This window comes from Gavia stellata, chromosome 10 (genome assembly GCF_030936135.1).
Source record: "Gavia stellata isolate bGavSte3 chromosome 10, bGavSte3.hap2, whole genome shotgun sequence".
In the NCBI taxonomy this organism is placed as follows: Eukaryota; Metazoa; Chordata; class Aves; order Gaviiformes; family Gaviidae; genus Gavia; species Gavia stellata.
The window spans coordinates 31,250,311-31,312,518 of record NC_082603.1 but is presented as its reverse complement, the minus strand read 5'-3'; the positions used below and the strand labels follow the sequence as shown (position 1 = coordinate 31,312,518).

Sequence of the window (62,208 nt, the reverse complement as noted above, 5' to 3'; positions counted from 1 at the left end):
GGCTTCGCTAGGAGCAGAAGGGCTGTAAATGTGGGTGTGTGGCTGGAGAAAGGCGGGCAGCCGAGGACAGCTAAAACAAGAACTCAAAACGCATCACTTTGTGGGGTCTTTGTCTTTCATTTTTGAATCTCGGTATTTCAAAACAATCTTGGGGTTTTGAAACAGAAGGATTTTGATATTTACTGTTTGGCGTTGGCAGGACTGGATGAAGGAGATAAAGGGGCCTGTGACGGTGCACGTGAGCTATTTGTGATCTATTGTGCAACAACTGTCAGTGAACCTGTGTCTTTGTGTATTTGAAGTGTATTTCCTGACATTTACTGGCAATTTTAAAGGGATTTACTCTTTGCTATTTCATAATCCCAGATTTGCAGATTTTGAAGATCAGAAGAGACCATTAATGCCATAGTCTGAGTCTCTGGATAGCTCGAGCCACCTAACTTCATCCTCTCCTGTACTGAGCTGAATACTTGGTGTTCAGCTACAGCATGTCTTCTATAAAGGCATGATACGAAGGTGGAAAGATCAACCACTAACCCAATGGTTTGTTCCAAGATCTGATCATTATCACTATTTAAAATAAAATGGGTAATTTACTTCTCATTTTTCTTTGTCTGCCTTTAGCTAGAAGAAGAATTTATGCCCAAACATTCATATAAAAGCAAATATTTCTTTAGCCCTTTCAAAATAAAGCAAAAGACAGGCTAGATATATATTGCAGTGAATCTGTATACAGAGAAAATAGAATAGCGTCCTTCCAGTGGTTTGATGCTGTGGTCTGCAGGCAGCTTGCATCATTTGTAAAGTCATTTGAGCTGTATTAAGGTCAATATCATAACTTGAACATAATTTTTTTCAGTGCCTTTTCTTATTTATAGACATTTCTTCAGCCTTTTGAAATCCAATGTCCCAAGCAAAATTAAACTGGCACAGAAAAGTGGGAAGGGAGGGTTGTGCACTTAAGGGGGGGGGGAAAAAAAGGCATTTAACTTGAAATTTGTGTGTGACAAATGGGAGTGGGCCTGGCTTGACCCCTTCTGGCTATTAAAAGGCTATATTGCAAGAGAATTTGGGAAAATATTGTAGCTAGACAGAGGGTGTGAACCAAGTGGTTCATACCGAGTGAGTAATTTGAGTGCTGTAGTTTTGTAATGTGCCACTAACCCAAACCGTGGATCCCACCACTCCTGAATTTTTGGGCCTGGCTCTTATCACAGTATCAAACAGCCTATGTGAAGGTATTCAGAAGACAAACGGGGGAGAAAATCCTTTTCAGAGCTGTAAAACCATCTTCTGTTGTAAGGAGCTTGATCATTTTTGGCAAGGCTTTCAAGGAAAACAGTATCAAGATCCTCCCGATGAACAGGAACATTATTATATTAGGTATGTAGTATGTAAATCCATAGTTCAGTGGCATGCTAGATAAGATAAATGGGAGCAAAGAGCAGGCTTTGAAGGCTGTTGGTGAGATTCTGTGTGTGTGCTGTGCCCCTTGAAGGCTGGGTGCAGCACTCGCAGCCCATGGGGACGTTGAGGTCCTGCAGCCCTCTTCTGCTTCTGGGCTGCTCAAGGGGCTACTGCAGCGTAACCATCTAAATTTCGTCAACCTGCAGCACAACCTTGCTCAGGCCACAGTACTGCAGCGTTATCCCTGAAAAACCTCTTTTCTCGCCGTTCTGTTGCAAGGAGTTCCTTCACAGTTTCAGCGCAGGTGGAGGAAAGCTCCTCCATGGCAGAACCGGGCTGTGTAGCCCCTTTATGTCTCCCTGGGCATAGCATGGCACAGAAGGATCAAGGCTGGCCAGGGTTACAGCAAACCTAATTTGTGTGCTGAAGCAAATATTTGGGGAGGGTCTAGCTTGGCCCCTGCAAACACATTTAAATACTTGAGGATAGCTGACAATGAATTATCAAGATAGAGACTTGAGAGCAGATAAGCCCAGGGACTTGTGCATTGTATACAAATACACGTCCTGACCCCCACGTGTCACGTGAAGCAGCAGTGAGAGGGATGTTGGAGCTTTTCCCTGGCGCATCTCCATTTTCATGTCATATAGTTGTGCAAGACAGGATTGATACGGGGACCCCCACACGTGGGACCACGTGCTTCGCTTTTTCTTGCACTGCTTCATCTCTTGACAAGCCCCACCGTTGCTCCATATATATTTTGCTTAAGTTGCCTTTCAAAAGCCTCTCCCTGTTTCCCCACTTACATGCCCAGACCCCACCAGTACCAACCCATCAGAGCAGCGTCTTGGCTCGTGTTCAGAAGATGCAAGCCCACGCACGCCACCTTCACGGCTGCTCCTCGGCTCAGCGTCACCTTTCCTGCTGCCCCACGGTGCCGGTGGCCAGCCACGCATCTGCCCCATCAGCGCCCGCGTTCATCATCAGGGGCTTCACGCTTTGAAGGCGATGCCAAAAGCTATCAGGTGGCTTATAAAATGGTTTGGTCTAGATGTGGAAAAAGATTTTTTTTGTTGTTTTTTTCCTTTCACTTTTCATTTAGATGCTGAGCACTTTCAACCAGGTTATTGAGATAGTTTGTGACCAGAAATCAGTCCAGGCTGAAAAAATGTAGGTGTACCTGTTTACATTATAAACCACAAATGTTTGTATCCTGCAACAACCATCTGGGAAGTGTCCAGACCAGACATTACAAAAGTGTTAACTACCCCGAGTTAACCGGTAATCAATTCAGGGCTAAAAACTCGAGTGTGGACCTTTCCTCCGAGACTGCTGTTTATAACGGGGCTTTCATTTAGATCCTGACCTAGAAGCGTAATTAAACCATGGCACATTCTTGACTTTCAAACAAACTTCTGGGAGCTCGCCAGCACAGAGCACAGACCCAGATTTCACCAGGTTTGAAACGAGCGGCGATGTACCACCTCTTTCATTAACTGTTGTTGACGGTGAAAATGCCTGCCCGGTAGAAATTGTGAATTATACAGCCAGCCTTCTAAGGCTTTGCTAATAAACACATGAAAGGATTTGAGGGAACTATATGAAAATACTGGTCTATTGAAATCCTTTTTAATGCCACCGCTTGGGGAGAAGCTGTATTATTCAGGGCTGGAATTTCTAATAATTAACGTGCGTCTTTTGTAATTAAGACGCCGCTTTTGATTTTTGCAATCCAAGTTTGCTCCAATTTCTCCATCAATACTGGGCTGTATCACCAGGCAGTGGGAAACCATAGCCATGACCTGCTGGAGCTGCTTTGCTGGAGCTGAAGGGTTTGGGTTTTCCAAGCAAGTGCAGAGGAAGAGCAGTAGATGGTGCTGTTATTCTCTTTTTTGAGGACAGGGATGGCAGACTGAAGACAGAGGCCCAACTAGGACTATACACAAGGTGTTACCAGTCCCCAGTGCCCCCAAATCATAAATCGGACTCCTTCGAATCGTGGGATTTGGCCTTCAGAAAATCTTCAGATTAAATCAAAAGGCGTCCTTTTCTACAGCTTGTGGATTTTGATCTTTCAGGTGAGATTTGGAGGTCACATTTTCAAGCTTTTTGTTGTAATCATGTAATTTGAAATTTATCTTTTTTTTTTTTCTTTGCAATAATCACACCAGGAACCAGCAAGATTTAGGGGAACTAAATTAAATTAAGGAGAAACACCAGGATTGTGAAACTTGGCAGTAGTGCAGATGCTGGTTTCAAAACAGACTGGACTTCAAGGTTGTTGGCAAATCGAATGCATCTGACCCCGAGTGATTTGGGATGCCAGGAACGGGTCCATGACCACAGCGCTTCCTACCCTGTGGGTCACTGAGGCACGTGCTTGAGGCATGACCCTCCTGGCCTGCATCAATCTGGAGACCCGATTTCCCGAACAGCAGCAAACGCTGTATCAGGATGACATTTATCAGTTAATTTTTTTAAAGGACCTGAAGATTTATGAGGCTTGATTCTTCCCAGTGGCATTAGAGAGGGCAGAATTGGGCCCTCTTTGGATTTCACTTTTATTTGCCTCTCTCTCAATGACAGGTCTAAGTCCAGCCTTAGCAAATAGTTCTTAACGGGGCAGCAATGATTGCGCAGGTTGGACAACCGGGCGCCGGTGAAGGTGGCCACCGTGTGAAAGCAGGCGGGGGACATGGCAGCTCTCCTGCCCTTAACCTCCTCCTGCCTTGGGGGTGGGCTTGGCAACGTCCCCCGCTCCCTCCCTGCAACTCGCAGCCCCTCTCGGGGTGTTTTCTCCAGCAGCAGCTGAAGGTGCTAAAAATAGTCTTGAACAGGGTAGTGGTGGTTCAGCTTCGGACTTCCCAGAAGTTTACTGGTATTCTGGCCTCGTGACTCCAGTTTAGGCCACCTGATGCACAGCACGTAACTTTGCTCCGATTTCGCCGTTTGGTGGGGAACAATCTCAGATAACGTACGGATAACAATCAGCAAGCAGACTGAACACAGCTCACTTTCTTATTTTAGGATTGCTGTAGACATGGTCATTAATGGCTCTAAGAAATACAATAGGCAGGACCTGGTCCTTCCCTGCTGCATGTCCCTTCTCCAGAAGAGCTGCTGCCAAATCCTCCCCGTGATGGAAAAGCAAAGTTGTTCCTATGCAAAACCCTGCTGTAGGTCTGAGAGGGCAGCGGTGATTTGGTGCTGGGCTGTGCATCAAAATGAGGGTGCAGCCACGCACACTTTAGACATCAAACCGCTCTGCAACGTCGTTCTTGTTTGCAGCACATCAGGAAGAGCAGGAGTGATTCTCTACACTTGCAAGCGGGGCAGCCCGGAGTGCTGGGGCCGCATCCTGCGCGGCCCAGGAGCAGCCCCGGGAGCGCGGGGTCCATGCCGACGAAGGGCAGCGCTGCTGGCCAGGCTGTCGCTGTGCCCCAGCGGTAATGCTGGACTAATGAAACACGTCGTAGGGACTAATTAAAGTTGTGTCGGGCCAAGGGGAGTGGGATGGGGTAAGTGGGGCTGTGAGGGCAGGCTACAGATCAACTCCCCGCTCCAACAAATAGTTATTTTATGTTAAATAACGTGTGGGATAAACTACATCCATGAGCCTCAGAGCAGAAACCGGAGCTGCCCCCCTCTTCTCTCTCCCCAAACCCACCCTGTGTACCAGCTAGAAACACGAGCTCTCGGAAGACTCCTCTTTCCCCAAACCAGACCTTACTGTCCTCCTCGGACACGCTCTTCTATGGACAATAAAGAAAAAGTAAAAACAGGAACTATTATACTTTTCTTTTTTTGTTTTTTGACAGAAGCGATACCCTTTGGCCTGGATCATGATGACTGGTCACACTGAATGAGGAAAAGCTTCTCCCAATTTTAAATTACTGCCATGTAATGAGCAGGTTTCCGTGTAGCCATATCCCTAAATGGATAACTATCAGATGGTGTGTGCAATAATTGTATTTATGAATAAACAATTAATTATTACCAATGAATCTCTTGCATATTATTGACAAAGGCACAGAAGCTGCTTTTTGGCGCTGCTGACTTACCCATTGTCAAGTGTGAACTGAGCAATTGTAGTGGCTGCTCCCTTAAGAAATTGTCCGAGATTCAGACCCATTTGTGTGCTCTGGCTTGCATCAATTAACAGTACAATCTTTTTGTTATGAAAATGCAAACATTAGTAGCCTGAGGGGTCTCGTAAATGCAAATCTAAAACTATAATTTCAATTTCCCTTTAAGTACAAGAAAGGCTCTTTTTTTTTTGTTTGCTGTTACAATGACAAGTCTCTTTTTATTTTCTGGCTTTAAACGCAAAATTGAATTTAACCCAGGGAATTTCAGTGGGGACCATTTTCAATCAGCAGATTTGGGGATGCCGGGAGGCTGAAGCCAGCTGCCGAAAGCCGTGGGCTCCTCTCGCGAGGGCCAGGCTCTGAAGGGTGCGGGGAAGGGTGGATGCTTGGCCCCGCAGCGGAGGTGCTGAGCTGGGCTGGGCAGCGTGCCCGCAGCTGGCGTGGGGCTGGCCCCCTCGGCTGGGGGAGAATTCCCACGTGAGGATTCTTTCCACTCGCTTCAGGCATCCGAGGACCCTAAATTAGGCACCCGCACCTCTGCCACAGTCAGGGGAAAGACAGAGAGACCTTGAGAAGTGTCCTCCAGAGGCAGCTTGGCCCCTGGGTGGGTGACAGTCACCGCGGGGCACCATTTTGGGCCAAACGGATGGTTTTGTGTTCAGTGCCATGAGGTGATAACCAGGCAAAAGAGAGCCGTCTCCTCAAAAGTAAGGTGGGAGGTGGCACCTGAGTGCATGTCACTGAGGCGTAATGAAAGAACTGGAGGAAAGTCCAAGGTCTGTTTTCCACTTTCTTTTTACACCGCACATATACAAGTAAAATATGAAAACAGCCACTTTGCTTTCTTCCTCCCAGGCTGGCCCCGATATGCCCAGGTATGTGTCTAAACAGATTCCTGGAAAACCTGCCCGTGCCGAGGTGCAATCCCTAGTGCTCGGGTTATAGTCCGCAGCTCCGTGAAAAGCAGCAGGGAAGCGTGTCCTTGCTGGAGGGTCCCACCTGGCCTCCCTCCCTGCCTGCCTACCTCTGCAGACAGCGAAACACCAGGGACACGGCAGGATATGTGCCTTGGCACAGGGTTTGGCTCGGCGGTGGTTTGCCAGCACACAGACGGAAGGCTGAGGTCAGATACAAGACCAAAAAAAAAGAAGAAAAGTGGTTAGATGCTGTCCTGAGTGGTTTCCTTTGGTACCACGCGCTCGTTCCCGCCGCCTGCACCCCTGGCCCCCCTGTTCGGAGCAGCTAGCATCGCCGTCCCGCCAGCCTGGGTTCCTGGGAAACCTTTTGTTTAATTCCTTGGTGATTTTTAATTAGACCAAAGGGGCGATTAACCAACGTAATTAGCCCTCACCCAACTCCAAACGCTCTCGTTACACTCATTTTAGGAAGGTGGTGTTGCTGGTACAGGCGGCAAAGCTGCTACGGTTCCGGTGGTGGTACCCGGCGGGTGGGTGGCATGGCCAAACCCACCCTTCAGCCCTGCGCAGGCCGGGCAGGATCTGAGGATCTGGCCCTGCCGGGGTAGCCCCGGTGGGGTCTGCCAGGCCTGGGGTCTGCCAGGCCTGGGGTCTGCCAGGCGTGGGGTCTGCGGGTGCCACACACACCACCTCCCCGCGGAAAGGGTCTGTCTCAGCACGCGGAGCTGAGCTGGAGGGCAGGAAGAAAAACCAGGAGAAAAAATGTTAAAGTTATTTGTTAGTAGTTTTCTCCCCTTCACACCGTTACCACCTTTCGGGAGTGCCCCAGCCTTGGATGGGCTGGCTGTTTTCCTTCCTCCCCTCCCTCTGCCATTGCACTCCTCTCTTCGGTTTGTGAACGCTAGAGGCTCCCTCCTTCTGGTCTGCGAAAAAACTTTAGTTCCTGACTCTTTTTTTTTTTTTTTTTTAACTTCCCTCAGGAAAAAAATGTGGAGTTAATTATCTATGTAAATGTCAGATGGAGGAAAAGGGGCTGTGCTTACTTGGATATCCCATCCGAGGCGAAGTGACTGATTTTTTTTTCCCCCTTCTTTTTTTTTTTTTTCTCTCCTAAGGGGTGGAAAGGACCTCGCGAAATAAAAGTGCAGGAACAAGCCGGTGGCTCCCAGAGCGGCCGGGGCGGGCGCGGCGGGAGCCCCCAACGCAGCGCAGCGCAGCGCAGCGCGGAGCGGAGCGCGGAGTGCCGCCGAGCCCACCTGCCCCCGGCAGTCAGCACCGCCCGGCTCCTCGCTCCGCACCTTTTCCCCCGCGTACTGAGATCCTGATACACACATAGATATTTTTATCCCTCCCCCCGGCTGTTCCTCCAGGACTTTTCCACCGCCTTGGGACACCCGCAAACTTCTCCCTCGCTCCCCCTTCCCTCCCGCCCCTCCTTTGCTGGTGGTTTTGTGCTTGTTTTGGTTTTGTTTTCCTATTTTTTAAAGGTGGTTTTTTTTTTTTTTTGGAAGACCCGCCTGCTTTTCGCCTCCCGTGCTCCACCGGAGAGGCCGGGAGCGGCTCCGGCGGCGCGGGCAGCACCTCCCCGGCGCACCGCGTGCGAGCCCGGCGGCGCGGCTCGGCACGGCCCGGCCCGGCTCGGTGCGGCCCGGCTCGGCTCGGCTCGGCACGGCACGGCTCGGGCGCTCGCCCCCGATAATGCAGAGCTACAAGTACGATAAGGCGATCCCGCCGGAGAGCAAGAATGGGGGCAGCCCGGCGCTGAACAACAACCCGGCCAAGAGCAGCAGCAAGAAAGCCCTGCTCATCTGCCTCGACTTCCTCTGCCTCGTCATGGGTGAGCAGCCGCCGGGGCTCCGCGGGGCTCCGCGCCCCTTCCCTTCCCTCCGCGCCTCTCCCCTCCAAGCCCCCCCAGCCCCCCGGAATCCCACTTTGGGAAAGTTTCGCGGAGGGAGGGCGGGCAGAGTGCGGCCGTGCCCCGGCCGCGCCGCTTCCCAAACAAAAGCGGAGCGGGGCGCGGAGCGGGGCCGCCGGCCGAGGCGAGCCGGGGAGCGGGCAGCGGCGGCGCCGCGGGCCGGGCCGGGCCGGCCAGCGCGGGGCCGGGCGGCGGGGAGCGCGTCCCGGCGGGGTCACAGCGGGGCTGGCGCGGGGGGGGGAAGCGGGGCAGCCGGCTGTGGGCGCGGAGAGGTGGGCACAGCACCCCCCCCCGCCCCGATTTACCGGTTATTATTGTTGTTTTATTTCTTTATCGTTTCCCCCCGCTGCCATGTCCTGACCCGGCGCTGGGGGGGAAGGAGGGCGGGGACGGGGGGAGCAGCCCGGCCGTGCGCAGGGGGCACTGTGGGCTCGGGGATGCGCCCCGGCCCCGCGCCCCCGGAGGTGCCCCCCGGGCCGTGCCCCGCACCCGCCGCCTGCCCGGCCGGCGGCACCTCGGTAGGCGCCGGGGCCAGCTCCAGGTGGAGGTAGTGCTCTACGGCTGCAGCAAACCGCCCAGCTGGGGCTTACTTGTGTTTTTGTTAATAATGGAAAAAAAAAAAGAAACTCTGGCCGCTCTAGTTACTGGTGTTGCCTGGGGGTCGGGTTTACCAGGGGTCTGTCTTTCTTCCCTCTCCCCTTCTTGCACCCAGCGCAGGCATCTCGCTAAACTCATTTCTTCAAAAGGTCGCTTTGAAGTGCGCTCGGGCATCTCGTAGTCACTGGCATAGGTCTCGGTTTGCTCTCCGGCTTGGCTTTTGGAGATGGTATGGCATGGAAGGAAACTGTCAACAGTCTGTCTCAAAAAGGTTTTGCATGCCAAAACATCAACCGTTCAATTGTGGCTGCAATGCTGAATATTTAATTGACAGACACCGGCAGGGGAAATCAGCCGGCTTCCAACAAAGAGATTAATAACACAACAGCACGTGAGTTTAATACTCCAGACACCACAGTCTTTAAAACAATTGTTTCTGCTTAGAGCCCATTTTTTAAAGACTGTCAGTTTGATTTAATTTTTATGTAGTTTATTGATCATCTGGTGTATATTATGAGGCACTAATACATTAAGAAGAGAGGCATGGTTTTCTCTTTATATTCCCACAAGAATAGAGGCCAGCGCAGAAAGCTTCATCTTCTTGTATCTGGAAAAAATAAAAATACTCGATATCCCATATATGAAGCTAATATAAGTAGAAACATAACTAGCTGGAGTTACCTCGCTTATTTAAATGGAAAGTTGGATTCCTGCAGCTCCTAGGAGTCAGAACTTTTAAACTTTTATTTACGCAGATTTTCTTAACTTGAGGCATTCCTGGCACGAGTTAAATGCTGTTTGGATGGGGAAAGGGCTTTGCTTCCCTGTCTCTCTCGACTAAAGGTCCTAACTGCAAAAGCAGTTAGTTGACATGTGTTATTCTACTTGTGATAGTTTGGGTAAACAGAACTTATCAAGCATCACTGGAAGGTATTGCTAGCGGAGAATAATGTGATACAGCAAAAACTCTGATTGTTGCTTTGTTTCACATTACTACAGGTGGAAATCAGAAAGTAAACACCAGAGTTGGTTTGTTGGTTTTGGTTGGTTTTTTTTTTTAGTGAGGAGCATTTAAAAGTAAGAGTGTGAATTCAACAGCTGAAGGAAAGTTCAGCTCTGGCTGATCACCGGCAGGTGAAGAGCACGGGTGGGACCTGGTGAGGCAGGTGATTATATGATGGATAGCCCATAATGTGTGTTTGGGGATGGACTTTCCAAATACACCCAGACCAGTAGTATCGGACCTGCTGGTGGATGACTGGGCATGAGTTGCTGTGAAAGCCATCTGCCCCACTCAGAGCAGGCTGGGCTTGCTCTTCTCTCTGCCCTTTTGCTAGGGAAGACTAAGAGCTTATAGTTTCCAAGCACTTGATTCCCATTTTCTTCCTTCCTGAGCTTGTAAAAAAAAAAAAAAAAAAAAAAAAAAAAACCAACAAAAAAAAACCCCAAAACGCTTTGAAGGTGAAAAAGAAAGGTGCTCTAGCTGAAGCCTGTAAGAGAAGGTTGGACAGGTACAAGTTGATGGGTATTTACACATTCAGTAAAAAAACTGGAGTCCTTTGTAAGATCATCAGAAGCAGAAATGGGTGAAATGCCTTGTTTTAAGGTGGACATACTCAGTAGAGGTCTTCTTCTGGTGCATGTAGGCACACGGCCAGTGGCCTCCAGTGCAGTTAAACTGAGTTACGCCTCTTGAGCGGCTGCCCAAAGACATTCGGAGTAGCAGGGAAACAGAAGGCTTTTTCTCATTTGAGGACCACTTTAGGAAATACTAAAACCAGTCATTTGATTTGCAGAGGTCTGTGACGCTGCATTGGCTTCTGCTGCAGGTACGGCTATAATTCTGACCTGAATCGGTTTTCTGGGGGGGAAAAATGTCTTTCAGAAATGACACACCTCAGCTTTCTGTGAGGTGGTAGATGTGTACAAACTCTTCTTTGTTTACATACAAATTTAAACAAATTACCCAGAAGACAATTATCATAAACATCTAAGAAAGTCAGAATAAGTAAAGCAGAGCTATCAGGAGCTTCCTTCAGCTTTAATTTGGCGCGAGTCGTTAGAAAGATCCACTTTGTCTTTCATCCTTAAGTACAATGGTTATCTTGATAGTAAATGCGTAAGGGAAAGATTTGTATCTTCGTTCCTTGGGGATCCCGGGGAGCAAAGTTGTTGAGCCATTGGCAGAAGTGCATTGCTGGTGGAGCAGGTCGGTTGAAGATCTGCTGAACCAGACCCCCCATTTCTCCTGCATTTCCAATTTGTGTTGGGTTGGCAGGGAGCTGAATATTTTGGAATACCCCACTCCTCTAATGAGTGCACTTGGCACTGACAGATCCCTGGTTTCTTGCATGAACAAGCGGTTTCATCACCAACACTGAACTTCCCAGAAATTTCATGTCATTTTACCGCTTAACTCAGTAAAAGAGGCAGAAAAGAACTGAGCGTGCATTTATTAAAGCAGGTCATCCGAGGGGGGAAAATAACTTTCTCCATCTGCTTCCTCCTCTCGGGAGGGCTCTGTTTAGAGAGTTAGAAGATGCTTCCTGAAATTGTGAGGGCCGCAGGCGAGCTTGGTGGCATGGAAGAGTCCCCGCTGCCCTGTCCCTGTCTCGCTGGTCACCGTGACACTTCTGAAAACGTTTGAGGAGCTCAGCTGGGGGGGGCCTGAAGTTGCCCCCCGCTAAGTCGGTCGGTGTCTTCACGTTGTAGAGCTGTGGGCGGCTCTCTGAGCAGCAAGATGAGAGGTGTGATGGCAGGGCCTCACTCCACCTTCACCTGATCGGCCTCAGCCCCATCCCTTTGCCGGGAGTTTCTTGCACCTCCTGCCCCGGAGCGTAGGGCTGTTACTGGGGGGTATGGCGTGACCTGGGGGGGCTGGTGTGACCCTGGCTGGGGCACGTTCCCCGGTGCCGTGGGGTTTTGCTGCGCAGATGCAGCGCTGTACGGAGCTGCTGCAACCAGCCGCCATCTTCCTGCAGGAGACGTGGGCCAGGTGGGGAAAAGCCTCCTGGCCCGACCCTCGAGGTGGGATGTTTTGGAGCCTGGTCCCACAGATGGAGGTTAAATTTCCTCCTCTCAGACCTGCTGTTTTTCCCTTGGCAGGGATTCCCCGCGTTCAGCAAACCCTGAGCAGCCACCTGCGCTCTGTGACGGGCGCTAAGTCGAGCGTTTAATCTCGGAAGAGGGGAAGGCTGTGTCAGCAAGGCCGGTCGGCCAGACGAGGGTCTTCAGGAGCTTGTATTCGCGCAGGTAGAACGGCTTCCAAAAAGTCCTGCTTGTGCTGTAAACCGGAGGGATTTCATCTGGCGTACCTGCTTCCTAGGCTTGTGGAAATGGGGTTTATGGGAGCATATGTTTCAGGCTGGTGAGATGTAAACTGCACGTAACTTACTGCCCTTCTTATTTTCTGTCTCTAATTTAATTTTCTCTCTTCTGTCAATCCTAGTTAATCTGTACAACACAAGTTTTACTGCCTTTGAGAGGTTTTGAAGCAACAGATGGATAGGCCTCTTACGACCTTAACATCTCTTCAGCTTTCTCACAAATTTGGCGTCTCCTCTTCTGTAGTGAGCCTGATGCTAAAATGAACTTTGAAAGTAAATATTTACGTTAGCAGGACCTTGACATGTTTACGTAAGTGGGGATATAATCTTATAATTTGGGCTAACAGTTTAGATTACTCTTAACTTTCCTCTTCTGTGTAGAAAATTGTGTCATCGTCCAGCTTTCAGAAGCAAAAAGGGGTAGAGCTCCACCTGGGCCCTGTCGCTCCATCACGAAAATCAGCGCAAACAGGCCTGGGATTGTCACTTAAGTGTAAGGAGTGGGAGGAATTAAAGACGAGGAATGAGGTTAGAGTTATTTGGATGCTGTAAAGTTGAATTTGATGAGCTAAGCAACTTTGCTTTGTTTGGGTTGTTTTGGTTTTTATTTTTAAGACTACCCTGCTGTGCAGGGCTCACTTGTCGTGTAGGTAACATCTTTCTATACACTCCTGAAGAAACTGCTGACCCAACCTTTTCTTATTTTCGGCAAGGGACATCGAGATCCAACTGTGCTAAACCAGCTGGGCAGTCCCGAGGCCTTGGCGTTGTCTTCTCTGTGCCGTGTCTCTTCCGTGTTGGGGGAGGACTGAGTCCATACCACACATGAGAAGCTGCGTGGGTGGAGAGTCGTCATCGTGTTTTGAGCATCCCTAGATGGGGTTTGGTCGTTAATGTTTATGTATTGCTTATTTTAATACCTGTAGGATCTCTTGGCGGCAGCGAGCTCCCTGCGAGGCAGCAGGGTCTGTCTCGGGGATGGCTGGTCTGGAAGTGCTCTGGCAAAGGCAGGTTTGCAGAGGTGGCATCTTGGCATGGGGTTGCTTGATTGCATCCCACCATCACCTGGGAGTAAAGGAGCTTTTTTTGAGCCTTGAAAAGCTGCTTATTAAACCAATAGTCACCATCTAAGCATGGTACCCATCCTTAGTTTTGCCCCTCTCTTGAAAGACCAAAGGAGCCAAAGATGACCGGAAGAAAAGATGAAAGAGAAATACTTTGAAGGTGGTTAACATATGCTTTTTTTTTTTGCGTGGGCTTTATAAAACCCAATCAAGAGCAGGTTATTAGTGACAATCATACTTGAGGTGTTAATTGCAGAATAAGGAAATGCTGTACCTATGGCAGACAGAGTCCTCGGGGGTATAAATCTGCTGGCTTTCCTGAGTTGGTGGAATTTGGCCAGCCTGAAGATGTGTCTCCAGGAAAGCAGAATTACGTGCTACTGCTTCATGGCCAGAAGTGCTTTGAATCCTGTGTACCTGCTGCTGAGACAGGCGGGAGATGGGATCGCAATTACAGTAGATGACACTTTTTTTAATCGTCTCTGTTTGTAGTGAGCACAGAAAATAATATAAACATCACTCCCAGATCAAACAGATTATTTTTATACCCTTTAAATCTCAATTTAATATGCATGCCTTTCTTAGGCTGTTTTGGTCTGACTTTGTTTGTCTAGATACAGGCTGACGGTATATCCTACAGATGCATGTGCCTCCATATACCGCCCAAAAACAGTTTGCATACCACAGCTGGGGAACCCACGCTGCACGGGCACAGTCTTGTAAAGCAGGGCTCCACTTCAGTGCTGGCATCTCAGATAGGAAGGGTGTTTGCATGCCTCCATCTCTGTCTGAAATGACTTAAAAGAGGGGAAAAAAAGCCTCAGCTCTGCTCTCTGTAGCTTGCTCTGTCAGAGCAGACTCCATCCTCTCCGTTTCGTTTATACAATGCTCCCGCTTCATCCATGGTAATCCAGAAGGGACCGTTGTGGTCGCCCAGTCTGCCTGCGCCTGGAACAAGGGCATGCCTGTTGAAAGCAGCGTGGGGAAAGGCAGCAGCCTTCAACCCCTCCTATTCCAACGTCAACACAGCCGGCGCTGAGAATGGCGGCTTCCCCCGGCCCTGTGCATCCCGGGGGGCTGGGTCCCGGCGTGGGGGGGGCCGCTGGGAAACCCCCTCCCCGGATGCGGCTTTCCCTTCTGCACAGCAGGATGCCAGCTGGGGTTTCAGTACGAGTGCTGCTGTATTTTTTTTTTTCTTTCATTTTGTTCTGTCTTAGGGCCCTGCTTCTGCAGTTGTGTTGGTGTTTTTGATAGGTCAGGTTTCATATTTAAAAAAAAAGGCTTGAAAATGAGAATCGAGTGAATGATAAAGCCTCAAGAAAAGAGGTAAATGAAAATAATCCAGCATTTATTCTGTAATGATGAAGTCCCAAGCCAGTTTTTTGGAATACACTTAATGATTAGTCTCTTTTTTTCCACTGGCTGGTGTGGCAGAGCCGTGGGACCCCTGGTACAGCAGAGGCAAAAGCAGCCCTCTGTGCTGCCCCTCCCCTTGCTAACGTGGTGCCGCAGGCTGCACCGCTGCGTGTGCGAGGGTCCTGCCTGCGCCCAGCCTTCGGTCTGGCTTTGCAGATAGCTCGGCTGGGGGAGTCTTGCCAAAAGCTGGGAAGAGGCTACCCCTGTCCATCACGACTCCTCGTGGGTCAGTGTGGCCCCTTTCTCAGAAGGGCATTCGTATCCCTTTCAAAGCCACCCCACCTATCCCCGTTTTGCTCTCTCCTGTGACGTCTACCTTGGAGAACCACTACCTGCTCCAGGGTTTTAGCAGGTGGAAAGCTCCTTAGCGCAGATCGGGTGTCTGTGTACGGGCTTGTGTTGGAGCAGCTGTTGGGAAGTTATGCTCGAGAATCCCTTCTTGCCTTTTAGCTGCACGCGATGGCTTAGTTGTAACGGTGGGATCAGGATCAGCAGAAGCTGCTCCTCAAGTTAGACCTGAGGAGGCAGAACGTCACCAAAAAAGAGGGATTTGAAGCGTCTTCATATAACTTTGGATGCAAAGCATTGGAGAACTTGCCTTAAGCGTAAGTTTGTTACCAGGACAATGAGTTTGAAAACTAGGTTTCTCCTGGTGGGGTTCTAAGTATCAGAAATTGCTCTAAACGCCATCCTTTCAAGCTGGTCACGTAAGTGGGCTTCTTTTTCACATGCGTTGGATGTTTTGAAGACAGAGGGTTGAAAACCGACTCTCCATATCAAGTAAATGTTATAAGCAGACCATGTAATTTAATTCCAGAGCTTCTGATGCTCTGAAAATGCCTGTGCTCTTTATGCCGTGTGTTCTTGTTCCAGTGTTGCCTGTAGCTCGCACCCATATATGAGCTTGTCTTATCTGAACATATGGTGCTCTCAGTCAGGAGGTACAGGATGAGATTGGGGCTGCCAGCCAAAGCCCGAATGAAGCTGTGTTTGGTCTGACGATGCTGGTGACACTGAATCAGTGGAGAGTGTTCATAATCCTCTAGTACTTTCCCATAACTTTTCATCCCTTGCCCAAAAAGACATGAAAGCTGTGTTGACCATAGCACAGAGAAGCCTGGGAGATGCCTCCAGCCTGTCTCATAAAACGCACCAGCGGGCTTAGCCTATGGTGCCTGAGAGACACAGCAAACTGAGGCCAGAATGGCATTGCTGGGCTAACCGAGACCTTGCCCTAAACAGCGAAGGTAGCTGTGGCGTGGAGGTGTCCTTCACTGCTTTGGGAGTTTGTAGACAGCAGGCTGTACCTCTTGGAGCTGCTTCAGCTTTGCTGGTTGGAGGAGCTGAGAACAGCATGGTTCTTCCTTCCAAGGGGTTAAATAGAAAAAGTGAAAGTTAACTGGTTAGTGGTTCTGAGCAGCCATCCCTCGTGAAACAAATGATGCTCCCTCTGAGAGCTCGCTTCTCCTAGCAGTGTCAGGGTTGTAGCCTGCTGCTGTGCAAAGGAAGCAACAAGCTGCATGGTGTCCTGTAATTAGCTTTCACCTGGTTTTACTGCAAATTAGTGAGAATGACAGCCATTTTTGAATGCTTTTACAGCAGTGCCCCTGTGTCTGATCATGCACGTACTGGAGACAGGCAGTGCACGCAGACATTAATTGCATTGCTGTTAATTCAGCATGTGCTTATGCAAAGCTGAGACATCATTGCATGCCTCAATCATGCAATCCAGTCACTGAATTGGAGAACCAGTGTGCCAAATGGTGTCTGAGCTTCCTGTCTTCTTGATGCTCTGCAAGTCATTTATGACCTCCGTTTTGGGGTGGGAGCCCCGGTTATCGTCCCCAGCGATGTTGACAGCGAGGTCTTTGCTCTGGTCTTTTTAGCAGCGCAGCAGCCGTGGCAACCAGTCCTGCACCCCAAACATTTTGAGGGTTTCTAAGGCTTTTTTTTTTTTTTTTTTCAAAGCCCACCACTCTTTGAAGGGAACATTTCCAAAGGGAGAGTCAAAAATTGTGTGATAAAACGCTGATGAGCAGGTCTGGTCAGTGAACGCCGGGTGCATTCGTGTTCTGAGTGATGCTCACAGAGTAATTTTGGATGGACGGTGAGCTGATGGCAGGCAGCAAAACTCCTTTGAAGTCGATAGCTGTGAATCAGTTTGGTGTTAGCAGGTTTCTGAAGCTGCTCTTTGATCACCGATCAGATGGCCCTTGCTTTTTGGGGAGCTGCTTCTCCCTTTGATTCCTGGGTTGCAGCCCAGCTGAAGCCCCAGAGGAGTCCTGTGCCAGGATTTCAGCCCTGCTGCCCTCGGTCCTGCCCAGGCACCTCGCAGGGGAGGTTTGTGCCTCTGGGAATTCCTAATCTAAGGAGACAGGGAGAGTGAAGGAGCATCATCTTCATGCGTGGGCAGGGAGCTGGAGCCCGATGAGGGTGAGGGCACACTTTGGAGGCAGTATTTCCAGTGTAGATGCACCCCGCTGCCCAGTGGGGCTTTCAGAGCTACTTGAGGAACCTCTAATTCCTAACAATTTCAGCGAAGCTGCAAACTTCAGTGCTTCTGCCAGTCCTGCTAGGCCATCCCCAGCCTCCCAAGGTATCGTTTGAAATCAGATCCTCAGTGATGTGCAGCCATGGAGGAGAAGCCTGCGGCTCCCAGGGCTCAGGCCGAAGCATATCCCTAGGACATGTGTGCACCTGTACCAGAGCTTCCCACCTTGATTCCTGTGAAAGCTTCCCTGGGTGCCTCTGTTCCCATGCTTCTGTGTTCTGCAGAAAAGGGAAATGACCTTGGATCACCCATTGCAGCAGGAACTGGCTCATCTGTTCCCAAAATAAGAGCTGACGATTTTCTGGTTAGGGATATGGGGGGAACGGTGCACTAAGACACCTGCCAGTTGATAATACGTAACACGAATGGCTAATTCTCAAAGGAAGGGCTTGGAGGGGGCTCTAGCCTATTCATACTTGCCAAGCTAAGAAAAAATTCCCTTTGCTGCCAGACTACAAGAGGCTATGTTTTCAGTAGAGGCCTCGGGTTTTTTTGTCGGTTTCTTTTTTTTCTTATTTATTCTTACTAAAGTTTGCAGCATCAGTGAGTATCTCATCATATAATTCCATACTTTTTCCCATAATCTGGGACAGATATTTTTTCATCTAGCACTCCTCATTTCTTGACCATCCCTGCAGCTTTAGCATGCAGTTGTCATTCTGCTGCAGCTCCCACAAAGCGGCTGAAAACCAAGGTAACAGCAACATTTTGAGTGAAGGGGATGAAATGTGGAATAGGTTCAGCGTATTTCTTTGTCATTGTTGGAGTCCTATTCAGTCTGGAGCTGAATAGGAAGCTGATTAGCATGTGGAAGCATTTCTAAAGCATTGGGCTGTGAGGGTTGGGTGGTTTTGTTTTTTTTTTTCCTTAAAGGAGAAGTTTTGTGGCATTTATTTTTCTGACTGAGCTGGCATGAGTCTTTGTCAAATGCAAAACCCATGGAAAAGTCAAATAGCATTTTAGAGAAAGCCTGTTTTGATAAATGACGGCGTGCATGGGCACAAAGAAGTTTTCCAGCGCCTAAAGCTCTAAGAGCTACTGCAGAGTCTAGGGATGCAGCATGTTTAAAACAGCCAGACAAGTGGGACAGAGTTTGGGATGCATCTGGTATAACAACAGGGACTTTGCTTTTGCTCTCGCTGAAGTTGTCTGCAAAAGTGGGTATTGCTTTACGAGTGCAGGATCGGGTCCGCAGTCTGAAAATCCACCTGCTTAAATGCTCAGCGTTTTGCTTTCACAGAGAAAGATAGAACGCTGAGGTCGATTAAAAAGCTAACTGCAAATGGAAAAACAACTTTTCCCCAATGAAATTGCTTTAAGTCCTGGGCCCGAGGCTGGTTTCGGAGAAGTGGGTTGATTTTTTTTTTTCCCTTTGGCGTCGGGGTAAGGTGTGGGGCTGATGTTCCCGTTATCGTCCCTTGCTGCAAGGTCTGCTGTGTTTTGCTCCGAGTGGTAACTGAAATTATTGTCTTGGTGCTATTTGTGGGTCTCGGGGGGAGGGGGGTGTTCTGTGCTAGAACAGAGGCCCTGCCATGGGAGTACCATATCTCCTGCCCTTTGTGGGATTGTGGGATTTTGGGGTGCTTGCAAACCCCGAGGGCGATAGGGGACCCAGTTGTGTGCCAAGGGCTGTATGGACGTAGCACACTTGTCTTCCCTGAGCTTGCAGACAGAGTGGGCAGTGCAGGAAAATGCATTTAATTTCTGGGTGCAATGAGCGTTGAAGTTGCATAGAAAGCTCATGGCAGCAGTTGGAGTTGAAATCTCTTGGTGGTGCATGGATGGACCAGATCCCGTGCCTGGGTTTCTCTGAGGAGCAGTGATGCTTTGCGTAGTGTTCTTTCAATTATTCCAGTTTAAGAGAGGAAAAAAAGTGCCTCTCCAGCTCATTGGCGTGCCTTAACGTAGGCTATTGAAGGCTGATTAAAGCTATTGTTTAATTAAGGAGAACTCGGCTCCTCTGGTCACAATTCACGATTAAAGGATCGTTTGAAGTAATTCTGCAATATTATTTTTTTTCCCTTCTCTCCTTTAACGTGAAGAAAGTTCCTAGCACAGTACGTGCCCCGGCACCGAGGTTTTGAACGCTATTACAGGACCGCAAACCTGCTGGTGAATCTGGCCGCTGCCAAAGGCATCTGAACATTAAAAAGCCCTACAGAGGGGTGGGAGGGAGTTCAATCTCAGGATACGCTGATTTGGAAAGGGAATCCAAACAAAGAGGCTTTTCAGCAGAGTCTGAGGCTTGGCTTCTCTCAAGGGCAGTTTGGGCTTGGGGAAGCATCCGGGAGGCGGCGAGCGGAGCAGGAGTACATGAGCTGGATGCAGCGCGGTGTAAGGTTTCCCAGCACAGCGCGGTTTTGTGTTACAGGCTGGGGAACTGGCTGTGAGCGCTCCTCTCTTTTCTTTTTCTTTTTCTTTTTTTTTTCTCTTTTTATTTCTGTTGGAAACAAAGGAGAGGTTTAGGTTGTTTTGGGGTTGTTTTTTTTTTTTTTTTAATAAAGGGAAAATAAAGGTTCCCATCCCCTGCCCCACCTCCCCTGCAGGTTTGGCGATGCCTCTTGCTGTTGATGCTGGAGGGGGACCCGTCAGTGCCTCTGACCTGGAGAAACCCTTTGCTGAGTCCCACATCAGCCTTGTAGGGGCATTTTAGTTTGCTCAGAAAGCACAGCCCGCTCCCAGGCTCGCTCTGGCAGGAGCCCAGGGTGCTGGGGGGACAAGCACGTCCTAAAGAAGGGTCTGGCTCAGATAAGGAGAAGTGAAATGAGATGGATGCTGGAGCACCGTCCTCACAGGAGGAGGGATGCAAGGTGGGGTGTGCATCCACCGGGCCCCCTGTTCCTGCAGCAGCCCTGTCCCTCACAGTGGCATCTCCGAGTGCCACCACGCTCTGAAGAAGTCCCAGGAAGAGCCGAGCAGGGAGGAGGTGCTACCAACCATCCCAACCAACCAGTTGGGTTTTTTTATAGGCACCAGATGGTTTTAATAGAGGAAAGCTGAACTTCTTATGACCCTTCCCCACAGACATTGTTTGTTGTTTTGTAATTGTGGCCAGGACAAAACCATGTCCCAGAACCTGCAGTGCGTGTGAGAGCTTGGTGCCTGGTGCCTTCTTCTCCCGCTCCACCATGAACACCCCCCGCCGCTGCCCCCATGCTCCTCTGCCTGCCCTGCCTCCACATTATCTGGGGGAAGCTGCTGGGCATGAAAGACTTGAGGCTTTCCACCGATCCCTGGTTAAGGAGATTAGTAAGAGTACAAATTGTAAGAAACCGAAACATCTAAAAGCAAAGCACAAGGAAGCAATAAAATGTCAGGCCATGTTTTCCCTTTGAGTTGATTAAAAATTCTCCTGATAAGCAAGAAAGCTTTCATGGCTGGACAAGATCTGTATCGTGTCAAATGCAGTGAAAGGTTTATTAGAAGGATAAAGTGGTGCGAGCGTTGGGTTGTGCTCGCAGCCCTTCTGGCATTGCCTTATCCCCCGGGACTGAAGGCATTTTGCAATGGTATGGGAGCAAGAAGTGTGTTGGAGAAACCACTTCTCCTATGGAGAGAGGAAAATGCATGGAAATGGGGGTGTCTGGAGGAAAGCGTGGGAGACATGGGTGTCTGCATGCTGAACAACTGTCAAGAATTAACATCGAAACTGGCTGTTGGGAAAAGCTGTATGACAAAGGTAAAGAAAGAAGAGTAAAAGGTATCAAATTACTGTTAGCGAGGGTCTCTGGGTATTAGACGTGTACCCATAATGTGCCCAAACCCGTGATTTTTTTGAGTGCATAGTTGTCCTGTGGCAGGGACCTTTGGGAGCAGTGTTATGTCAAGGATGACCATCTCTCTAAATTCCATCTTGCTGCCCCTGTATCCAGTCTCGTTTCTGCCCAGGAGCATCAAACCTCCAGTAAATCTGAAATCACACCCATCTCATGTGCCGCTTGTTTCATGGTGGCTCTGGGGACAGGAGGCCACCGAGGTGCTGCAGACTTGGATGAGGAGAAGTTCAGTGGACTCGCCTTGGATTTTGGAATGTAGAAAGTCAAGCAGATTCTGAAGGAAATGAAGGCTAGGTCTCCTGCTCTCCATGGGAAAAGCCAACAGTGGTGGCAAACCAGTATGCTGTGTGCTTGGAGATCTGCTCCAAGTCAGTGCCAAGACGCTCCGCTGGGCCCGTGGTTTCCCCTTAGCTTGAGAAATCTGTTTGGGGATCAAACACAAGGCAAGAATGAAAAAGCAGGAAAACAAAAGGTTCGCTTCCGTGCCGTTGTATTTGACTTTCCAAGGTTTTAATTGCCAAGGGCTGCATTGGGAGCCAGCTGGCTGCGAAGGGATGCAGATCTCAAGTAAGAGAAGGGCTTTTTTTTTTTTGTCTGAGGATCTAATAACTGTTATATTTTCCTGCAGGAGATGCAGCTTTGTATACATTTCACCCCAAAAGGTGAATTATCATTTTTACGTACCTGCTTCCTCAGCTTCTCCAGCTGCTGTTAAAGCTCCTGATGTTACTGTTTTACTACCTATAGGAGTAAGGGGGCATGAGCAACAGGAATGGCAAGTAGGGAGTGCAAATTGTACCTCAATTTTAGAGTTTTTCTCCTTGGAGCAGAAAAGTATGCTTTATATGAAGGGAAAATACAGTAGGCGGTTCAGCTTGCAAACCCTTGGCCCATGCGCCAAGGGGTTTGCGTGTCCCTGCAGATGCACAGTGACAGCAGGATGGGACCCACCGGTGTGTGGCCTGGAAGCAGGCTGGACAATCCCAATTTTCCTGCCAAAACCTTACTTGTACAATAACTTGAAAAGAAGGAAAAAAGGCCAGCTTAAAAAAAAAAAAAAAGGCATGGGATATTTGGCACGCCGGTTGTATAAATCTCGACATTAGCTACCTGTGAATCATCCAGCAGCACATTAATTGGTACCCCTCGGTAGATGAGGATTTGGCATCAGGTCTGCATGTAATTACAAGCCACACACAGAAGGACACAGGCAGCTAATGAACTCCTGCCAAACTCCAGCTCCACTTCTGCAGCTTTTGAAGTTCGCTGGTCTTTCAGCGTTTTGTATAGTAAGCACTGAAAGGCATCAAATCACTCCTTTGACAGCGTTTAGAAAGGGTTGGTTTGTTGAATAACCAAGTCCCTCCAAGCTCCCATCTGAGAACTAGAGCATCTATAGGCGCCTTTCTCAACGGAGCAGTAAATAGGCTGGAAATAGAGGACACCCCCTACGAGCTGCTGAGCTCCTGCCTCGCTGACAGGAGCCAGTGGGCTCCGGTTGCCATGATGGGCTGCAAGAAAAGAAACTATTTCCATTTTAAAATCCTTCAAAACAACCCCACCGATGGTACGGGCTTTTTCCCAAGCATCAAAGGGTTTAAAACGGAGGCTGTGCAAAGTGGGTTGCAGCGTGTCACATGGGTCTGCGGTTGCATCGGTGTTACGAGGGAGGTGGTAAAAGGGTTTTTGGAGGGTTTCTGCCCTGTTGGGAGGGCGGGTTTTCGTGATGCTGGATTTGGAGGGTCGGGGTGCTTTTCTGCGGATGTTTTGTTGCGGGGATTGAATTTGAGCCTGAGCCCTTCTCCTCTTCTTTTCATGTCTGAGGTGACAAAAGGAGTTGTTGTTGAGATAAAAACAATTTCCATGAAAACCTGCGATTTTCAGGCAAACATACCAGGCGGGTTTCATGGCAGTACCATGGTGAGGAGGAATAATGCAACTTGGCACGAAGCCCTTCCAAAAAAAAAAAAAAGGAGGGGGGAAACAGAAGAGCCTTTGTCAAAATTAACCGCAATAAAGAAAAAGGGACTGCTATTCCCTTGGGCTTCTTTAACCTTTTTTCCCCAATTTATTCACACGTTCCTTGACAGCAGAGCATGGCATTGTTGCAAAGGGGTTGGAAAGGGAAATTGGGAGTTATCCATTTTTGGGTTTAAAGAGCACAGTACATGTTGTGCCCCTTCAGTCAGTGTGAATAGAGACTTGGCCATTGCCTGTGCTGACTCGATTTATACTGTCCCCTAAGAAAACAGGGCTATGAAATGTCACCTGGCTGCAAAACGCAGCCTTCGTGGCGAGATTTGGGCTGTGCGTGGGGAAGGGGCTGTTGTGACACTGGGTGTGACAAAGCGGACGTGGCCGCGGTGGCTGACCCCTGTGCCAGTGCTGGCCCTGTGCTTGCAGAAGAGGGTGGTGAAATTTTAGGTGTCACTGTGACACTGCTGCTTTACCTGGATTTGCAGGCTATGCAGTTTCTTAGGGGGATAAAAAGCACCCAGAAGTCTGAGATGGTGTGCAGCATGGAACCATGCTGTCCCAAAAAAAAAATCTCTGCCTGGCTTTCAGGGACCCAAATAATTCATAGTGTCTCATCTAGGGGCAGATGGGTCAGGGTAGGTAAGTCCTTGTGAGCAGCACAGGGTAGGCACCTCTGTCACTGCAGGTGATGGCTTGCCACCGAAGTATCCCATTCCCAGCTGCTTTCCGCCAAAGTAACTCAAAGTTCTGCGGGCAGCTTGGTGGCAGCACGGCCAAGGCAGCAGCCATCGCGCCTCCGCCTTCCCCTGCACAGTCTCCCCTCCCTGTAATATAAACCCATTTTAATTAGGAGCATGATTTGTAGTTATTGACTTATTTTAATATTACCTGGGTACCAGTGTGATCTCAGTTATATCATGTATTGTTATACATCAGGGTGCCGCTCTCACACAGTTACTGCAGTCAAAATACAGAGGAGGGAGAAAAGAGATAATCTTGCACCTTTTTAACCCATTGGTAAATAGGCAGAGCCTTACTAAGCTCTGCTTTAGGGACCACTGAGATCAAACCCCCATTGCTTGAAGGGCCTTGGGATGATTTCCGCTCATGCTCATTTTTTTTTGCCTTCCTTTCAGCACTCTGTACTGTGCATTATATCCTGGAAACTCTACCAAATTTCGACTACTGAGGGGGAAAAGTTTCATTTCCAGTTAATCAAGGGAGTTGTGTAATACCATTTTCTCCTGGGGAACTTCCAGAAAAAAGAAAGGAGGAGAAGGAGGGGAAAAAAAGGGGGGTATTATATAAAGCAAGTATATTAAGAGGAAATAAATTATGAATTAAAAGTGATTAGTGAACTTTTAAGGAAGAGGTCAGAAGTGCCTTTTGGACTACAAAACTTTTTAAGCTTTCACTGCTTGTATTCGGTTACAGAGTTATAACCCGGCCTTATTTGTGCAGGTGGCTGCTGCTTCCAATCGAAGGAGGATTTTGCATTTACAATAGGTACATTGACAGAACTGGGTCAGAAAGCTACTTGCAGCAGGCTTCAGTGCTGCGGATGCGGGCTCTGCCGCCTCCTGCACAGGGGCAGTTGCTCCCAAAAACGTGCTTAATTGCAGCTGCAGTGCCTGGCAGGGATGCTCCGGGAAGGGGGAGAGGAAGCTTGGGAAGTTCAGCAAATGAATTTATTTATTTTTTAAGGGCCTTTGTGTTGACCAGGTGAAGTGGCTTTATTTTTGCTTCAAATGCTTTGCATCTTTATTGATTTTAAAAATAATAGAGAGAATTTTGTCGACTGCACTGTGTTTGGCTGCAGTTCTATATTTCCACTCTCTCTTGTTAGGGTTTGGGGTGGCTGTGCATAAGAGAAGGAGCCAGGGCTTATATGTGGTGCTGTTTGGGGTAGTAAGCTGAGATACGGAGTTTCTGCTTGTTATTTCATGTATTAAAGCACACCAACAGCCCACAGAACTTTCCTCTTGAATAGAGGCTGATGGTGTGGAGCAGATCTGTTATTGCATTGGGAAGTATTAGGGTTCACGCAGCCAATGTGTGTCGGTGGGGTGATGTGGCTGAAGGGGAGCAGCAGCTCTTCTCACCCTTACATGGGTTTGGAAGAAAGCTCACAGATTTTCCCCAAAGAAATGGGGTGTCGTGCCCCTTTCCCGCAGTGCGAGCATTGCCGGGGCCGGGCAGTGGTCCGAGTCCTTCCTCGAAGGCAGAGCCCGGAGGAGTCGTGGTGAGGCAGGGCTTGTTCCAAACCCCGCTGACCGGCAGAGTAAACCGTGTTCGCTTCGTTTGTAATTGAAAACATAATAGTCACCGCAGTGTATTTTTTCACACGATCCATTTGCCCTGAGTATTGCAGAGTTCACAGACTTATTTTTAATTTTTTTTTCTGCCTCTGTTCAAGCTGGGTCATCCTAGGTCAGACTTGTCATATCTGCAAGACCTTCCAAAACACTTGGATGTATAGAGGTCCCTCAGAAGAAGCTGACGCGTTGGGGTTTTCATGGCGTATTGCATTTTATTCCTTGCTGTAGACAATATGAAATGATGGCTTTGTTTCCATCATGTTTGACTGGAGCTGGCTCTGGAATCCCGTTGATAATGTCTTTTATATTCACCCTCTCCAACTTTTGCTGGTCGGCTAGTCTGGCTTAAATCTGTTTTACTACACAAATGCAGAATTTCATATGCATCTAGGTATTGTGGCTTGGATAAGACCTTTTGTTCTTATTAATGCATTTTTTATGTATTAAAAATATGTGTGCACTTTAATATAAAGCTCTTTTAATACATCAGCTCATGCCAAATTCCCAGGAGGAACAACTTAACACACTTCTTAGAATTCCCTTCTCCTCTTTCTTCCTTTGTATGTGGTGTTCACCTCTGGAAATAGGTAACAGGTACTTTCTAAAGAGCAGTATTTCTCCCAGCAAAACTAATGGCAGCACTCCCGTTCATCTGGAGCTCTTGGAGCGTGGGGCTGGCACATTGTGCTCCAGCTGCACGAGGAAGCGTTTCTACCAAGGTTCTGAATCCAGAGGAATTTGCAGTGCGTGAGAATAATTTGACATTTGGTTTAAAGTATCTGTGACCAAGAGCTTTTCTATAACACACTTCCAGGGTGGTTGGGTCAATGAGCACGCGCCAGGTCGCACAGGGCTGTATTTACTGCAAAGGATGGGTATGCCTCTGGATGATGGGTTTGGGCAGCAGGTAGAGATACCTGTCATTCCTGCCACCACCACTAGTTCTTTTTAGAGGCACTTCTCAAATACCTCTGCAGCTTGGGATCATCAATGTTACAGGGTTGTCCATCTAGAAAATGAATGTTCTTGGCTTTCTTCTTGTTTGCTATTGCACTGCTTTCTTCTTGTTGGCTATTGCACTAGCAGGCATGAGAAGGCATTTTGCCCAGTGTTCCTGAATAACCAGTTCTTATTAAAAAGACAAAACAAACAAACAAAAAACCCCAAAAGTAAGAACCTAGAAAATGTCATCATCTAGGTCAAAATGAACCTGTGTCTACTCACTGGGAAGTCTCCTGGACTCTGTAGCAGCTGGTGGACCTAAAAATTGTGAAGTTTACATTGAAGGTCCTATGATTTGGCTGAAATACAACTAATAATAATAAAATGGACTGAAATGTCACCCTCTTGATAGGAAGAACACCAGACAGATTGACATAGGTAGGCACAAAGGTTAGTGTGAGTTACATGGGAGAACCTACAGCAAGTAGAAAATGAAGTAATATCTTGGGTTTTGTAGCAATCAACCTGTTGTGTCCTAGGACTTTTCCGGACAGGTCAAATCAGAGGAATGCAATATATGTGGATCCTTGTTTATAGGTTCTTTAGGACTCTAAAGCAGGTACCTGTTCTACAGTAAAGTCTAGGGTTTGTTTGTATGTTTGGAGAATTGTCTATCCTTATGCGTCTGTGTAGCTGAGAGTAGTGGAACTGTAATAGAGTTGAATGGGACTCTGTTTTGCAAACACAGATATTAGATGTGTTTCCAAAATACAGGCAGATGCACAGAGCAGTTGTCTGGACTGCTGGAACTGAGGTGAAGAACAATTATGACTGAGCAGGTAATAAAATATGCAGTTGAAGGTACTCTGTATTTCTGATGTTAGCCTAGCTGTCTCTTGTCAAAACCCGTTGGGAATGAGGCACATCAAGACCTTTGAAAATCCCAACATAATGGCCCAATCCATCCTGCAGCAGGATCCTTCCTTTGGCTACCTCTGGGCTGTGGATCAGGTCCCTTGAGATTATTTTTTGGTTGACCACGCTCCTACCCCTCCTTTCCCCACCCATTTTGTTGGTGCTGGTGCAGAATCAGGCCCTATAGTGATTGTCAGCATATGTCTGATGTGATGGAAATGTGGAAATACTTCTATCTGTGTTATTGTGTGCGCATGTGTGTATATATATACACACAGATAAAATTTAAAGTCAACTGGCTTCAAGAGTTGTTCACTCTTGCAGCAGCTGCGGAGGCTGATCTGCAGCGGGGCAATTCTTCTCTAAAGTTGGGAAGCCCACTTTTAAAGCCCCAATAAAAGCCTACTGTAGGCTAATCTAGTTCTTTACGCATTTTAAAACATGTACAAATGTTGTAAACCAAATAAGGTTTATATGTACCCAAGATCAGCCACTAAGTACTTCAAATAGAAAGCCTGTCACTTGTAGGTACCCAAATATTTACAGAGTGTGTCTTGAATGAGGAATTAGATGCCTGCTCAGCCCTGCCAAATTATTTAATTATCTTTTTCACTTATTAAGATAGATGTCTAATCTACCGAAACCTTAAAAACACGCCCAGGGCCTGGACATCGGCAGCCAAATGCATCACAGAGTGCTTGTTAGAAATGACCATTGCTTTGTTGAGATAGCCAGCAACATCCCACTGACCTGCAGGGTTGAAAGAAGAAAGATTGAGTGGAAAAAAACCAACCTCTGTCAAAACCAAACATTAAAAAAAACCCAAAACCCCAGAAAAGACCATGATGATGTTTAATTTAGTGCAAAGGTGAAGGTTGGGCTGGGAGGATGAGAGCTGCATGGGTGGGTCACTGCAGAAATGCCTCTTCCCCTCCCGCTCCCTCTGCAGCTTTTCCGATGGGTGGCCAACGAAAGCTTATCCTCTTTCTTTAAATTATTTTTTTCGCCCATTAAATCTGCACAAGTGTTAACTTTTCAAAGACTGAGATTCAAAGTGCTATACCCAACACAGAGCCCTCTTTTCTTCTGCCTTTCATTTTTATGCACGTTTCCAGCTGGTCAGAGAGACATGCGGGTTTTGCAAGGGTTTTTGTTTAGGCTTGGTGGTAGGGTTTTAGCTCTTGTGCTGCCAGCCTTCCCAGGATTATTGCCTATTAATTGCCCCTTAATAAAGGTGCTAACCAAGGAAAGGAATATTTTTACCTTGGTGCTAGCTTTCCGAACTTGATTGGCTTTATTAAATGGAAAGACAAATAAATTTAAACCCTGCACTGAGATATCTTAGCGGAGGACACCAGCAGTTAGAGGTCACCAAGTCACTTGGACTTCCTCCCAACAAAAGCAACCTCTTTTTTCAGTGTCCAGCCCCACGGTGTCCTGTGGTGCCTCACACAATTCGTTAGTGTCCACACCTGCTCCGTGCCGCTCGGAGTGGGGCCGAGCCACTTTCCACACCATGGACCCCATGGCAAAACTGCTGTGGGCTTGGATGGGACAGGATCAGCCCCCAAGAGATTTCTGTTATGCTCATGGTTTGGAGCCCTGTTTGATCTCCTACAGCATAGTTAGATAAAAGCATGTGGTTGGGTTTTCCTTGTTCTGTTATTAAAGCAAAAAATCCCCTTTATATAAGGAAGAAAAACTTTCCTTCACCTTGTGAAGGATGTTACAGTTCAGAAGGTAATCTCAGCTCCATTTACCTTTTTTTTTTTTTTTTGCATTGGAATAAGCAAATCCCTCTATTGTTCTGTGCTTTAGTTTCCTCTGTCTGTGAAACAGGGATAACAGTGCTTCTCTGGTTACACAGTCCTACGTGGATGTGCCAGGGCTGCCTCCATGCCTTAGGTTACGTTCCACAAGCTGCTGTGTAATTTCTCAGCACGGAGATACCAATATTAAGGAGGATGTGAGGCCCTTCTACAGTGTTAGTAAAGATTTTGCAGGTGATCTGTACACGTTGGTGATTTGTAACCACAGACAGAACAGCCAAGTAAGGACCATTTTTGGAGGAGAGTGACCATCCCAAAATCAGCGTAATTTTTTGCCTGCTGTATACGCCTATCGCTCACTTCGATGCGAGTTGCCATTCATTGCCATTTTCTGAAATGTGCCTCTTGTGTTCTCACCGGTTTTGTACCGTGGGTAGGGGTGGGAAGTGGTGGAGGTTGAAAACTTAGCACCCTTACGGGGGAGTTCAGCTGTTGAATTTGTAGATGCAAATCGGTGCAGCCAGGGATGCATAATCTGAATTTCCTGTTAAAACACCGAACTGGAGAGGTAGACTGGGGCAGAAGAAGTGATGAGGCCTGATGTACCATCTTCATGGTACAACCCTATGCTGCTTGCCTTCCATTTCCAAGGGCACGTGGGCTGTGGCCCCACTTCTGGATACCTTTGCCTCCAGCAGATCTTCTAGTGTGAATAATGTCTCTGGTGTTTTGCTGAGGGATCCCAAAGGCATCTCTCTCCACATCTAATTTTCTGTCGTCTTCCAGACTTCCCTCTGTAGTGTTTCTCTGCAAAACCCATTCTCTGGCTGCCTTTTGGTACCTCTATGGGCTTCTCCATGCTGGAACCCCCTGGCCAAAAAAAATGTGGGTGGTGACCTGGTGACCTAGTGACTTAGACAACCTGTCCTCCAAGAAATAACCTTGTGGAAGAAGAGTCGTCTTCAGCACGATTTACCATTTGCCATGGGCTGGGGTCTTCTCTTCCTTGGGTCATTACGGCTGAAAGAGCAGCCTCTCACCCAGCCCTTGAAATCAATGGCATGTTATGTCTTCTAAGTAATATCCGTTCAGCTATGGAGAGTATGTTTATGTTTCTCATGTTTAAAAAAAAAAAAGGGGGGGAAGGGGTGGAAAAAAAAAAAAGGGAATCTGAGGTTACTGTTTTGCTGGAAAAATGTCAAGACTTGATTGGCAATATCCCGCTAAACCACAAGTTCGTAGGAGAGAAAACAAAACCATTAGATTTTCTAAACTATGCCTATGCGCGCTTTAAGAAAATGTATACCATATAGGTCATTTATGCTCTTATTATAGCTGTGGCAAGCGTACATATAATTGAAACGCGGAAATACTACCCCATGCTGTTCAATGAATGAAGGGAAAACAAATCTTTATTATTCCTGGGTTCACATAATATATAGGAACACTATTGTCTTTTTTTTTTTAAAGCCAGTTTTAGCTTTCAGATGTATTTTATTGTCTGTGGGAACATGTGTTTTACAGACCTGTCATGTGAAAGCTATTAACAAGAGGAACTGGAGAAATAACAATAAGCCACGTAACTGTGGCATGTCTACTCCCCGAGTTCAACTGTTACGCCGCTGTTTCAAGTGCATGTGAAATTGGATCGCGCCGAGCGACATTAGTTCTTCTTCTGCAATTTTTCATTGGGAAACTTAAGGATTTTTTTAAGTGGCCTATTAATATTGGATTGCTGGCATCAGAGGCATGTTTCAGGGCCAAGCTGGCTAGGCATCAAAACGGTTAAATAGTGGAACGAAGATCAACTGGATTCACATGAGATGTCCGATTTTATTTACTAAATCTGAGCGGGGCCCGTGGTTCTGAAACCTTTCCTCGCCGGTTCACACGTGTGGTGGAAACCGTCCCGCCCTGCCAAGCACTGCGGGGCCCAGCGCTTGCAATTAACCCATTTCAGAGATTTTGGAGAGGATCTGAAAGGGGTCCTGAGCGGTGGCCCTGGCCGCTCTTGGGTACCCGAGAGGCTTCAGGTCTGTGTGTGGTTGTCCCTGCTCACAGATGATGGAGATTTCCCTTTTTCTTAAGACTGAAAAACAGCCCCCTAATAATCCTGGATTAGGCAAACCTATTAATATACAGGAAAATGAGCCAAAATGGATTGTGCAAAGTGAATTACAGAAAGTGGTTCACGTGGAGATGGGGAACATTATTTTGATGACACTTTTTAACTCCGTGGATGGTACCTTTGCTAGTCACATCTAGGAGATTGTGATCACTAAAAATGTACCGTGAACAAATTTCGGTCAAACCCAACAGCGCTTCATTATTTATTTATTTATAATTTTAGAAGGGAGAACCCTCTGATGTCTTAAACTTCTTGCTGTGTAAACAAACCCGCAGATACTTCAGCAAGTTAGTGGTTGACAAATATTCCCTAGTGCTTTTCTGTAGGATCCGGGTGCGAGTCCTGTTGTCTTGGCCCAAGGACAGCTTGAACTGCTGTGCGTTTGTTTTCCCCTCGCCTGGGTTTCGCTCTGCAAGTGGGAGGAGGGTTTCCTGTACCGTGTGGTTTGTGATTTACTCTGAACACAGGTTTCAGGGAATTTGGGGCTTGTTTTTGGTGAGGATGTACTGCTCCTCTCAGTGATAGGCTTAATAGCAAAGAGGGATGGGGAAACTGAGGTGAAGGGAAGGAGGGTGCCCTGCCCCAGGTAACATCATGGCTGGGAAATACCCCAGGGCTCTCCTTCCAGGTTTGAGGCAATGCTGTATTTCTCTGAAAGACTTAGAAGAATACAGACTTACAGACGTGCAGCAATTTTGAGGTGTCACCTCTGTAATGTGTGTCCTAACCCATTGCCCTGTGGTTTTGAGCACATCTGCTCCGTGCCTGGTGCAAAGGTCCAGCCGAGCTGTGCAGACACAGGTCTCCTTCACAGGGGGCTCAGAAACAGCGTTTAAAAACAGATTTCACATGGCTTTAATGCAATTGAAGGTGAACGGACTCTGATGGGAGTTCAGCAGCTCTTGTGGATGGGCTGGCTGGGTGCGTGCTCAGGTTCCCCTTGCACAGACGTGTCAAGGATGAGTGTCCCACAGCTGCTCAAAGCATGTAGTCTTATGGCATTAGTAGGTACAAACGTACATATACCCTGTAAATACACAGAGGAGGGAGCCGAGGACGGCTTCAAAGGCATAAAAGTAATGGGGATGGAGTGTAGCTGGGCTGCCCCAGTAGGAGAAGCTGTGCTGATACTGGATCCTCCAGTGTTTGTTTGCGCAGCTCCGGGCTGCCCTGCCACAGGGCGCTCAGCAGAGTATCGGGCCCTCCCCGGAGAAAAGTGCCAGATTCGTTTTCATGGCTTTTTGCAGAGGGATTGCTTTAGGGGTCCATTCCTGTAAGTTAATATTTGCAATGCACAAGGCTTAACTGAAACCAGGCAGTGCGGACATCTGATAACCGTAACAGGGGAGATGCTTTTTCCCCACAAGAGCGACTTGGAAAAACAAATCCCAATGCTATTCCCTTTGGAAAGATAGCAATATGAAAAGAAAAGCATCAGGAATGGTGCTGTGTAGTTTGCAAGGGGTTTTCTAGTTGGGTCTTTTTTTTTCTTTTTTTTTTTTGGTGAGTTGCTTGTGTTTGCCTGCATTGCTGATGGGTTTGATTATTGTCTCCCTTCTTTCTAGCTGGGTTGCCCTTCCTCATCATTGAAACGAGCACAATCCAGCCCTACCAGCGGGGCTTCTACTGCGACGATGACAGTATCAGGTACCCGCTGAAGACGATGGAGACGATCAACGATGCAGTGCTGTGTGCTGCGGGCATCCTCATCGCCATCCTCGCTGTAAGTACCACCTCCAAAAGCTCCTCTCCTGTCCTTTGGGCATCCCCGATGGCTTTTTGTCACCTCTAGCTGATGGCACCAACGTCCTGTCGGCATTGGGGGTTTAACGCAGTCTTGCTGGTGTGTCCACACTATCTACCAAGGTGCACATCTCCTCTGCGATTATTTGACTTCCGCGTAAGTGTGGAGCAGTAAACATTTGCAAATGAAAGCTTGTAATGGGAGGAATGAGATTATTCTTGAAGCCCATAAACAGGCCCAAAGCTGTTTGGGCAAGTCTGTGGGCTCCACAAGAGCTTTTTCGCCCTCCAGTAGGAGTTTAGAGTAGAAGCAAAAAGACTTGAGTGTCAGTCAGGACTTGGCATGGTTTGTCCCTATTCAAATAATTCTTGGTATTTGCCTACTTTATAAGGTTTAAAAAAAAAAAAGATACATCTTTTCAGCTAACCAGTGCCTGGAAAAGTTTCACAGGTTAATATTAGATTTTTTTTTTAAGAGATTGTATATTACAGCCATATTAAAAAGACAATTAAAACCTTCCGTGGGGAGTGTATTCACAGAGTCCTCACTGTCAAAAGTAGTTAATGCACCACTGTCCCAATGCCTCCTCACTTCTTTTTTCCTGCCAGGTTTCCTAGAGCTGTGCTAGGAAACGATTGGACGGTGAGAGCTTTATATGTCAGCCAAAAAGCTGAATTCAACCCAAAGAGCTGAGTCTTCTTACGCCAGCTTGTATCTGGTGCTGAGGCAGAAGGCAAGAGCTGTCTCCTGGTTGTTGGTTAAATGCTTCCAGCTGAAGATGAAATTCCCCTATGAAAAGTATCTATGTTTTCTTTCTCACCTGCTGCCAGCATGGCTTAGGTGCTTTTCCAGAGGCGTTGCCTTCCTCTTGGTCCTTCAGCTGGGGAGGGATGGGGATGGAGAGGTCTGGAGCACTTGTTCCTCCTAGCTTTCATCTTTCCTCGTAGGAGCAATGTCACGGGCAATAGGTATTTTAGCATGGCGCGGCGCCTGCTTTGATAATACCCCATCCCCAGCCTTGCTGCTTCGTGCCGTGACTATCTCCATCATTTCCTGACCACATATACTCGCTTAGCAAAGTCTGTCCCCAAAACTGCCTTGTTCCTATGTCCCCTCCCTCCTCAAAACAAGCCCAAAAGGTGCCAGACCCCCAATTCTATAAACACGGCAGAATTTTACCCTGCAGGTGAATTACCCCCAAGTGTGGAAAAGCCATAAAAACGAAATGAAAAAGCCTCTCATTTTCGCATTACTGCTGAGCTATCGGCACGCTGGCTCCATGCGGAGTGTGCTTCTGATCAGTAATGAGGCGGTGGCAAATACAGGAGTTGGAACAGAAACTGGAAACATAATCAGCTGCCTATGTGATCCATCAGCTTTCTACCACGAAATAGCAGGTCAATTAAAAGAGAAAGAAAATCCCCAAAGGATTAGATGTTTCTGCCCTGGTTTCGCTGTGCCCACAACAAATGTAACTTAATAAGGTAAATTGAAAAGCTTGGTTATTTGCTGTTGAGTGATACAAATGGCTAACGAGGAATTGAAGCAACAGATTTCTTTGCTATGGCAGCATGCGTGGAAAATTCAAGTCAGCCTGACCTCTTTTTCAGATGTAACCCAGATACCAGAATTACTGTAGCATAATAGGAATTCCTTCCAAATCCACAAAGCACTGACTCCGCTCCTTTCGCTCACAATGTTTGCCTTCGCAAGGCAGGGCAGTGGTTTTGAGGACTTCCAGGGAACTGGCGTTTTGGATGGCACAGCCAAAATTTCACGCCCTTGCTTTACGTGGCGTCACGGGCATTCTAGCCCAGGGTAAAAGGTCCAGGTCATGTTTTAAATGGCTTGAGGACACCCGGAGTGCTCATTAAGTAAACGGTAGAGGCGAAGACCTTTGCTGTGATCAGGATGTGAGAGGATATGCATTTGGTTTTAATACCTATATATTTACTGACTTTAGGCAAATTGCCACACAGTTGACCCTGGAGAGGCTTGTGTCCCTGGGCTATGCACTCTCACATCTCTTCTGACTGCTCTTCCTGCTGGAAGATGGTTAATTTGATCATCTTGGGCACAGAAGCATGTTGATGGTCCCTGGAATAGCCAGGGCAAGGTGACATTTTCCTCTTCCTGAGCCTCGTACAGGTACCACTACTGAGCCACGCCGTGTCCCCACACCCAACATGTCTTGAAAGCTTATGAAAAATACCTAAGAAAATAAATTTCCTAGATGATCTAAGTTACACAGCCAGATTAGCTGATGTTTTACAGTTGAAGGTGATACGCTTCAATGTGATTAGACACAGGGAATGATACCCCAGAGACATAAGTGATTAGAAAAGCTCTAAAAGTAATTACAGGCTAATTGGATTACTGGTGATACCTTATGATAATGATAAAATGGGCATGAGAACCAAATGTCTGCAAAAGGCATTCGCAGACAGAAAAGCTTGATATTAGCTTTTTGCTAGTGACTGTCTTTCCTAAATGTGTGTGACAGTCCCCCGGGAGCTGTGCCTGTCACATAGGCACAGCATATGTCCCATGTGGCTGGCTTGCCAGAAGTGCAAGGCATAAGAAGAGCTTAATGTCTTTAAGACTTTTTTTTTTCCAGGATGTCCTTTCAGTTCGTGCACATCTGTGCTATATTAGTTTTTCACTGTCCTGCTTTATCTGGGACGGCACTGCCAAAAAACCAAGTTTACCCAATTTTTAGCTTCTCATAGAGGCTGAGCCATGGCTTTAACTAAGCAGGGAGGGTTCATGGCTGCCCAGCAGCATGTTAGCGAGGGAATGAAGTCTCCAATTTACAGTCTGCTACATGTGTGCAATTACCCAGACCACCAACGGTGAGAGAAAAATATTAATCCCCAGACTTTTGTTGGTCACATGCCTTTCCCAGGCCAAGAGCCTTGGGTTTACGTGGATCTGTTTGTGAGTTCGGAGTAAGGGCACATCCGCCGGTATTGGATGTCATCCTTAATTCAGCTCATCTCCCTTCTGCAAAAGCCATGGGTTTTGAGCCTCGTGGCTCCCCTTCTTGCGAGTTTAGGCTTTCAGGAGGCTGCAGGCAATGGCCATGCCCTCATGCAGGAGCATCCGAGTCCATCCAGGACACCCTGGAGTTGCCTCCTGCCAGAGGAGCAGGAGATGCTCCAACCCTCCTCTGCCGTTCTCGTGACAGTAGATTTCCTGGCTGCCAGCTTGTGCTGGAAGGTGGTCCAAAATGGAGATAAACCACGGTCTTCAGAGTCTCAGATAATGAAAATGATGCTGGAGCCGGTTAGCTGCAGCTCCCCAGACAACCCTTGGTCATGACCAGATTTCCAAGAGTAAATCTCAGTGGTGACATATAAACCTTAAATGATGGTGCAGCCACCCAAAGTATTTCTGTGCATGGTAGCAAAGTGCTCTAGCTTGGCCTTTATTTTTTTGTTATTATAGTTGTATCTCTCTTTGATAAAGCCTCCTTAGCTGCAATTTCAGCTGCCTTAGGTCAACCTTAGTTTTTTCAAGCCATGGTACGAGTGAGTTCAAACAATGATACAGCTTCATCTCCTCTTAGTCTAATTGCCATGCTTTTCCAGTTTATTAGTTTCCAAAGGTTGTGCCAAGCTTTTAAAAAAGGTAGGCAGGGGAGCCTTGTCTCTTGCATGCCGCTGGCAGGCTGCCATGCTGGGAGGAATATTGCTGGCTGCTCCAGAAAGGGATTAACATGAAGGCATTTTTCCTGACGGTTAATTTTACATATCACAGTCCTTGTGACTAGAGAGGGGCAGGGACGAGGGGGCGGCTGAAAAAAAACCCGCCTCGATTTATTACTCGGGTATAAAAACATTTAAAGTAATGAATGAAATCCTAAAGCTGTAAATCTGGAGCTCAAAAACTAGGTGTGTAACGTGACGGAGAACAATTTAAGTCTTTGCCTCTTTGGGAGAGGTGAGACATTTGGACTTCATTTCACAGCCTGATTTTCATTAACCTGCCTTTTAAGAGTCGAGATTATGAGAAACCGGGTCCTTTGCTCCCTGATGGTGATTTATGGCAATGCTGTCAAACCCCAGCAGCCCTGTAACGAGAAATACATAATTTGCTGCCACGCAATGGTAAGACCCCTTGAAATGCCCAGAAATAGCTGGTGTTTACAGAGGCTTTGAGCAGCTTGAATTGGGTCTGGTGGCGGCAAATTTTGGTCCAGAATCTGAAAAGTTTGGAGCTTTCTGAGTGTTCCTCTGTGTTCATGGTTTTCAGAGAGGATGATAAGGAGGTTCTGAGGTTGTTCGTTTGTTTTCCTCCAAAATCAGTTTGATACGAGGGTAGTGGATCTGGCCTCTCCTTCCCAAACACACACTGATTCTTTATCTGGTTTATGTTAAATTTTTTTTTCCACTACGTTGATACAGATCTGGGGCACTGTTTCACTTCCGTAAAGATATGACAACATGCTAAACCAGAATCTAGCTTTTTTTTGTCTTGCTTATGGAATTTTTTCCATAAACATTTTGAGCACTGCAATCTCTTCTTGAGAGGGAAGAGGAGGAGGATGGAGAGACGCTGGGCTATGGGCTCTCCCTCCTTGCTGTGGAAGTGTATTCCTGGTTTGAGATGCTCGGAGTGCAAAGAGCTGTCTCAGCCTTGCATTTGCCACCCATCACTGGTTTTGCACAGCATCTTTCCTGCTCTCTAACCTCTCTGTTTCGTTTCCTCCCCAGATTATAACAGGAGAGCTCTACCGCATCCACTACCTGAAGGAGAAGTCGCGCTCCTTTATCCAGAACCCTTACGTGGCAGCGCTCTACAAGCAGGTGGGCTGCTTCGTTTTCGGCTGCGCCATCAGCCAGTCCTTCACAGACATTGCCAAAGTGTCCGTCGGGCGCTTGCGGCCGCATTTCCTGGAAGTTTGCGATTTGGATTTCTCCACCATCAACTGCGCTAAGGGAGTTTACATCCAAAACTACACCTGCAGGGGAAGCGACAGCAAGGTCCAGGAAGCCAGGTGAGAGAGCCCGTGACATCAAAGCGATGGGTTGCTGCTACCAAAATGGTGTCTCATGCAAATATGTCTTGGGGTTTCTCTGCCAGCAATAGATTATGCAAATGCTACTTTCTCTGCGAAGGCTGCAACTCCGTCTGCCAGTGACGGGCAGTTTCCCTTGGGAATTGTGGGACTCAGCTGAATAATGTTTCTTTTCCTTTCTCTTTACTCCTACTCTGTTTTTTCCCCGAGCGGTTGCTCAATGTGGGAATTCACTCTAAGAGCTCAGCTCCTGGTGAGCAGCTTGAGCCATGCGGCAGAGCAGAGGGCTTCTCCTCCAAGGAGTCTCCACGCAGGCAGGGCTGGCAGCACCTCCCCTTCGAGCTCTCTATCAAGTCCATCAGATGCTCAGTTTTGACATTTCCAGGGGCGCATTTCACATGCCGCAATTAAGTGACCGGAGAAGTTGCTCACTTCTTACTACTTTACGGTTTCCTGGTTATTTGAGGCGAGACGATGAGTTATCAGGCTATCCTGGAAATAACTGCTGTCCCATGAGTAGATCAGGAAGGGACGAACAATGTGAGCATCCTGCCCATCCGTTTGCTTTCTGCCTCATGAGTGAGTGGGGCGGATAATGGGGGTTTTTATAACCCAAAACATTGGGGGTTATGGGTCCCTCTGCTTTGGCACCCTCTTGGTAGCAGCAGGCAAGTCACCATATTACATGTAAAATTATAATACTGAAGATTATAGTGGCTGGTTCTTAGCACCTACTTTGTTTTGCAGGAAATCCTTCTTCTCCGGGCACGCGTCCTTCTCCCTCTATACCATGCTGTATTTGGTGGTAAGTAACCTCAGCCTCACTTGAGACTGAGCTGATTTATCCCCTGTCCCCCTTTCCTGAGGCGCTCACCTGTGTTTGGTAGCAATAACGGCACGATGAGCGTTGGAGCCGGGGGGTTGGATGAAAAAGGAGCCTGAACACGCTGGTGGTGGAAAGATCCACTCTTGGCCCCTATGGTGTTATTTGGGATGGAGACTCCTGGGATGATAGCTGAGCTGTGCAGCTTTGGGGTATAGCCAAGGCTGCAATTAAATCCGAATCCTACTAAATCTGTGGACGACTTGTGCAATTTTGTTCACCCCACATTGTGGTTTCCATTAGGGAGAGTTTGGGCGAGCCAAAATATTGCATCAATGGAGAGGGAAGATGCGCCGTCAGGGGTGAAGGCAGGTTCCCAAATGTGCCAGCGGAGCAGGTGGAGCAGCCTCTGCCCGCCTGGATCCAAAGCGGAGGGCTGGGACTTGTTTTTCTTTGTCAGTGAGAAATGGCTCTACCCTTCCTGCGCCGGGGCTGGGGCCGGGGCGGCTGCCAAGGTGCTTCCTGCCGGGGCTGCGGGAGGCACGCTGTCTGCGGCCCCCGAGGGGCTGGACCCGCACGCAGCGTTTTGGGAGGATCTGGATAGTGATTTGTGTTTGGTTTTCTTTTTTTTTAAATTATTTATTTTTTTAAAAAATCAGGAAAAAGGTTTTGGATTCCTTTCAAGATTTGTGGCCCCCCACATCTCCTGTAAGCTCAGACTAGCAAGCAAAGAAACAGCACGGCACTGATAAAAACATTAAACATGAGCTTTTATCTATGATCAGTGCTTCCCCCCATCCCTTTACTTCACCCTCTGGAAAGATAATTGACCACTGCTCCCTCCTGCCTTTTCAACCCTGCATCCCCCGTCCCTGTGAGCAATTTCTGTAATTTAATTACTAAGCTTTCCAGGCTGTTGGGGGCAGTGTATTAAATTCTTTCCTCATTTTCTCCCTTATTTTTTCTTGTTCTTGGAAAACTTTTTAATTTCTTCAGTAAACATTCTGGCCATTTCCTCCCAGCCATGTTACAGTGCAGAGCTACCTCGGCAATGCTTCACGGGAGGCTCAGCGCTCTGCCTCTGCCCTCACAAAGCTTTCCAAGCTGAGTTTGGAAACCATCGCTCACACCGGCATTTATATATTTCCAAGGAGATCTGCAGGCAGTCAGATAAGTCACCCCCGAGATGCTTTCAAGCCTGGTGTCCAGAAACAGCGAGGACTGACAGTCCCTATTAAGTCGGTGGTGGTTTCTCTCCAAATACTCAGCGAGATTCGGGTTGTCCTCCCAAGTATTTTTTCAGGGGATGCTGCTCTGGAGTCTTTTTGGAAGCCAAGCCTGATGCTTTACCTTTTGCACAGGATCATCTCCTGCAGCATCCTGCAGGGGAGGGGACAAATCCAGGGGGCTGTACCCAGCTGGGCAAGCGCTCCCTCCCTCTCCATGTTTCCACCCTTTCACTTCGGTAGTGGCTTCCCGAAGTCACCAGGGCTTGACCCTGTTTCCGCAGGACGCCGTGCAGACCATGTTGCTTCGCCAGGTTTTTCCATGTTTTTCTGAAAAGCCAGCAGTTATGGAGCAAGCGAGAAACAAACGGCAATGCTGGTGGCTGGGGGTGCACTGGAGACCCCAAAACTGCAGTGTGCATGCAACATTCCTATGGGATGCATGGGAAAACCTGCATGGCTCATTTTCCAGCACTGCTTTGCACCCATGTCTGCTGCCTGATTTTCTTTCTAACTTTGCAGCAGGCTTAAAAAGTGGTGTTTAGCTCCTGCATAATGCTTCAGAGCAGAAAGCTGTCTCTGATATCCCTTTGCTGCCCTTCCCCATCCCCATATGGGAGCACTTGGGCTATCAGCAGCCTCTGCCCTTTTCCCCCCTGGTCCAGGACAACAGGCTGCTCCACTTATCCCTCTTCATGGAGGGGTTTTGATGCCCAATCCCTTAACAATGATTTTACTTTATTTTTTTTATCTTGTCCCAAAACTGGCATAAGGTTGGTATAGCAGGCTGCATCTGACCAGCTGCTCAGTTGCCTTGTGCCTTAAAAAGTCAGGGGGAAAATTACACCAAGTGTTAGGTCATAAATTGAAGGGAGCAAAAAGCAACTTGAGACAAGACAGTGTGATGCGGTGCATATCGAAGGTGAGGAAATGATGATCTTAAGGGTCTTTTCCATCCTAAATGATTCTATGATTCTAACTTGTCTCGCAGTGCTCAGCTGTCCATCACTCCGGCTCCCTGGCTACTGCCGGAGCCTGAACGAGAAATCTCATAGAAAAAGGGAGCAGAAAATCTGTTGTGTGGAGAGACTGATAACACCCCAAAATAACTAAAACAAAAAATTAAAAAATGAGGTTATAGTAACGCAGAGGGATTTATTTAATGCAAAATAAACCCCGCTGCCTTGCCCAGCTCTGGTGGTTGAGTGGGTTTTTGGAAGCCTGATTAGAAACGTGGCATCCACCATGCCAGTGCCTGCAGGAGGTGGGTTTGATGGATTTAATCAGGGAATCATCTCAATCAAAACAGAACGGTTGTTATCCGGTTCCTGGGAAACGAGGGCTGTGCCGCAGCAGGTTGCTGCTGGCCCTTTGGGTACCGGGAGTTTGCTGGGAGCCTTTGCAGAGTAGGGGTATTTGTGGGGCTGAGCGAGTGCTGCAGAGGCTTGGCTGATCAGCCGTGTCCCAAGTGCATTCCTTATTGAACAATACTTCATATTTCAAGGATAAGTCACTTCCCGTCTTTCCTGGCGTTCCCTGGCTTCGCTCTTAGAGCCCATTCTGAATTATAATGTTTTCAAGTTTGCCTCACCTGATGGAGATGGGTGCCAGAAACCTTTAGTCGGTCTATTGAAAGATAACCAGATTCCCATGCATCCCACGGGGCCTTGCCTGCGCCGTGGGGCTGGATTTGCCCCAGCGTTTGGTGGCCAGTGGATGGGTGACCACAGCTTCCCCATCGCCCGGCACAGCAGCAGTGCCCTGCGGTATCCATCGGGGAGAAGCAGTTTGGCCCCAGGCTTCCGGTAGGAAAACGCGGATAGATGCCAAGCCCCAGAGGGCTTTGGGGGAAAAGTCCCAGGGAAAGGCACTTGCAACACAGTAAAATCTCCTGGGATTTAGTTCTAAACACTGAGACTTCAGGGCTAAGTTTCTCGCAGCCTTCTTGTCACCCAATTAACATCAGGCCTTTGTATAAAAAATTTAAAAGGGGAAATTACACTTGGGTAATTCTCTTTGTCTTAATTTTCCTTGCTTTGTTACTCCTTGGCCGAGCGAGCCCATAATATATATTTATAGCAGGCTGAGGAAAGAGGAGGTATGTAACAGCTTATTCCACGCAGCCCTCTGGACCAGACCCACACCTCTTGATTTTTGTTTCGCTGGACATGGGGAGTCTTTGCAGCGAGCAGTGGGGGCTTTCCACTCCCCTCAAGCACGTGAGACCATAATGCTGATTATTTTTTTTATGGCATGATGTTGCCTGAAACCACACAGAGGATGCAGAAAAACTAAACTAATATCCCTCAGTAATGTCGGCTGATTCTGGATAAAAGGGGAGTAAAACAGGGCAGCTTGTGTATTTAATGTGTGTTGGTGGGAGAGGTTGAAGACTTCAGATCAGAATGCGGTTTTGTGTGTTGTACTCATTTATGTGAAAAATTAGAGATTTGCTGGTTTTATCTATCTGGGTGAGCGTGAAGCTTTGCACTGGGGTTTCTTGCTGAAGGATGGAGAAGGTCCCAGTGCCCTCGTGCTGCTGAGCAATGCTGTGCCCGTGCGAAGGAAACTCCATGGTGGTTGTGGACTTGGAGTCAAGTTTAGTGGTGATCTAAGTAAGCAAATATATTGGAATTACATCAGAGGCCAGGCCTGAGGCATGAACTGCGTGGCTGAGCTGATAGGGATATTCCCAACAAGGTAGGGGGATGCTGTACGCTCAGCAAAGGCAGGGAAGAGGCAAACAGTGCATCCCTTTGGTGTTGGGAGGTCTTTGCCCTTCTCGGGTCCATGTCCCCTGGCCATCTTGGTGCTAAAAGCTGAATTCTGCAGTTCCCCTTCTTTCAGCTGGCTTTGCCCAGCCAGGGCAGGGTGTTACACCGGGGTGAGTTTGGGTTTGAGGGGGTTTGGCCCCATACCACTTTGGGTACCGCTCTGTTTGCAGATGGGGCTGGAGATGGAGGTAACTTCAGGACAGACAGTCAGAAACAAGACCAGCCATTTCCCAGAAGGAAACCTTAGCTGTGACTAAGGAACGTGGTTGGTGGAGTTCAGCCTTGTGGTGGGGAGAGTGTGAACAAGATGGGATTTCTGGGTGGCAGAAAGCCCCGGGAGGCTGGAGGTGACGCTTTTCGCCCGTGTCCCCTGCCAGCTCCTCCTCAATGGGGTTGCTCGGGGGTTGCATGTGGCCACGAGCTGTCCCCATCAGCACTGTGGAAGTCCCCTGGCAGAAGAGCAGCGACGTGACGTCCTTCAAGCCATCTGCTTTGTGGTAACTTGGGCTCTGCCAGGAGACAGTGGATCCAAATAACTCCTGCTCTGTGTGATCCCATTTCATTCCATCCACCCCTGCTCCTGTTGATGCTTCTCCTGACTTTCGCTGCCCTGTGATGGTCTGTGGTGGAAATAACCCTGGTTATGGTCTTGCTCCATCCAGCCCCTCCCAGGAAGGGCTCCATTCAGCCCCATGTTGCCATCCAAATCTGGCAGTCCTTGGCAGGCAGCACTTCAGATTTACGCCCAGGTTGCAAAAAACCCCTTCAAAAGCAGGTTTTCAGATAAATTGCCAGGAACTTCCCATTTCTTAGTAATAGCACTAATTCCTGTTTTAGGGAAATTCTGATCCCTTCAGCCCCCAAGCCCCCCTTTTGCTTTTTGACCTTCTCTTATTAACTAGGTTTTTCTTTCATACTGAGGGCAGAGGCAAAGTTTGGAGCACCCCAAGGCTCACCTCTAAAGTACTTAAGGGTTCCTCAGCACCCTGGTGTTTGAGCACAGTTTTCGATGCACTGCACGTTCATAATATGCCTGTGGAATATGAAAAGTATTGTTAACCTCTTTTTTTCCTTTCTTTGTGAATGGGGAACTAAAGAGCAATTTTTTGAAGACTTTTATTGCGGCTGTAAAAGGAGCTCAGTCAAGATCCTCACACTGATAGTGTGGTGTCTGAGATGCATCTACTGGGGTGGGTTTTACTCCTCCAAGATACGCAGGTGTGGGTGTGAGTTCGGTGCTGGAGACTTGGGCAGCACCCAGTACACCCCGTACGGTGCCATGTTGCCTTCGTACACCTTTTCCAGGGCTAAAATGTGTAGATTAGGCACACAGTTCAGAGCTGTGCTTTGGAAGGAGTGAGTCGGTATACAAACATGTTTATTTTTTTAATCGCTTCAGCCCCAAAATTGTCTGCTTCGTTGTGTGTTCAAACTCAGGGTTAGCTTTTTATTCCTAATTTTTTTAATTCATACTTTGCTTCCTCACGTATAGATGACCTATTTAGTCCAAGCTTGTGGGATGGAGTGGCTTGAGGGGATGTCAAGGATGTGCAAAAGGGACAAATGTCAGAGTATCCAGCAGCAAATTTCTTTCTTAAGGGGTTTAACGTGACAGGCCTCAAGACTAAAGTAAGACATTAGGTTTCAAGTCTTCCTGGTAGAACTAAGAGTAAAAATTTATAAGATATAATACCTGGAGCTAATTTTGCTCTGCAACAACATACTGGAACCTGAGTCTTGCACTGTCACCTGGGCTGGGTTGAGAGTCTTGCTATGGTTTAGGCTCAGGATTATTTTCATGTTCAGTAGAAACATATTTTTTGTGTGCTTTAAAAATGCTGCTCTCCACAAATGCTGTTTTTTCAAGGGACATTGTCTCTACACTGAGAAGCTGTATTTAAAGATACCAGGGCCCCCAGCTCTCTATCACCATCTTCCCTGAATACTTCCCAGGAGTACCCTGCCTGCACAGTTTATTCTCAGTGGCAGATCACTGAGTGCAGAAATACCATGGCAATGAAAATTCAGCCAGCCTAAGCATTGCAAACTAAAAATGCAGTTCCCTGCTAATGAACCGCGTAGAACCTGCTTGCAGGATGAAGTGCCTGGTGTTAAATCACTGCAAGTGACTGTGCAGGGTGGGATTGTGCTGTTTTACAGCTCCAGCTTTCTAGCTCAACAGATCTTTCTGGGCAGAACATGCTTCCTAATTTTGATACGTTGATTGTTGACTCGTGTTTCTCCCGAGCATAGAAATTATCATCACAAACTAGAGAACCAGCCCAGTGGTCCATTCGCTGGGCTACATCAGTGTGGTTTTGCTGTGGGGATCTAGAGAGCTGTAACTCGTCCCGTAGCATCGCGTGCACAAGTTTGCATGGTGTGGGGTGTGCGCCGTGGTGACGTGGCTCCTTTCCCAGACTCAGGCTGGTTTGCAGATATATTCCCTAGAATCATAACATGTAGTAGCCAGCGCTGAGCTGTTTTGGTACTGCTCTCTTCCATGTTAATTGGCTAACAATTTGGATAATTTGGAGCATCTGCTCCATTCAAATGACATGATATCTCATTTCCTCTAAAGAGCCCAGTGTGTGTTCTTTCCAAAAAGGGGTAAATATAATGTTTATGCAAGAGCTAAACATACTAAATTGGCCAAAACAATGCTTCCCCCTTATCAGCTTTCCAATTAATTCTGCTTTTATAGGTAAATGGTGTCATTAAGTTATTTGTGGTTTCAGGGAACCCAGCGAGAGCTTCATTCCCTTTTTATATCAAGGCAGTGTAAACTGCTCTGGCTGTGTAAAAGCAATCGTAAATGGGTATTAAACCCCTTTCCAGGCCTCTGATGTTGCAGAATCCCACGAAGCACTCTGGGTCTGACTTCCAGCTCTTCATTTAGGAACAGGCAGAAAATACGCGCTGCAGCTGAGCCCACAGGCAGTGGATCCGAGCTGCAGGAGCCAAGCAGCATTTTCCAGGCACTTTTACACTCTTTGAGCCATCAAATGCCTCTCTTCTCCCCAAGCCCAAAGGTTGCTGTGGCGTCCCTCCCTTCCCGCAGCCTTCCTCCCCGCGCTGCGCCCGGCCCCGCTCATCTGTGGGCAGCGGGTTGCTGTTTTCCTGTCCTCTCTTCCCGCCCGGCTTCCCGGTTCCCACAGGAACCGGCCATGCCCGCCAGCCGAAACGGAAACGGGCCCAAGATAGTCATGAGGGGGGACAATGTCCATTTGACGTCATGTCAGCTTCGTCTTTTTGGGTCAAGCCAGGACCTTGCTTTTCCCTTGCTGGGTAGGAGTGACTTCCCATGCGGCTGCTCCCTATATCTCTGCAAACCCCGGGGCTCGGGCTGGGAAACATGATGGCAGTGTTAGAGGATTGCATTTTGCATCCACATCGTCAGCGGTTGCGGCTGTGTCTGGGAATCCTTGGGGATGGCTCCCAAGGTGTGGCGTGCTGCGTTGATTCCTGGTTTTTCCTCTGAGAGGTGTCGTGGGTCCTACGTGCCCCAAATTTGGGACCTTGCTTCTGTTACGCACTAAGTAGCGGTGAGGAGGAATTTCCTTACTTGGCCCGATGGGATGTTGTGTGTGACTTTGATGGACTTGGAGGCTGAAGCAGGGTCGGGGGGTGAGCCAGGATGTGGGGGGGATCCCAGGCTCCAGGCCCTGGCTCACCAAGGGAGAGCAGTGCCTGCTCACCTCTGCCTGCATTCCCTCCATGGGATAAATCCCACCGGCTCCACTCCCCTCTGCATGACAGAGATCACATATTTGCAAAGAGCATCCTCCTTCTTTGACAACTCCCCCTTCCTTGAGCCACGGGGGTGCGGGTGCCCCACGGCCAGCCCCACAGCGCGGTTGCTGCCATGTGTGCACATTTTGGGCACAGCTTCTCCTTCGTTGCCCTCAAATTAACTCAACCTTCTGTTTTTTCTCTCTTCTCCGCAGTTTTATCTGCAGGCCAGATTCACGTGGAAGGGAGCCCGCCTGCTCCGTCCCCTCCTCCAGTTCACCCTCATCATGATGGCGTTTTACACCGGCCTGTCCCGTGTGTCGGACCACAAGCATCACCCCACCGATGTGCTGGCGGGCTTTGCACAGGGAGCCCTGGTGGCTTACTGCGTGGTGAGTACAGCAAACCGCGCAAGGAAGGGCAGCGGGGATGCTGGTGGGGGTCCCGGGGGAATAGCGGGCACCTCCCCAGCCCACGCTGCTGCGAGCTCACGTAACGCCCCCCATTACGGCTGGGGACGTGGCAGGAGGCAACGTGCTCCGGGGGCTTGGCCCGGTGTCACCCCCGTACGACAGCGCATGCAAGCATCATTTGCAGCTGGACCACGGTTTGAGAGCAGAGCACCCTACTAGCCCAATGATGGGTGCTCTGATGGGCACCCAGTGAAGGAGGGTGCACCCACCGGTGCTTTGCCCTCCCTGTGAGCAACAGCATTTCTGTGCTGGGGGGCTTAAGCAATTCTTCTTGTCCCCCACAGAACAAACAGCATATTCAGCGAAAAATACAACATTTAGTGGTTTTCCTCCATCAGCCTTGAGCTCCAGGAGGCTCCTGGGCAAAGGGCCCCTTCACTGAGGCAGCTGAGGGTGCTGAGAAGGTGTTCAAACAAGGGAAGTATTTCCCTCTTGGCCAACAGCTTTTGCTCCTCCAGCCACTCTCAGTAACGAGCATCGGCTCGTTTGCAAGGCCAGGACTCAAATGGGGAGTCTCGGGCAGCTGGGATTATGGCTCTTCCTTGCACAATCCAGCCAAAAGCTGTTCCCTGGGAGCGGGAGCTGGTGTCTGCCCGGCGAGGGGAGGCAGGGTGCCTCGTTTGTTGGTGGGTTTTTAATGTAAGGAAAGGGCTCGTGAGAAAACGGCGAACAAAAGCCGTGCCCGCTTGTCTGCGGCTGCGGGGCTTGTTCTCATGCAATTTACTTTCCAAAGAGTGACCTGATTGCGCAGCCCTGTAACTCAAAGTGACACATGTAAATGTTCTAAAGTAGACAGGGTGGGGGGCACCGGGTCGGGTTGCTGCCTCATATAAAAACAAAGGGGCTGGGGGTTATGGTTGTTCCTGTGTCTGTACGAACTCTTGAAACCAAGATTTTAACAGCTTACCACTTTCTTGGTGTGTGGTGTTTTTTGGTTTTTTTTTTTTTTTTTTTTGACTGATCTAAAAGTAAAGCAGCCCTGGAGGCAAGGAATTAAGTTTGCTAATGTTATATTTTGCAAGGAGAGAAAATAAGTTATTTATGTACTTTCCACTCATTGATAATATTCCAAAGCCAGGCCAAAAATGTCATTGTTGGGAAGTTTTTATGAAGTATTATTAACTCTCTGAGCAGTAGCTGTTGGGTTTTGCCGTTGCCTGATGCCAACGTCCCGTGTGGGGCCGGCATATTCAGAGGGGGAAACTAGACAAGTGTGTGTGTACAGATGCGTGCTGCTGCTGTAATGCCTGCTCGCAGCAACACCATTACAGGTCCTGTGTCCTTCATACCAATATTGTCAGGGTGTTTCTCCAAATCCTGGGAATCTTTTCCTATCTCAGCAGTCACCATGATGGCAGTGCTGGCAGCCCGGGAGAGAAAAGGCCCTGGGCAACACAGGGGGCAATGGAGCAGCTTGTCTCAGTCCAGGTGCCTGAATTCGTATTGTGTGGGTTTGTCGATACACCAAGCGCACATCACCAGGCAGGTTTACAAGGGGATATTTACCTCTCCGTCTGCCTTTCTGCTTGGGAGGTGGGATAAAAGCAATATATAGGGGAGAGCAGGGACCAGGAGATCGATCCCTGGATCACGGCAGTGGTTTCAGAAAGACAATAGCTCTCCGGATGCTCGGGATGGGCGTCCGGATGCTTCTTGGCCGGGACGAGCGGCAGGACTGGCCGTCCCCTCCCGGCCCTCCGGCAGCTGGAAGCTGTGCTGGGAAGGGGAGGCTGTGGCGGCGCTGGGCTGGTTTTCCTGTGTGGAGGTAAACCGACATAGGAAGCAGCTGCCTGGAGTTTCACAGGCAGGCTCGGGTTTGCCTGCGAGCCCAGGGCAACCTGTGCTGCTTTTCCCAGCCGGCTCATGGAGGGGGCTGTTGTCTCTGCAGCCTTTGCAGGCATGGCTTGGTGGCTGGGGACATCTCGGGCAGCAGCTTAGGACTTGGGCAGGGTTTAAACCCAACCTTTGTCCCATTGCATCAGCTTGCGAAGAACTAGCAATATGTTCTTGTTCTCCCAAACCCAGCATTGCTGGCTTGAGCCATTGCCCAGGAGGGGCCGGCAGACTTTCTTCCCTTTTGGGAAGTGGCAGCAAGGGACAAGGGGAAGAGTCGCCCTGAGAGTCCCTGGAGTTTGCATTAAATGTAGAATATAGCAGCTTTTTGCTAAAATTACTGGTATATCAGAGCAATTACTGGAATAGCCTGGGCATCCTTGCCCAGCTCTGGGATCCAGCTCTCGTGCATGGGATGCTCTGAAGCAGAGGGAAGGACCTGGAGACTCATCACCTTCAACCCACCCTGCATGCTCGCAGACACTCCTTTCCCCAGTAAAGCCTTCAAGAGTCCGCTCTGGTGATAGTCAAGGGCCGTTAAAATACCAGAGTTATCAGGCTGTAATTTTCAGTAGAAACCAATTGTGGGTTTCATCTCTGAGGGCTGCCAGAGCTTAAATCCAGGTTGCGCTGCAGCAGGCACGTTTGTCCTTCTGTGCCTGAAATAACAAGCAGAAGACATTAGTGTCAAGCGCTTCCAGCTGATGAAACATTCAGACTCGGATTCAGGGTGAAATATGATGAGGATTTCTTAAATGGAAATAGTTTTCACGCGCCTTGTAGGCAGGCCGATATGTGTCGTGTAGTTTGTCTCATCTGATGGAGAGAGAAAAGGGGAGGCATCAGAAGGACATGCTCCTGGTGTTGCTCTGCTTAGCTCAGATGAGTTGTTTTAACCTCTCTGTATGTGATTAAGGATTGCTTCAATATAATGAAAAGGAACAGGAATTGTTAAGTGGCAATATAAGGTATTGACTGACTTTGTCTAATACGCGCTCAGTCTTCTGCCATCAAATTTTCTTTATGGGCAGAGAGCACCTTCTACAGGAAATGGAGCTAATCCAAGTCAAAAACTTTGCACATTTATTAGTCCTTTTTTGTGTTAAACAGTTCAAGCATTAGGAGGATTTAACACACTGTTTTAACCCCCAAAGATCACGTTTCATGATTCCTATAAGTGTTTATATAACCTCCGGCCATGTTAAAGTGAAATACAGTTTAAAGAGAAATGAAACCTCTTACCCAGTCTCTGAATTAAACCCTGAAAAGCAGCAAGCAGCACAGTAAAAGCTAAAATATCCAGGATGACGCTCCACCATAACTCATTCCTATCCAAAATAAGGACCAGACTCAGTGTAATCCCCATATGCTTCTTGCACTCAGCAATCTCCTCCCATAAATTGATTTGTCATGGCTATCTTGGTGCAGAAATTGGACGTCTTTTTGATTGAATCCAGCTCTCTGAGGTGGGCAAGTGAGCGAGATGGCATCAGAAATGCGCCGAGCCAGCCGAACGGGCGTTTTGTAGTTATTAATGACCCAAAAGAAAACCATTGCCAGAGCAGTTCAACATGCTTTTATGCTGCGATGCGGCAGCAAGAGGCCAGACTCCAGCTTGTGATCCTTGTCGGGTTCAGCTGGATCCTGTTATTTAACCAAAGGCACAAACACTGCCACTTGGATGCCCTGTAAACAACTTTATCAGCTCTGTTATACAACTAGGCAGCCAGACACCAACACATACACCAAAAAAAAGAAAAGAGCTGCTTTATATGTCAGCTCCTTCCCTGCTTTTCTGCGAAGCAATAAAAGCTGAGCAACAACAGCTCAGCTTCCTGCATCCGCGGTTATAATTGTAGGAGTAAATTGCCACTTACAGCAGGTTCACTGTCTGTTGAGCTCAGTTCCTTATCTGCCCGTGCTGATAGGGACTTGCAAAAGTTATTTCCAAGGACGACTAGACCTGCTGCGTAAGGCTCTGGGTAGCTAGAATATGTGGAGATGCAGAAGGGGAAACCTTTGCTCCCTCCCTGTGTTACCCAGCCTGGATGTGCTAATTTAATGTTATTCCTTTGAGCACCTTGGACTTATTTTTTTCCCCAATTTATCTTGTTGCTTAATTGTTGCATCCGAGTACTGTGGGAGAAAACTCAAACGTGCTACTAATTCCTGCAAGTACGTGCTGCTCCTCTTGGGGCTTTGGCCCAGCAAACCCACAGCTCAGTCCGAATTATCGGTGCTTAAGGATGTCTGAGATGAGCCGGCAAATTTGGGCTGGCAGAGGCAGTTAGCGGCAGAACCAAGGTTTAGGACTTTGGTTCCAACTAACACGATGATGAGTCCTCAACACTTTTTGCCCCGTCCAGAGGATCCGTGCTGTCTGACTCTTTTCCCTTCTGGCACGGGGCTGAGGTTTGGCAAGGGAGAAAGTGCCCTGGTCCTGGAGGACCGATAAGCTTTGTGCAGCGGCTGCCAAGGGAGGATGTGGAAGTTTCCTCCCAGCACTTTGTTTCTTATTGTGTTGCTACCTCCCAAAATTGCCAAGCGCTGACTTTTTCACATCCGGGAGAGGGGTTACATCACGGGATATTTTGGAAGTAGTCAGGAATAGCTCCTCCTCTCCTTAGGCTTTGGCTTCAGGAGTGGACCCCGGCTCTGTACCGGTGCCTTGGTGGGGCACGAGAAGAACATCACTCACTCTTGACTCATTACTGATAACGTTTAATACAGCTTTGATTTGAAAGCTTTTAGTTGCCTACCTGATGTCTGGCTGAATGAATTGTTTCATGCCAACTCCATCCCTAAACCCACTCACCGTGAGTCAGGCCAGCCCTTTGGAGACCTTTGTTATTTTACTGGAGCGTGGGCCCCGTATCTGTTTCCTGGCTTTTCAACCTGTTCAGCAGAGGTTTGGGTATTGCACTCGGTGATTGCGCAGTGCGAAATGAAATTGTTCTGTAATGTTTTTGCGCTGTGTTTTGTGAGGTCTGAGCCCTTTTCATTATCGTACAGAAAGGCGGTAGCAGGTGCTTGGTATTTCACAGCTATTGGTGTTAAGGTCAGGCATTCAATAGCCCACAAAGTGCTATTTTTGCAGCTTGAATATATGTATATATTCTGTAAAACAAATTTTTGAACAGAGCATCACCCAGTGTGGCTAAATTTGCCTCTTCCACTTATTCCTACAGGTGTTTTACGTCTCAGATCTCTTCAAGCCCAAGACAAAGACTTGCCTGCCTCCACCGCCCATCCGGAAGGAGATCCTTTCACCTGTGGACATCATTGAGCGGAATAACCATCACAACATGGTGTAGACCTTCGAGAAATTGGATGGGTGTTGTATTTTATTTTAATTTTTTTTTTTTTTTGCAAAAAATGACTGCTGACAGCAACTACCTGCTGCTCTCAAATCTCATCAGACAGTAGAATGTAGGGAGAGACTTTCTTGCCCGACCAGTAAAGTCTTACTCTGTGGTCTTTTCAACTTGCGACATTTGGATGAAAGGGGTGGTGGTCAACTAAGTCAAAAGCGACCATGAGAAAGGAAAAAGAAAAAAAAAAAAAAAACAAAAAACAAAAAATAAAAAACAAAAGCCGAACAAACAAAGAGAGGTGCCGGAGTTCTGGATGTGCAATTGGTTTGAGTGTTCATGTTGTAGTGAACGCCAAATTGTTCATAGCCTAATGAACACTAAGGGATTTTTGGAAAGCTGGCCATCTTAGGTTTTTTTTTTTACTATGAAGATTTCCAATGCCTGCGAGAAAAAAAAAAAAACAACTCACGACTAAATTGTATAGCACTATATATGAGAAACAGCACTGAGTCAAGATCTGGGATTGGTTTGTAAGAGTTGCTTTTTTTCTCTTTTTTGATACTAGTTTATTTTTGCCTCCTCTATTCCATACTGTGACTTAGTTTAGAAGAAGCTTGCCCAGTCAAAGATCTCTGAAGGGTCTCTGATCATACTACACGCCTTTAATGAGCAGTCCTGAGACACGCAGTGAGGCTGAATAACTCCATCCTCCGCGCAGAGAAGCCACATTTCTTCCTCTCCGCTTGCTCCCTGGCGAGGGTTTGTCCTGCCCGAGCCCCCAGGCGTGCACAGCACCCACAAATGGCCCTTCATGAAAAGAGCATCCTCCGCTTCCCGGCCATCCCCCCCCAAAAAAATCGCAGCAGGTTTTCTGCGCGCCCGCGGGAGCTGGCGGTTTGCAAGTGGGTAGCGGTGGCTCTGCCCAAGACGCGTTCGCACTACGGCCTCGGGGCTGAGTCCCGGGGAAAACTTTATTCTGCAGTTTCGGGACGGGCTGCTGGGCGGCACGTCCCAGCCTGGGTGTCAGTTGGTTTGTGCATCCCCCCTCCTCCTTCTCCCCTGGGCACCCCGGTGTGTGCCACAGCAGGTACCAGGTCCTGTGCTTTGCTCGGTGACACCGGTGGTAAATCAGTTGTGCCTATATCGAGTGTGATTTATTATTTTTTTTGCCCGGAAACCCCAGGTTCTTGGTTTGCAGCCCTTTCACAGAACGCGTTTGCAAAGGGATCCCGCAAAGCATGCAGAATGGCCATTTGCACATCCTTCTTACAGAATCCGTCCTATCATTTCAACTATAGCAAGCTATGATTTTTTTTATATATAAATATTATATAAATAATGTATAAAACCTTAAAAATTAACTATGTAAAATATTATTTCTGAAACAATTTTAGATATATCCACTATGACTATAAACTGTGTCCTGACCTGTGTTATTTACATTTTGCTGCTTAAAAAAGCATTGAATTAATTTTTTTATAGTCGACTAAAATATTGTAGTTCTGTGGTAGTAATATTTTAATGAAAATAACTACAATTAGAGACATTTGTATAAAAAAAATCATATTAAATTGTCTGTATTTTTGTAATGTTCCATTTTGTAAAGAGAAGAATATTCAAAGACTTTTGTAGAATACAAAATTGAAGTTTGTATCTGCGAAATTATTGCTGTATAAATGTGCTTTTTAAATAAAAGCTCATAACACAACTAAACATCCCAGCATGATCTGCGTTCTGGCTTTGGGTTGACCTTCCCCTCTGAGAGAAAGAGGGCCCTTGCCCAGCAGGACGATGGGGGGTGACCCTTTGGGATTTGATGATACACGAGGGCATCCGGATAAAAAGGACCCCATGCCACTTTCGATGGGCATGCGAGAAGGTCCCACCAGCTCCTGGCTGGGGAGGGTGTGATGGGGACACGCGTGGGTTTGCATTGCACTGCTCTTGGCTATACCTAGTCTTTGAGCAAGCACATCCCTTTTTATTGAGGCCATTCCTTTTTCTTTAGCAATATTATAAGCTTTAAAGAAATATTACTTAAAAAAGAGTCTGAAGAGCCAGAGCCCGGCTGCTGGGTGTCCTGGACAGTCCCTGCCTAGGAGGACTCGCAACTCTGCTCTGCACCACCACCTTTTCCATGAAAAACAAGACACTTTGCAGCTGAACAAAAAACCTGCAGTTCAATGGGTTGCGAAGATGTGGGTAGAAGGGGGGAAGAAGAAGAGAAAAAAAAAAAAGCCCACAAACAGCATGTGCTCCCATGCGCACACGTGCACAGCATACGGTTACGAGGAGCCTTGATTTTTTAATTTTTTTTTTATTACTGTTTTTTTCCTCCTCCTACAGAAGAAAATGAACGAACGTCTTGGCGGTGACACACGGTCAGAGCTGCGTTTCGGCCACTCCTTGGGTGAACCGCATCAGCAAGATAACGCGGCACAGAAATAATTTGCAAGAATGCATGACAGGAAGCAAATACCACATCAAACTGCAAATAAATAGCAGGTGGAAATTAAGCAGGCAGAACGCAGCTAGCACTTGCTATTATTATCCTAATTAGTAGTAATATTTTATTACGCGTGGAAAAACTTCGTAAACCTGCACCTGTCCTAAATGCAAAGGGAGTTTTCGTGGTGCCGTGTGTGATTTGAAAGTATTTGGGGGTTGAGTGTGTTGTAGAGGCGAGACTTTAGCTTCAGGGCAATGGCTGTGAGGAGAGACTTAATCCCCAGTTTATCTCCAAAATACGTTGCCTGGGTCTAAGTAACCCGGGTGGGAGGAGGAAACGCTGCCACGTCTGCCTGTGTCTGCCTGCGCCTGGCAAGAGTTCAGCCCCATGGACCCCTTCACGTGTGGGGCTGGCTCGGATGCAGCAAGTGCTGGGCTGAGAAAAGTGTTTGCTTGCAACTTAAGCTCCAGCTACTTGGAAGAAAACAGGAATACAGATGTCTGGGTGAAAGAGGAGGGCTTGGAGAAGTGTCAGAGGGGAAACGGCACAGGAGACGATAAGAGCCGGGGCAGAGTTGGTGGCTGTGGGGCTGGCGAGTCGCCGGACCTCGCTCAGGATGTGTGGGTCAGGCTGGGGAGAGGGAGAAAAGGCCATGGATAAGTTTGTGGAAGGCAACAGGCTGGAATGTTACAGCGCAGCGTTGAGCGTCGGCAGTGCCAAGTCCTATTTCTGGCTGAGCGATGGTCGTTTCCTCCTCCACTTCCCGTCCGGCTCTCCGGTGCTGTCCGGTCCATCCAAACCCTCAGGTTGGGAGGATAAGGTCAGCTTCGCACGGCAGCCTGTGCCGCGGGGGTGCAGCTTTGCCGGGGCTCACCTCTGCTGACTGCTTGGGAAGTAAGTAAAGGGGAGTGACAATTGCTGGAGGCATGGATGGGAGAAGGCAATGTGTGGTGACATGGTCCACGGCGACCTTTCTGGGTTAGCCGAGCATAGGGTAAGTGTTCAGGTGCCACAGGAGGGATGAGCACTGATACTAAATGAGCATTTCAATGAAGCCCCATAGAGAAGCGAAAGCCAAAGGAGCGGAGGTGTAGGTACCGCAAGCCGGGAGCACAGTGACGGGCGTATCTATTGCCATCGCTTCCTGCAGGGCAGGAAGGAAGTGAAAGAGAAATGGGTGAAATGGAAAAAAAAACAAACCCAAACCCATACGAGCGCTAGGATCCCAAGGCAACCGCTTCTACGGGCGGTCCCCGAGCAGCATCTGCGTGTGCAGCTGGAGCTGGCACCTCGCACCGCTGCGATGTTTGGTCTTTCACGCAAATGCACATCAGCAGGGATGCTGAACAGCCAGGAGACGTTGGGACTGGCGGTTTGCATGCTGCTCCGCACGCTGCAGCTCTCTGCAGCTATCCCGGCGAGGTAGACAAATGAACAAACTCAGATGTGTTCGTGCAAACAAGGCGCGTTGCCGGAGCCCAAGGCTGGATGCTGGTTGTGGCCTTTAGTGCTGCAAAATCTGGGCTCTGCTCAGGCCGATGCTAATCGGCGGCTGTGGAGCACCCAGCGCAGCCGTCTGCCTTTGATGCTCAGGCCGGGCTGGCAGATCCTTTCTGCAGAAGGGGCCGTTCTGGTCAAACCTGTCTTTTTTTGCACAGAGACCGGTTCAGCGTGTTTTCGCAGGCAGGGATTCGTGCATGCACCTGACTGCCATGGGAGCAGGTCTTTTGTTCCAGGGTAAGAAAGGTTTACGCAAGTCCCAGGTTCGGACGTGTTTCGGTGTACCTAAACAGCTTCACTCAGCAACTATGCTTGGCAGCCTTCAGAGGCTGAAGCTGTTGTACTTCTGCTCAATGATTTTCGGATATGAAGTTCTCAATCAAGGGAAGGGGAGGGAGGAGATTCGTCCCGCAAGCAGAGACCTGTTTCTCTCATGCTCCAAGCCTGCCTTGTTTTGGGTGTCCGAAGTTTTCATCCAGCTGTTTGTGAAGATAAAACTAGCATTCAGCCGTGGAGCCAGAGGATGTCTCAGGCTGAGGTCCTGCAGTACCGGAGCTGATGTCAAGCCCATGTCCATGGTTGGGGTGCAGCATGGCCATCCCTGGAGCCAGCACCCCACATTGGCTGCGTTTCTCCCCGCCATCTCCCCTTTCTCTCGACACACCCTCTGCCTTCATCCACTGCTCTCCTCCCAAAAGGCAAGCGATTCCTACCTTGTGTTTATCTTTACCTCTGGAGACCAGATCAGAGGTTCAGATTTTATGAATGAAGTGAATCACTTGCCTCCTGGCTTCCGTAAGCACAGTCCGTAGACTTGCCCATGGACACGGGCCACTGCCCATCTCCTCCAGACTTTCCTACCCTTGTTCCCTGAGTGCTGGATGATGGTCCTGGCACAACCCCAATGGCCAACTGCTTGTCTTACCAAGCTACGTCAAGGTTGAACAGAAGCTGTTGCCTTCACTGAAGGAAGCAGGAGGTAGCAAACAACCTCCTGTTGACTCAGCGGGGGGAAAAAGCACACAAACAAACCCCAAAACCCAACAGCTTTCAATTATCACCTTTGCACGCCACCCCCACTGGCACCAGCCGGCGCGGGAGTGCCTGCGTTAGCTTGTCTTGAGTTATAATTTCCTCGGGGCACAGACTACACCTATGTGTGTGTTTGGGTAGTAGCGATCAGACTGGTTGTGATGAATCCCCGCCCCATCCTATCTGTAGCTAGAAGGGAGCAAAGTCACCGGGAAAATCTCCCGGTTTCCTTAGAAAGTCTCGTTCTGCGAGTTCCTGCCCTGCTCAAGAGCCGCCGAATGCCACCGCGGCGGTAGCTCGCAGGCAACGCTGCTTTTAATATATAGTGGCGTAGCCTGGCGTAGCATTTAATTTTTGTCTTTAACCCAGAAAATAACCGTCTTGGCTTTTTTTTTAATCTCTCATCAGGTGACTCTCAGCACTGTGTTTCGGGACACGTGAAGTGCGAGGCTGCCGGCTAATTCACTGCTGGTGGCAAAGGCATCAGCATCTGCGGTGTTTAAAGGCATGAACTCTGCAGGGTTTGATCTCACTTTATGCTAAGGGTTCATAACCAGCAGGAACAATGGGCTATTATTTAAGAAAAACAGCTTTTAGTGTTTCCACGTGTCAGCAGAAAGTTGAGAAAAAGACCCACCAAAACACCAAAATATGTGTACACACACATCTACGGATGGGAGAAAAGGGAATTGAGGGGAATTCAGCCTGCTCCTGAAGTCTTTGAAGTGATTAAAATTATACCAAAACTTGAAATAATGTGCCTTCTCTTTCCCACCTGAAAAATGAATAAAATGAAACAAAGCCATCACTTAGTTTGTACAGGAACTGGTGTGAAAAGCTTGGCTTTCCAGCCGCGCTTTGACATCTCCATTTCCAGGTGTGTGGTGTGAGTGCATGCTAGCTGAGGTCAGCCTGAGATATAAATTAAGTAAAGGAGCATTTAATTCATGCTGTGCTGATCTTTCCCCTGAAGAAACGTCATGAATGGAACAGGAAGAACTGTGCTGTTTTAATAAGGCACTCAGAAATAAAATAAAATAAAATCTAAGAAATAAAAATAAAATATAGAAATAAAATTAAATCTCAAAAAGAAAAGAAACTCTCTTTTTATCCGAAGGAGGAAGGGAGCCAGATCTCCCATGAGCACCATCATTTCAAAGGGACCTGCCTTCTGCACAAGTGCATAATTTGCTTATTTTCAAAGAAATTTTAGTGATGTTGAAGGCAAATGAATAACATTGCTCCAGCCTCCCAGGGCTTGTTGGAACAAGAAAAGTTGTTAATGTTTAATATGAGGTAAAATTTTAATCCATTTCATTAAACTGTGTAGATATTCCTAGTTCAATTTTAAGCAGGGTTAGTCCTGTTTACCTCAAGTCAAGTAAGCACAAGTATAACTTTAACTGATATAAGCCTTGCTTAAATTGAAGGAAGAATAGCTACCAAGGCTTGGGGGGTGGGGGGGGGGGGGAGCGGAAAGCCCATTGAAGCTTTTTTTTTAAAACAAAAATTGGGGTTTGCTTTGATTTTTTTCTTTGCAAAGGATTTCTTTCCATGGGAAAACAATATAAACTAGAAAAAGTCTATGAAAGTTTTGCTTGTAAACGATGAGACGATTGCAGCTGAAAAAACACTACTTAATTCAAGAGAGGTAATTCTTTTCAGCTGAGCCAGCCTAAGCGTCCCCTTGAATGGACGTGGAGCAAGGCTGGGCGGGTTAGACATGGCACTTTCAACTCACCCATTTCTAGGAGTCACCAACACCGACCGTAAACAAATGAATCAATGCCGCGGAGAGCAGGACGCTCCATCCCTCGCTCAGAAATCATCCAGCAGCTCTTGCGTTTAACCTTGTAGCCCGTGACTAAGGTACTGCATGTCCTTTAGAAAGACATCCAGGCTGGATGTAAAGGTGCCAGATTATATTGGATTTACCACATCCCTTGGCCAGCTGTCCCACTGCCTCATTGGCCTCACCGTTAAAAGCGTGTTGTTAATACTTCCCTTGTTTTTCGTTACTAACTGCTTCTGTGTTCCCATGCCCCATATCCCTTTGCTTGTATTATCAAAAAAAGCTCGCTCTTATTAAATCATGCCATTTTCCCATAGATGAATCCCCTGGTTAACTTTTCATGGGATTTGCTCATAAAATAATGCTTCTAAATTTAAAGCTTGCTCACTTTTTGCTCAGGTTTTTTCTTCCCCTAGAAGAACGTGAGGCTGCCAGTTAATACAAAATCAGCAGGGAAGGGACTAGCTGGGGACCAATTTTTCTTTGTACAAGCAATTAGATAGGAGCACCTTCTGCTTGTAGGTCAGATTTAATCTGACGCTCTCCAAGAGGAGAGATTCCATATCAGGTCTTAACCCCTCTGCCTTCCAGGCCCCGGGAGAATAGCGGCTTGATAGCATTCGCCCTCTTTCATGCCTTCTTCAGTCAGGCACCTTATCTGCTAGACCGCAGGGTACTTCTGAAAAACAGATAACCCTCTCTCATGGGGTTGTCCAAAGCTGCAGAAGCAGCCTCTTTTCAAGAGGAACCTTAATGACTTCCATGCCAACCAGCAAGATGCTTTTCTTCAAGCAATGTTGATGGGTGGGCAGCATTTCCAAGCTTGGAGAGTAAGTCAATTCTTACTCACTTTATACTTGGTATAAATCAGGTGTGATGCTGTTAAGCATGTGAACTGGGCCACCAGGATCTAAGGTACATATGGCAAAAGTCTTAGAGGTTTGGAGATGTGAAGCTGGAGGGTTAGGAAGTCTTGAAAAGACGGTTTTTATCATGGATTGACATGTACCTTAATACTCACATAGCAAAACTATAATAATTTCAGCTTTCCAAAGGAGCTACAAAGGAACTAGAAGTTACCTCTCTGCTAAATTCTCGCACTGCAGCTGACATACCAGTAGAGCCAGGGCAAAGCCGAATGCAGATTTGACCTTGCTGAAAGCAAACAGCGGCGCACTGGGTCGATAACGGATAACTGCACAGACGCCAGCGAATGCGAGCTGAACAAAAGGCTGCAGGAGACTTTCCACCCAGCGTATGCTAATAGGCCGGAGGGGTAAGGGGAGGGATGCTAGGCAGAGGGTTATGTCTTCAGTCTTATTTATTAAAGACAAAATATTCAAATAACTGTGTGCCTGCTCCTTGTCTGAACTGGCACTGAAAATAGGAAGGCAATTGCCTTTCTAAGCTCTTCCAGGCAGATTTGAATAAAGAAGGCAAGCTTACTGGAGGCATTAAGCCATGCATGTCTTATCTTGCAATGAAGGGAGCAGTTCCCTGCGGAAGTGGGCCAGGCTAGGCACCGAGCAGGTGGATTAACTGTTCAGAGGACAGAGCATGGAAAGTAGCTTTCTTGCAGAGCAGGTCTCCATACAAATAAGTAAGAGGCAGCATGGATTAGTGCTTAAGCTAATGAACCACCCGTCAGACCTCTCGGGAGAAGATATTAGCACATAGCGGTACAGCCTTCGACAAGCTGGCACCTCTGCAAGGAGCCAGAGGGTTCGGTAGAGAACAGGCTGCCCGTAGCCAACCTCCCAAAATACACATTGTGCTTTATTGGAAATGTAACACAAACATTTCTAGCACAGGACCTGTAATGAGCTTCCAGTCTGCCTCAGGACGTTTTCCTCCAGCTTGGTTATATTTATGAGCACCTATTTTTGCTTAAGTACAGAAGGGAAAAAGTTGCATGGATTGAGCTCCACTTGCCCCTGCACCCACCACTGCAATGGGGAAGGGGAGACCTTTTTGGGGTGGTTCACGTCAGCTGCTGCGCTTTAGCTTTCATTACGGGGGAAAATATATACCTTTTTGCAGATAAGAGCCAGGCTGTCAAGAGGTTTATTAAACAGAAAATGAGCTTAAGAACACAGGAGAAGCAAAGCCAGTAGTTTGGTGGTGAGGTGGACAGGAGTGGGGTGAGGCTGGGGCACGGGGATGGGTTTGGCTTTAAAGCAATCACCCTTCTCTGCCCATGGAAAAACTTTCATGGGTGGGTTTAGGTACTCCAGACAACTGGGGTAGGTCTCAGAGGTCAGAAGGGAACATCTGTATGGTATTCCCCACCACCTACACTACCAGCCAAAGTAGGTAACCTTATGTAGAGGAAGCCTATCTGCTGGTATTTCTAGTTACCGAAAGTATTTGGGGTTTCTACTAGCCATTCCTCACTTTATTAAGGCAGCTTTGTATTTGGGGGTTTTATCCCTTGAGAAATTCTGATATTTTACTTGTATTTTCCTTCTGAATTGAGACAGAAAGTCAAAATATGAACTTTTTATTTCATGGAATGGGAAATTCCAAACAATCCCCATTAGAAAATGTTAAACATTTTTGTGCAAATCTATTTCTATTTGCCCAACTACAGTGTAGCCCCACATAGTTGCAGACACTAAGCGCAAAAGAAGCACCCCTGACTCCAACATCACTTACAATCTCAAAGCATTCAAGGAGTATATTTTTCTTTTCTTTAGTACTTCAAGACATGCTACAAGCAGCAAAAGAAGATTCACTATTTTTAAGTAAGCGTAGTGGCAAGGCTTGCTCTTGGCCAGCCCACTGGCTGGGGTCGAAGGAGAAGTGGGGTGAGCTAAGCTCGTGTTCACCGAAGCAGCATCTGTGCGAGTGCATTTCCTTACCAACCTGTAAGATACTGCCTGGAGCCTTGCTCCCGAGCTCAGTAAAACTCGGTCCTCCTGGCATAGCTGCTGGGTTCGTTAGCAGAGGTTACCTGTCTCCTTTCCCCAGAGCTGTGCAGGCACCCTGAGCTAATCGCTCCTAAGGGCTTAGCGGATGCTAGAAATGATGCAGCCATCCTTGTGCTAAAACCTCCAGGGAAGGTGATATTTGTCGTAACAACCCATTTCCCCTCCCTAGAGAAATGCAGGGAGGTAAAGGGGGAGTTAATATGCCAACGATAATGAAGTCATGGGGATTAAAATGATTCCACCGATACAAGTCGCCCAGCTCTGGTTTCCCGTGCAGTTTGCTGTGTGGCACCTGCCAAGCAACTAAAGGTCTCTGCAAATCTCTGTGTTGCTCTGCGAGGTTATTTAGGTGCTCTGCTCCTGCAGATTTTAACAGGAGCTGGTGCTAACTGGGAGCAAGGGGTCTAAATAACCTTTTACGCAAGGGTCCCACGTCCTGAGCGTGAGCCCTGCACGCTGC

The 62,208-nt window shown here is 47.9% G+C and overlaps 1 protein-coding gene across 1 annotated transcript; it reads left to right on the top strand.

Moving 5' to 3' along the window:
- Window positions 1–8,067: 8,067 nt before the first annotated feature.
- Window positions 8,068–53,611, top strand: PLPP3 (phospholipid phosphatase 3). Its single transcript, XM_059821762.1, has 6 exons — window positions 8,068–8,249; window positions 32,672–32,829; window positions 37,566–37,849; window positions 38,618–38,675; window positions 46,641–46,817; window positions 51,920–53,611. Exons 1-6 carry the CDS (start codon window positions 8,111–8,113, stop codon window positions 52,043–52,045), a joined length of 942 nt encoding a protein of 313 aa, XP_059677745.1. The 5' UTR covers window positions 8,068–8,110; the 3' UTR covers window positions 52,046–53,611.
- The last annotated feature ends 8,597 nt before the right edge of the window (window positions 53,612–62,208 follow it).

Excerpts from the sequence above, each read along its gene's own strand:
- PLPP3 (XM_059821762.1), top strand. The coding sequence starts at position 8,111 with ATGCAGAGCTACAAGTACGATAAGGCGATCCCGCCGGAGAGCAAGAAT. Across the intron at positions 37,850-38,617 it reads AGCAAGGTCCAGGAAGCCAG|GAAATCCTTCTTCTCCGGGC; the intron begins GTGAGAGAGCCC and ends TTTGTTTTGCAG. Across the intron at positions 38,676-46,640 it reads ATACCATGCTGTATTTGGTG|TTTTATCTGCAGGCCAGATT; the intron begins GTAAGTAACCTC and ends TCTTCTCCGCAG.